The following is a 71074-nucleotide window of genomic DNA, read 5'->3' as shown; positions in this document are numbered from 1 at the left end:
TGGGGGGGGTGAATAACACACCTCAGAAGGATTGATTGTAGAACTAAGCTTAGAGCACTCAAGACAAAACCACTGTAATGTTGTCAGATGGATTAAGGCCTTGGGTAGTTCATGACTATGCTCAAACCTCAAGGCAGGGAGACAGCACAGAGTAAAGAATGAGCAGCAGCTTCAGCATGAGGGAGCGCTGTGATGCCAAACAGGTAAAATAGTCATTATAGGAGACACTTAAAAACTTAATCTGTCCCTTAAGGTTTTGAGTAATGGGGTTCTTCTGCATTCATTAATTTTTCTTTGCTTTTTTTTTTTTTTCCAGAGAAGTCATGGAAAAAGACGCTAAAGACTATGCAGATTCCATTCATGCAATATTTGTTGAGACAAGTGCGAAAAATGCAATAAACATTAATGAACTCTTTATAGAAATTAGTAAGTATTTAAACAGTTAATGTACTTTCTTCTGCAAGAAGTTCAAGTAGAAATTTGATTTCTGTGTTACTTTTTGTGCTATTTGGGTGAGAATATAGTGACTTAAATTTGTTAATCTGACATGACTACAAACTGCAAAATGAGCTGAATGATTTTTCTGGTCATCTAATGACCTCTAAATATTCCTTCTAGAGATCCTCAGCCTACTGTGATGCTGCTGGGTAAATAGCAAATAGGGTACTCATGTCAGAAGTCAGTGTCATTATACCATGTCTGTTATTGAATGTTTCAATTAGTACTTCCAAAGTTATGGAAGGGAAAGGAAATGGCATGAGGAAGACCCAGACTTTATACATCTGAGAAAAGAAGTTAAGTTCTCACTCTTAGTGCTTGTACTTAGGCTAAAAAAGTGTGTTTTTAAAAATACAAGAATTCATAAATGCCAGATTACTGCACGGGGAATAGCAACTACTGCATGTAGATTTTCCACAAGTATGTTTGTGGTACCTTGGGGTTTTTCATATTAAATTGCAAATCTTTTCTGTCCCATTTGTGGTGAGGACAACAATGGTACTTTTTATGTGCGTTAATAAAAAGCAGATAGTATTCCAAAGTGAATTCTATGCAATATTATTTGGTAGCAGCACCAATGTGCAGGTATGTCATCCTGTTAGTGAAAAGGGGTCTAACTACAGAAACATCAAGAAAAAAAAATTGGGTCTTATAGAATCAGTTGAATGTATTGAAGCTGTTGTAAAAAATATGTGCTGTAGGTTAGCTTCCTTATTTACTGACTTAATAGTTGCTCTCTAAAATTGATCTTGAATAAACTGGGGGGGGGGGAGGGGAGGAAATCATAAATCCTCCTCAGAAGAGAATGCTCAACCAGGAACAGTCCATTTTAAAGACTGATGAGATGACTAAAGCAGCTCTCTCTACAAGCACTCCTTTGCTAAGCCTGATGCAGGTGATCTGTGGAAATACAGGTCAAGATGGTTGTTCTCAAGCTATTCCAGATGGTATTGCATCCTGCAAAGTATTCTCCAAGTGCTTTTACAGCTCAGCTGTCCAGATCTAGATGAGCCTGAAGTGTAACTGTTGCTAAATTGACTTCAAACTGCCTCTGCTGTCTTTTTGTGCAGCCGTCCCTCTTACAGACATAACACAGACTGTTGCTGCCATCATGCTGGGCAGGAATGTCTTCCCTAGTGACCTACAGCTAATTGAAGACACATTTTTGTATACATACAAAAGAGCATACACCGGATGCTTAGAATTAGTTTCAAGTATAACATTTCCTATAAATTTCTTTTTCCTGCCTCCTTGTAGGTCGCAGAATTCCATCCACTGACACCAACCCCCCGTCCAGTGGGAAGGGCTTCAAACTTCGACGACAGCCATCGGTGACAAAGCGCAGCTGCTGTTGACTGACCCCTTAGAAAATCAAACTTGTTTATACAGTAGGTGGTCTTGGAAGTTAATAGTTCATGTTGGGTTTATATTATCAGTCTTAGATCTTTATCTGCTGGTGTTCATACACCCGAGGTCCCCAAAAAAGGGACTGGCTCATCTGACACCCGTACGCGTGCAGAAAAGACTGCAGTCGTCAGGACAGCCTGCTGGCTTCCACAGCGTGCAGTGTCTCTTGCATTCAAAGGGAATCCATCATCACTTTTTTTGGCCTTGCTTGATTGGAAAGTGACTACATGGATGGTAGAACTGAAATGTTTTTGTAGTTTTGTAATCAAGGTTTTGGGAGGTTTTTTTGGTAAAAAGGGAAATGAGCACTTTTGTGGGAGATTGTGTTAGGAGGAGTCTGGAAGTTAGATGTCATTTCTTCCTTTTCTTCAGTGAGCCTTATTTTAAATTTTGGTGTAGCTAATCCAAAGTATGACAGGACAGTTGATGTGAGATGGCTACAGAATAAGCAACTGAAGACAAACAGTAGGCAAATCAGTCCATCCAGTCCCCAAATCCCATTTGCACTTTTTATTTAAAGATGATCTGCACTGGGGGTGGGGACACAAGCAACAGATCTTAAACCACAGACAATCTTCTTTTTCATGCTGACTGTAATCACTTTAAGGCAAACTGATATGCTTATAGGCATCTTTTTGTTGTTACAAGTTTTTTTAATATTAAGATGTTGTTTGAAGAAAATTACTTGTAGATCTGACTAAATTAAGTGGTTACTGACTAAAATGAGATGCTGTAAACAGATGCTGCCAGTGGTTCTGAGAAGACCTACAAGTTTTTGGGGAAAGCTTTTAATTGCTTGGCATGTGTAAAGTGTTCATATTATATTTATGAGACCGGTGTTTAAAGTGTTATAAATTATGTAAAAACAGTAAAAAAAAAAATACAATCTTCTACACTCCTTCCATTCCACACCTAGGGATAAACTCTTAGGGAATCTCCATCAGGGTTTTTTTCCTGCATTTTCGGTATTGTCACTGTGAGTTCATCCAGAGGCAGATGAAATTCTTTCTCTTTCAATGACATTTGAAAGGGCCAATAGAGAATCCTGTTGGGGCAGCATGAGGCCTGTCTGTTGAACAAGCTTTCATCTGGGGTGCACCCAGTCCTTCCTATTTTGGGCACAAAAATACACATAGGAAGTAACCTTAAGACATGTGGTAATGTAGATCGTTACCTCTTGGTTCCTGGGGTTTTTCATCTGTGAGGGTTTTTAGCAAATCAGTGTTTAGCTTATTCTGTATTGGGTTTAGTAGGCTTTCAATTAAACTATAGATTGACCATACCTGTTTGTGCTATTTTATTTATTTTTACTTTTTGTTTCTTACCAGCACTAGTGAGAAACTTCTATACTTTTTGAAGAAAAAGAGCTTAATAGACTTGAGTATATACTAAAATATGCTGTTTAGCTTTAGTATCAAACTGAGGTCATGATGATGCTTATTCTTTTTTTAATCTGGTTTTCTGTCATCTCAAGTATTTTTTCTGAAGGAAATGCATGAAAATTTGTAAGAAATGAAAAGGACTTTTCATTTGAGTTAGTGAAAATTCTTGGAGAGCTGGAGCAAAACAGGCAAACTGGTACAATGAGGTTTTTGGACAGGTCAGTGAGTTTAATGATATTTGGTGACTACATTTTTGTCATGCCTTTTCCTTACCCTGCCTGCATTGCCAATTCTGCCTTCTTTGCCACAGTCCTACAGGCTCCATGCTTCTAGAGAGCCCAAGAAATCCAATTCATGCAATCCTTCATGGGCATACATCCTACTCTTTCTGCAGTTCTGATCTTGAATTACTGCAGGTAATGAACACATGGAAACAACCAGTGTTTCAGATTGTCCAAACTACCAACCCTGGAGTGAGGCTGCTTTTTAATGCTTGCCTATTTAAAAAGTCAAACGGTTGATGTAAGTTCTTCTGAGTCAAGATAAGTGTTTATTGATCACTGGCCCTGCTGAAAGCTGGAATGCAATCCTCTCTGCATGAGATGCACATGCTCATTGTTTCATTTTTGGTGGAGAAAAATGGTTTCTTTTCTATTAATAATTTGGTAGGTCAGCTGCTTTCATCTTGCACTAGGCTTGCTGGAATTGATTATATTTTGTCCTAACATAGCTTCTCTATTTGGAGATACATTCGCATTGCAGTGTTTGGAGTGCTGATTATCAACCATTCCAGCTAAATTTTTAATAACTTTTCCTGGTAAGAAGTTGTTAAAAAAGCTCAGGATTAAAGTTTTATTGCACCGTGTCTTTCTGTCTAATGAGTGGAGCTCATCAGAGAGACTAGACTTTCAGATACTGTCAAAGGGAATTACACAATCTCAGAATGGTTCAGGTTGGAAGGAACCACAGTGGGTCATCTGGTTCAACCTCCCTGCTCAAGCGGGGTCACCCCAGAGCACACTGCACAGATAAATTTCTGCAGAACAAGTTTGAAAGGGCAAAGTGTCATGTATGTAAAAATGTAACGAGGTGTGTGTTATGTCATTGATCCAGAACATTTTTTAGCTGAAAAAAATATGACTATTGCAACTTCTAAACACCGCCAGTTCTTTCTCATGAAAGTTATAGAACTGAACAAAAATATAATTTGATAAATATTTCATTCTTAAGCTTTAGAGCAACTTGAATGTGCTCTCCAGGTTTTGGAAGGTGTCTTCATCTGACCCTCTGTTGCAACAGTCACTTAGGTGACTTGCCAGGCTCCTAATCTGTGCTGTAGGTAGTTTTGTAGGATATTTTATGTACATGCAGAAAACTGGCATAGTAAGTGCCCAAGTAGGTGAAATTTGGAAGCTTGCATTTAATAGCAGGAGCATCTAGTAATCAGACTACTGAAAATTGCTATAGGTGCTTTGAAAAGTTCTAAGACAATTCTGAAAACTTTTGCTGTTGCTGTGAAGGTAAAGACTTTGTTATTAGGTCCAGCAAATCACTGCACTTCAGATCCCTGCTGACATCAGAGACACCCTTCCTTTAAGTGCTGCAGGATCAGACAGTTAATGGTTTAGAGGGAGGTTTTATGCAGACTGGAGTCTTTGATGTGTTGCTTTACATTTAATGCTACCAGCCTGCTCAAGAAGGATTATTCACTTGCTTGGGAAGAGAGTTAAGAGGAGAGGAGACAGGACCTACTTATTGATTTGGAAGTCTAATCCTTTAACCTGGTTGAGGGAGAACTACATTCTTGGTTAAAGCTTCATTTTAATTATCAAAAAGTAATTCATGGTGAAAATCTTGACTGGTTTAAAAGTTAGCCTCAGCAAGATTTTGTTACACGGTTAAGCTGAAATTCTTCCTTAACATTAGTGTTAAATTCCAGTATAATGCATTATTAGCTGGAAAAGGAAGCTTTAGCAGTGATGTTTGAATGACTTGCTTGTGAAACAGTCTTTAGTGTGTGTTAAGGATGATGTAGACTATTTGTGGTATGCTGTGTCAGCAATCTGCAAAGACTATCTTGGGAATAGATGATTTACAGGACAGAAGCTGTCAGAAGAGTGGAGCTGCTCACCCTGGAGTGAATCTCACTCAGCAGCAATAGCTACAAACAAGCAGGGTAAAATCATCTCCAACATGAGGAGAACCTGCATAATTCACTGACTTCAACTTCTACACTGCCTGCTCATTTTGTAAAAAGGCTTCACGTATCTCTCCTGTGTACTTGCAGCCTCTAAAAAAGGCTGTTTGGCTCATAGTTGAGAGAGAAGGAGAAACTTTCTTAACTTTTCCATCAGGAAGTCATTTTACAGCCACCTGAGATGGTTTGTACATCACAAGTCAGTCATTCAAAGCAGGAGAATTGTGTACTTGGAATTAAGCCTCTAAAAATCTGCAAAAAATTCCCTAAAGAAAACTGTTGATGTTTTATGTTCAGATCCCATCTCTAATAGTAGATCACAGCCTAGTGATGGTAGGTGACAGAAGATTTACAGAAATGTGATGATGGTGTAAATTAATAATGTGAGATGGAAATATAGGTTCTAGTATTAAAAAAAAAGTTAGTTTTCCTTTGAGTCATATGGCTCCAGCTTGTCAAAAGGAATATGCTTGAAAATACATATTTGTATATCATGCAAGCATTCAAGTGCCAAAACGTAATTCCCTAAAATTATTTAGGCCTTCTTATACCAATGTTTCTGAAAAATCCCTTCTGATATTCTTGAGGTCTCAAAAGTCTGAATGCAAACCACTTCTTGCTCAGCTACAGTCAAAAATGCATGACTTGGAAAAAATCAAACAGTCATTACCAGATATTATCCCTAAAGTGTCACAGATAACAAATCTTTCAAGGGATATAAGACTATCCTGAAATCCAAGAATACTGATGAGCTTAGCCTCTGACATGTCAAAATGTTCCTAGCGTCAGCTTTTTCCTCCTTCCCCCCCCCTCCATTTCCTTCCACCCCACCCAACCCTGAATTTTTAACATAGTGTTGTCAGAGTGTACATGCTACAAAGAGCAATTCAGAAATACTTAGAAAAGTTCTAATGGCTGAGAGTGACTTGGTGCTCACTGTTTTACATGGAGAACCAAGGCAGTAGGATTTTTCTCAGTCTAAGAATAAAGACTTCGTAGAAGAATCAATTTTGCTGTTCCTGTTTACAGCAACCTGCAAATTGATGTCCTTAAATTTTTGCTTAAACACTAACTATAAATTTTATTTAAGGAGCTAATTGCCTTTGTAAAGGTCATCTTCTTTTAAGAAGGTTGGGCTTTGCTTGGTTTCTGTTGATGTTTTCACATACATATTATTGAGCAAACCAACTGCTACTCCTTTTTCAAATGTTGAAGGACACAGACCACTCTTCTGTCATGCTCTTCATCACTGGGAGTGTGATATTCCATCCAGTTGTTGCACTTGAATATTCTGTAACTCTGACACCTTGATAGATTCACCGCTACTATCTTGCCTCACTTTTACTTGTGTTACAGTATGTATTTCCTATTAAATTCATTATGTTTTCTTGGCAATTTGTTCTTTGTTTCCTTATGGGATTTAGACAACAATAGGTGGTGAGTGTCTCTTTTGCCACAAAGTTCTAGAAGTATCTGTCATAGCAGCAAATATTTGTAAGCAAAATGGTAATTCATTAGCACAACCTTATGAAACTGTTGCAGCAGCTGAGACCTGTGCCATGACTGTATTTTACCACATAATGAAGGCTAAAAGCACATTCACCTGGAGGAGCAAGTTATTGTAAGCCTCTAGTCAACTCCTCTGCATTTTAACTTTCTTTCTTGTACTTCCTCTTTCTGAATTATGTGTATCCAACACTGACACTGTGACAGTGAATTAATTAAGGCACAGAAATGGATTGCATTCTGTAGCTGAGACACTTAAGACTTCCTGGCAATTTTCCCACTTGTACCCCCCCACACTGAGGACAATGAAGAAAAAAAAGGGTTTTTTCTGAACGAGAAACTGTATTTGTGTGTTCAGGACACAAAAATAACCTGATATGCATAGAGCTCTTGCAGTGTAGTAAATGTTTGCCTGTAAAATTAGATGTGAAGGTTAACCTTTGTATCAGCAATTCTTGTCACTCATAACAACATTCTGCCTTTTCATCCTAGGATGGGGTTAACCTGTTACAAGGGTTGAAAGGTCTGTGCCTTCTTACTATATTATCTCTTACTAAAACAAACTTAAGCCGCTCAAAGTTACAGAGCATTTGCAGCACTGTAAACTGCACAAATTTCCAACCATTGCTTCACTGCATGAAGTGTAGTCAGATTACTGGTGATGAAATATTGTAGTGATGAATTCCCAAGCTTATGAATGTTTTGAGACTTTTTTTTTAGTCTTCTCTTGGGCTGGTCCTGAGAGCGTGTACAGGTTTGTCTGTATTGTTGGTTTGTAGATGCTAATGAGGAAAACCAGGCTTTCGTTCTCTCCTTTTTGTTTGAATTGTTACACTCCCATATAGTGCATAGAATGCAAATAAAGAAATGTTGATTTGACATAATGTAAACAGCCTTTTCAGCCTCAGCATCCATAATAAACTTTTATAGTGTAATAACATGCTAAATCACTACCAGTCTGATGTATTGTGCAAAAAAAAAAAAAAAGGTGTAAACATTTTATTAATAAAAAGCTTTGTTTATAAATATGCTGGCTTGTTTATAAATGCTTCCAAAATTCTCCACATCTTAAAAAACAGTCTCTATAGCAATTTAATTATAGAAGAGGAATGTAAGTAATAGCTTACATGTACAAATGACTGGAATAGCTGTTTTCCAGAAGTCCTGACTACTGGTGTTCAGAAACTGGAGCTTTTCCCTGGTTTATGTACACACAGACAAAGGCAGAAGATCTTGTGCAAAGAAGGGATGGGGGGAAACAGCAGAGAGAATGCAGCTTTTGTGTAACACTTCCTTTCTCTGCAGCACCATGTCTGAGAAACTGCAGGCCACACACAGTCTTGCCAAGCAGGGCAAGGCCTGACAAATTCTAGCAGGGCCAAGTTATTTAATACATTGCTTTTACCTTAGACTATATGAAATGCACAGTTCTCAACTGCTTAGGCCAGGTTTCTGTCAATCAAAACTATCAAGTGCTTTTAATATCTGCATAGTGTTGTGGGGCCTGTTGTGCTGGGAAGGGATCTTCTCTTGTTAGTACAGCCAGCTGGTTGGTAACTTGCTTTTTTTAAACCACTGCTCTGCTGCTTATGTAGTACCCAAAAATATGGAGTTGGCTGCAGTTAACTCACTTGTCTTACATGATGTTTAAAAGATGTGGCTTTGTTGTTTCAATCTGGGGTACACATCTAACATGTTGACTTAATAGCAGCCTTCAAAAGCTAAATAAACAAAAAATTCCTGCTTCTGAACCGTTGTTTCACCTGAAAAGGTTGGATACAAGCTTTTACTAAGCAAGGGGGTGCAGTTCCTATGCAGGAAACACATACTGTGTCATCTTTTGTTTACCAGAGAGCTGGAATAAGTTAAAGTTACCATTACCTGCTATTTTGAAGTTATCCTATTAGATGTGAGCAAACTGCTTTTGAAGAGTGTCAGATGGGTTTGTCTAAGATGGCATGAACGTGCATTGGGGAGAGGATAAGAAGGGTAGACACAAGGAATATGCTGGAATAGAGAGAAAAAGATATTTGCATATGTTTGCATAGGGAATCTGGGGAACTAAATGCAAACTACCTGATTTGCACATACACAATGAGAATGTTTCACTTGGATCAAGTCTTTCATAGCTTCTAAGGTACAAATTTTGCAACAGATGAACTTGTTCTTTAAAATTGTTTCAGTACAAAGTTTTTTGGTGCTCTCAAGCGTTTCCCTGTAGTGTTCATCCCAATTTTCTCCTGTTAATCAAAAACCCACGTGGGCAACAAATTGCCTTTTAGTCTTGTGGCCGAATTGTTGCCAAAGAGGGCTGTCTGTGGAACAGGGATGTGGTATTGCAGGTGACCTCCACGCACACCGATTTCAGTGAATCTGACCTACACAGCATTAAATGTACACACATTATTTACATGCAACAAAACCCTGACAACCTACATTCATTAGACTTCATAAACTTTCAACTTAAACAAGGCTGTGCTTTATAAAACCTTCAGCCTGGATGAAAACGTGGGCGAGTCCTTCAAATACAAACAGGTAAGTTCAGAGCTGCCAATTAGGGCAAGGTGATACATCTTGGCAAATCCTTTAAGGATCATCAAATGCTTCAGGGGGTTCTTTGTACTTCTTTCAGGAAAAGTAAAACTCAGAAAGGTCTGGGCAGCAACACTTAATAGTTGTTTACTTTAGGGTTTTTTATTGTGCATGACTATATGCTGTGTAAAGTTTTCTCTCTTACTCCTTGCCATTAGCTTGCAATTAATTTACAGCTATGTATAAAGCTTGTCTTTTCTACTAATTACTGGTCCAAGAATGCCTGGCTTACAGAGAGAATCTGTTTATAAAATAAAACCTCAGAGATTAGGTAAAAGAAGGTAACCTTCCCACAGTACCAGCCAAGAAAGCTGCAAAGTATGAGCGAACTCAATTCTCTCCTGCCTTGAGATCTAAAATGTTATGACATAACCTGTAGTTTAGGCTAAAAATTACCCCCCCACACCCCTCGGAGCAAAAAAAGAAAGTGCACCCCTGTATGAAATGTGACCATTCTTTCTCCAAAAGAGAAAGAATTTAAGGAAGAAGAGCAGTATTTGAGTGTATTGCCCTGCAGTGCTGATGCTTAAAAAAATCAGTCCCACTGTCCTGGCTGGAAAGAGTTGTCAGGTTTCACTTGTATTATGCACAACTAAGAGTTTTGTACTAAATACAACTATGGGTTTGGTTTGTTTTGGCATGGAATGAAAGATGTCTCACAACAAAAAGGATGAAATGGGACTGGAGGTAGTAAAGCACACGAGCAGAAAAACAGGGATTGTGGTGGACAGAAGCAGCTGAAGGTGTGGTATAAACACTGCAGATGTGCTCAGAGCAGTGAATGCCACTGTCCTCCTTAGGGGTGTGCATTTTAACATATATATCACTCATCTGACATTGCTCTTACTGCTGGAAAGGAGAGCAACACTCTTGTTATAATTCTAGTTCTTTTAAAGTACCTTATGCATTTTTGGCATTTATTGAGTCAAACAACATGATACAAAGAATTTGTGTGAGGGGGAGGTGCACTGCATCACGTAGATTGTGTTGGTGTGAGAAAATGAATTTTCACAACATTTTTTTATTCACCTCTCACCTGTTTGCTCATCAGCCCTGCCTGGGACCAAACATAACCATGTGCTTTGAGTTGCTGTTCTTTGGAAGCTTTTTATTTCTGCAAATGGCATCTCCTCCTGAAGTCCTGCATGTATAAAGTCCAGTATGTATAAAGTCCAGTGAATGTACATAAATTATCAGGTTTTAAGACCAGCATGTTTCTAACAGGGGCATCCCAAACTCCTGCCTTTGAGAGGTTACAGCAATGCTTTATAAATTCTTAGGAACTTTTCAAATTTTTAAAACAACCTGAGGAGAGAGGGGAGCAAAAAGCATAGTGTTGCTGTAATTACACTAGCCTAGGGCTATCAATAAAGCAGTACTTTATATTAAATCATGCTGTACATTTTAAAAATGCTTTAAACCTTTGGAGTAAAACCCAACCAACCAAAACTAAACACAAACAAAAAAATCCCCAAAACACAACCACCACAAACCATCCCAAAACAAACAAACACAAAAACCCTAACGAGCAACCCAAAACTTTGGTTACTGTTAAGAAAGGGGAGGGGGGATGTCTTAAAATCTGAGGTGACCTGAAGTTCTGGTTTTACTCATTAAAAAGCGAGTATTTCCTGCAGCTCGATGCCCGTTCCCAGGCTTGCCCTGGCGCTGTAGCGCTGCGCCCCGAGCCCTGCGGACACGGCAGCTCCTCCTTTTCCCGGGAGCGCTTCCCTGCCCGTCCCCGTACCTGGCCGGAGATCCCGGCGGCGCTGGAAGCCGCGGAAGGGCGGCGAGGGGCCCGAGGGCTTCCTCTGCAGCCCTGAGGCCACACGGAGTAGAGGCCTGAAATAACACGCTGCTTGAGGATAACAAGGCGTTTATTACAAATCACGCTTTCCAGTGACGATTAAACGTTATTTATTAGCCCTCTTTCTTTCCGTAAGGCTCCGGGGGGGCACCTCCGGCCACAGAAGCGCCCGAGGAGCAGCGGTACGGAGCCTCCCCCCACGGCCCCTCACGGCGGAGCCGGGCTCACGTCAGCCGGCGCCGCAGCCTCTCCGCGGGCCCCTCCGTGCTGCATCATCCCGCCTCCCGCCCGCCCTGCCCGGCAGCGTGTGCGCCGCCAGCCGCCGCCCGACCGCCGGCCGCGCCTGTCCCCGCTCCGGGGCCGCCGGGAGAGTGTGAACAAGCACCCGGGCGAGGGTGAAACAGCACCCGAGCGACGAGCGAACGAGCAGTCGGGACAGGGTGAACCGGCACCAGGGAGAGGGGTGAACCCGCTACCGGGCGCGCCCCCCGCCCGCCTTCCCTCCTCCCTCCCTTCCTCCCTCCCTCCCCTCTTCCTTCCCCTCCCTCCCCGTCCCTTCCTCTCTCCGCCTGGTGCCGCCACCGCCGAGGAGGAGGAGGAGGAACATGGCGAAAGCGGAGCAGGTCCTTAGCCTCGAACCGCAGCACGAGCTCAAATTCAAAGGTACGAGGCGGCCGCCGCCATCGCTCACCGCCGCTCCCCGCGCCGGGCGGGCGGCGCGGCCGCGTTCGGGCCCCGCTCCCCGGCAGCCATTTTCCGGGGGCCGGGCACCGCCGGCAGATAAAATGTCCTTCAGCGCCGCGCCCGCCGCCCCGCGGGGCCCCCCCCCGGCCGCCGCGGAGCCGCCCCCAGCCCGCGGGGGTCCCCCCGGCCGCCCTCAGCGCTGCCGCAGCCGCGGCGCGGGTGGGGGCGGCTCGCGGGGCCGGCGCGGGGGGGTCCCGGCCGCCGCCTTCCCCGGCCGGCCGCGGGAACACCGGGCTCTGCCCGGCTGACCTTCCCGGGGGCGGCGGCCCGGGAGAGGGGGGGACCCCGCGGGGCAGCGGCGGGAGCAGGGGTGCGTTCCCCCAGGCGCCGCCGGGGGTGTGTGCGCGGCCCCGGCCGAAAGATCTGGTGCTGTAATGTAGGACAGCGATGTCCGTGAGGTAGGACTGGGAACCCAGGTGTCACAAACCCTAGGAATGGATAAAGGGCTTAATCAAACGACAAAACCAGGAAATTGCTAGCTGTGATGCTGTTTAAGTGCTTTGCGTGGCTCTTCGGTATAAAATCTAGAGGGAGGAAGGATGTTGGGAATAAGATAAGAAATAAGGATTTCTTCTGTAACGTGTCCCAGGCACTGTGGGGTTGCAATCGTGTCTCTGTCCAAAAACACGAGGCCCCTGGCCAGGTGCTGGGCAGCACTTCCTGGCTTTTCCTGCTTATTATTATCATTATAATTTAGCGAGCCATTTGGCTAAATAAGTCACGAATAGTCTGCCTGTGTGAAAATCCATCCTTTAAATAAAAGTCTTGAATGGGTTTGGGCTTCCACTGGCACTGAAACTCCTGTCTTGCAGCCTGACAGCACAGCTGTAATACAATATTCTGGGATTACAAATAAGCAATCAAAAAGTTTATTATGCGACCAAAGTCAGAGGTGTTTTATAGCTTTACTTGATTTTCTGGCAAATATGCTTTTTTAAAAAATAGAGATTCATTTATTGGCCTCTGGTAAAAATAATACTCCTTTAAAAAAAGCTTTCATGTACATTTCTAAATATAGGGGAGGTCTTTACCAGTTCTTGTTAGTAAGTATATCTGAACTAATAATATGAAGTGGGTTTTATCAAACAGCCTGTTAATAAACACTGGGGGGAATGAATATATCTTTGTTGTAAGCTGAAGTTGTTATGGCAGCAGTATCAAACATGCTTAAGAAGGAAACTATTGTTGTTTTGACATTCTTTGTGTTAAGTATGATTAGATGAAGATCAGCTGTTGTTCTGGATAAAATTGCTTTCAGCAAACAAGCAAATCCAAGCTCAGGTGGGCAAAAAGTGGGGCCTTAATTGGCACTGACTTGCTAATGAGACATAATTGTGGTTCAGGGTTTGTTTTTCTTTCTTCATTTCATCACAGGTAGATACAAACCTTGCCAGACTCTGTTTTTTCTTGAAGTAATGATAATTTGTCAGGCTGTCTTTCTTTCAGATGGGGTTCTGGGCTAAATAACCAGCAGCCATTGAAGTTAAATCAACTAGCCATAGCACTTTCGGTTGCCAGATCTTTAGCCAGCAATGCATACTCCTTATAACACAAAATGCTACTTGAATAACTGCAGCTATTAAATGGCTTCGTTTCAAAGTACACTTAAATATTAATGTTCAAACAGACTTAATGCTGCCGGCAGCATTCATATGCTCTGGCAGTACCTCTACCTTACAGTCCTTTCTAGCAAGCAGTGCTGACCGCTGCCCTTCATTCAGGAAACACCAGGTTGAAGTATTCATGAAGTAAATTCTGCTCTAAGCATTTCTTGCCCTACTGATCTTGTGATGACATACCTGCCTGGTGATATGGCTGAAATGATATTGTCACCTTTGTAAATAGTTGCATTTGTTTCCGGATCGTTCCTTGGCCCCGTCCTAGTAGATCCAGACTGACAGAGGTCATGGAGCTGCTGGCTGGTACAGGCACCTCATGGAGTGTGCTGAAAGACATGGTGCTTAATGCAGGAAAATGAGATTGGACCATAAACCAAACACTGGAAATGGTGAAGGGCTGTATCCAAATGCAGACAGGTAGAAAAAGCAGGAAATTGTTCGCCTGATGCTTTTTAAAGGCTCTGTGTAGCTCTTCAGTATAAAATTTAGAGGGAGGTAGGATCTTGGGAATAATATAGCAAATGAGGATTTCTAGTATGATGTGTCCCAGTCACTTTGGGGTTGCAACCATGGCCTGCCCTTTCATTTCTGAAGGGCTGAAGACCATTTTAAAGAAGCTTTTGCAGCCCCTTGGTTTTGCAGTGAATCTTATAAATTCGTTTGGTGCTCTGTTTCAAAATACTGTGCTTGCGTCTCGTTTGAAAAAAATATCAAAGGAGTTTTTCATGCTGGAATTTTTTTTCACAGCATGTGAACATGAGCAGGGGTTGTCTTTCCTCCCGCCTCGCATCTCCTACAGCAGAGCACACATGCTCCAAAATAGCATCAGCGTGTGCTGCGCTGAAATGCAGCTGTGAGTCGTGGGAGGCTGGACACCATTAGGTGGCTGAAGGTGCCCATTTCCTTGCCCTGGTCTTTGATGCCATGTGAAATAGGAGCTCCTCTGTCTTGCCAGTGACTTCTTCCACTTCTTGGTTGCTGTAGGTTTGCAAAAAAATTATCCAGCTAAAGGTTTACAGCTCAGCCTGTACTGGTAACAAATGGTGAAAAAGAGCATTGTTGTTGGTATATGTGGCATTTACATTATTGTTTCCCTTTCTTCTTTTTTTCTATCTAAGAGATGGCATCAATCTGCCGAGAATTTATTACAACATTCAGGGCTCTGACTTTAAGAATTGCTAGATTTAAGCCTGGACAAGGATGTGGAATTGTGCTGCAGGATGCCTCCTGCACCTGGCAGGATTGCTGCCCACCAAGGCCGATCTGTCTTTTCACCATATGTGCCCACCAGGAGTAGAGATCGGCTGTTTAATGTCAGCAAGTAAAATTTTGTTAAAATACAGCATATTATAGAACTCCCCTGGGTTTGTAGTGTTGGAGATGTTGCTGCATATTTGCAGATGTAGGGTGCTGGGGCAGTGCTGCTCAGGAGGGGTGACACGTATGGGAGGTGGCAGAAGCTGAGGGACATTTTGGTAGTGTTTCTGGAGGTTTGCTCCAGGTTAGGCTGGACTTATGACTCAGCACTCTGTCCGTGCTCCCCAAGTGGCTCCCGGCAGTACTGCCAAACAGGGATTAGTGCCTTGCTAAACTCTGCAAGTCGTGCCAGTTGGAAATGCAGGTTCCTGTCCCCAGTATGTGATTCTGTACCTGTGCAATATGTCACTGTGTGGCTTTGCCTTCTGCAAAAGGCACAACAATAAACCAGAACAGCCGATCCTCTCCAGTCCTAACAGAGCGGATTCAGCCCTGGCCTGGGGCTGTCAGCTCAGGTGCTAGCCCTGGGTACATCAGAGCTGCAGCCCAAAGGTGTGGCCCGTATCCATGTGCTCAGTCCAACAGTGCATCTACAGCACTGGAAATGTTCAGTATTTAGTGTTTAGCCACAATCCTGTGCAGTTTGTGTGACCTGTGCTTCTGTTGTTGAGTGGCTGCCACTCCCTGCTGAGACACTTTGAGCTCCCCAGGTCAGCCTAAGGAAACTCCAGCCAGATCTGTTCATTGCAGTGAGGGTGTGCAAAGCCTCCTGTGTCTGACAGGAATATCCCGTTCCTACCAGATACCAGGCTAAGGCTCTTCAGCAGTCCAGTAACATTTGGGATGTGAGATTAGAGTTTGCTGAAGCTGCAGCTGCCAAGCCTCAGAAGAGAGGTTAAGGGCATGTGGACTACTCACTTACATCTGTGTCCCTGTCCTGATCCATGGTAATGGTTGAATCACTCCTGCACTGAAGGTATTGAGAGGAATTTGACTTTGTGCTCATTCTCTTCTGTATTGGATAAATAGGAATTTCTAGTCACAGGCCATATAAAATAGTGACAGCATTGTGAGAATTTGGCTGTTTAGGATAATTAATATGCATCTTTTAAGCTAAGCATTTATGTGCTCTTTTCATTAAACTCTTAGAGCCCTCCTGGTATTCACAGTAGAATGGCAGCCAGTACTAGGATTTCTTTACTCTTTGAAGGCTGCTGTGCCAATGGCTGTCTGCTTTTCTGCTGAAAAATGTACCAGCCCTTGCTTCCCTTTGTCTGGCCTGATTCCAAGTCAAGTCATTGTTACTGCATTAAATAGGAGTAAACCTGTACATTTCTCTACGTATTTGAATTTAATTACCAAATTAGAGTCTTCAAAAGAGGACATAGTATTTAAATAACAGGCAGGCTTCCTAAATCTAAACAGATTTATCCTAAAATATATCCCAATTATCAAACAAAATCAGTCCTTTTCTGGTGCAATTCATGTTATACTCACTTTTCTTGCAGCTTAGCTAAAATCAATAACTTATTCTATTAAGCGTTTGTTTGGTTGTACAGACCTGCTACATCTCACTGAATTATTCTGATTTCACGTGTTCCATTGGTTTTATAATTAATTCATGACTTTGCATAGTCTCTTCACTTTAAAAGAGAGGTGTTAGGAGGTAAAAGAGGGTAGCGATGCACTGTGAGTGTCTTCAAACACATCTCATTTTTTTGAAAGGTGGATAAATTGAAGATTGTGGTTCTCTTGAGCTTCCTTAATCTGCTGGTGTCCTGTACACTAGAGACACAACACTAACAGCTCCACTGGGAAAGAAGAGAGGAATTGTACATGTGGGACTAACAGAAATTTGAAACTCTGAATAGGATGGTTGGAACACCAAAGAACAATTGAGATGCATGAAGCAGTCAAGGAGGTTTAACTGCATCTTCTGTTAAATTTAATTAATGTATTTAGGTCTCCCAAGACTATTTCCAAAAATACCACAATCTCCTTGAAGGCTTTGGTCAATGTGATTTATGGGTTAAAGACTTTTGAATAATTTTGTACTGCACAGATTTTAAGAATTCCAGTTGAAGTTACGAGCATTAATAGGATCAAAGTATTACTATTTCAGGGAAAGACCTAATGCAGTGATAAAATTTGTTACTTGGCCATTGCTTCTCTTAGTTTTGTGGGATTTTATGTTTTAAATGTGATCAACTCCTTGCCTTTACTGTACAGAATTGGACACATACATTCACAACTTCCAGTTCCTTGGGAATCCCATGTTTGTCCATGGATTTTCAGCTCACTTTGAGCTATGGAGCTATTGCAATGATACGTGAAAAAGTTTTTCAAGTTTGTTATTTAAAGCTCATTGGGATGGCAGCCTGCCAGTCTGATTTGGTTGCTGTGATGTGACCTCTATTCATCACTTCAGAAGATGTATCTGATAACAGATTATATTGAAAATACAGATGGAAGGGGTGGCTCTCTCAAGTCCTAGGAGCATGGCTATCATGGCAAAATAAAGACACAGTTAATGTGTCAGAGTGGATGCAGGTTCACACTGGTACTTAGCAGTAAATTGTATTTACCAGCTGCTGCCCTGCATGCCATGTGCAGTGTCCTGTCACCCGTGAAAGGAATACGGAGTAGAAATTTATACAGCAGTTCCTGATAGTGCCTTCTCATTGGAAAATAAATGATTACCTATTTTTCCTCATTGCATGGGTTTTATAAATTAAAAACCTACCAGTAGTCGTGTAATGCTTTATTTCTTCTAAAATAGGTTAGCTACCATTAAATAGAAGAATGAATTCTGTTTAGTTGCTCTCTAATTCAGAATTAGGATTGTAAAAATTCAAGTACAAACCTTTAAATAGATTGTCAGATCTGTTTTGAAACTCAACTGGAAAAAAGGCATCATCACCATAGCAAATGATCCAACTTCATGAGCTCAGGTCAGCTTACATCTATGAACAAATACCCAATTTTAAAAGCAGCTTAATTTGTTCTATGCAGCCAGCTCTGGAAGGTATTGATTGCATCAAATGAGTTTTGGATCAAATGAACAACTTCTACATATGTTATAATGCAATTTTTGTAGGAAACTGGGGGAGTGAGGGTTTGTCTTGTTTCTGAGTGCCTCTGCTTTCTGCCCAGCTGAGGTGGTGCAGGAATCAAATGACCCTTGCTAATTCTGCCCACATCTTGCAGTCACACTCATTTTCTACTATCTTGTTACCATATTGGTCTTATATTTGCTGCCTGCTGGGAACAGCTAATAACTACTGAATGCGTTTCATAGTTGGTACCATAACAGCCTCTTCACTTTCCCTGTCAGTGTGGCTGCTTGGCTTTGAAAGCCTTATTGATGGTGTTTGCAGCAGTTCTGTTTGTGGTGATGACAGCTGTTGTTTCAGACTTAAATTTCATCTTTGTATTTGTAAGAAACGTGATCTTTAACATTATCATCTTGCTGCTGCAATTGTTGTTTTGTTGGCGTTTTTTCTGCAAGTAAATCCTCACTGATTAGACCAGGAGCTCTTCCCAGTTGGAGCTCTCTCCCCTCTGGATGAGGGACTGGCACTGGTGTGACAGTTCCTACCACAAGTAACACTGAAGGTCCTTTGTCTTCCTATGTGATGACCAGAGGCAGAAAGGAAGCCTATTTTACATACATATATGAATATTTAAGTACCAGTTTGTCCAAGCTAGGGGTTAGATTCATGCTAAATCTCTTCCTCTGTCATTTGACCCAGAATTTTTTCAATATATAAACCCTTTCAATGCTTTGTAGACCAAGATGTCTGTAGAGCCATATAGGATATTTTCTGAGATGCCTGGGATGTTGTTGAGTTTAAAATTTGGCCTGCTAGGCAACCTTTTGTAAAGAGGGATTTGTGCCGTGGGTCTGGAACAGCTGTCACGGTCTTGCTGTCATTGGAAATGTATGCAAAGCAAATCACCATTGCCCTGTTTGATTCAGGGCAGGGTAGGGGTGCACACGGATCGAAGTGATTGCGTGTTCACACCAGCAACACAGCCCAGACTGAGGGCTGAGTCTGTCCTTTCTCTGTTAGAGCTGTTCTGAAAATTGCTCAATTCAACTGTAATTCTCCTGGCCTCAAAAACGTTTGTACAGATTGGGTACTGCTGCTGCCTGCAGTACTTACCCCACGTTATTATAAATACTTTATGAAAATAATCTCTTTACTAAACTACTTTAGTGTCTACTTCTCTGAGCTGTAAACGAAGTCCCTTATACCATGGTGCATGGATTAAAGATTTTATCATTCTAAATTTAATCCTGTTTTCTTGGTTGGTTTCCATGAGAGGTGGAAAAATAGAGAAGGGGGAGGTTTGCCTGGTGATCCAGTTACTTAGGATGCAGATTATAAAATCATGTAGGTGTGGGGATCACTATGGAGCCAAATCTTATGTTTTTGCAAGCAATTTAAAAGACAAATTAGTTGTGCTTGTAGAAGGCATGTCAAATGACTATGTAATTCTTTCAAGAAAAAAAATTGCACTTTCGTGTTTTTCCCAAGACTGCTCCTTTTTTCATCACACCAGTTACTTCATCCTCACTGATGCTTCTGATGTTTCTCCCAGCAGTTCACCCTCTCTCTTGTGCAATTTTATGTTTGTTGCCTGTTGATATTTGCAATTAGTGTTTCTTGTGATATGTGAATTAACAATTTATTTTGTGTTTTCTCAAAATATTTTCATTTCCTCTGGTTTGTGATGTCTCTTCTTCTGGCCTTCCTATATTTTTACCAGACTAGGAGCAAAAATCTAAGGGTAGTAACATTTTTTTTTCCCCCTTAATTTTTGTATAGCTGGTATTACACTGTGCTTACTGATGTCATACAGCGGTGCAGATGATCATAGAATTATGGAATTGTTTAGATTGGAAAAGACAGAAGTTTAGGCTTGAAGAACATGACTTGACATTTGTTTCTTGTTCTATGCCACACATATAAACTGTCAGATTTTTTTTTTTTCAGTCAAGTTTTCTCACTGCTGCTGGCTAAATTTCTGATTTTGTTTTGCTTTTTTTTTCCCTTTGGTCCTGAAAGTACAATTAATAGGCTGGTTTTCAAGTGGCTCCCCTGAAATATATCTTGCTAAACTCAGGATTCCTTCCTTATTTGTAGCCATATGTAGTATTCCACTGTCTATTTTATGTGGCTTGGGTTTTTTTTAAACTTATTAGAAAAGCAGCTATTCTTTGTGCATCCCCAGAATATCTAATTTTGTTTGTTTCTTCTGGTATTTTCAATTTATGCACAGTTTTGCACTTAAAATATTTGCTATTTAAGTTGCACATCAAATTTCTCTATTTGAGGAGTATATGTGAGCATAAAATTGGAGTAGTTAAGTTGCTTCTTCCCGAACATTTTAATGTGCATTTGAAATGGAGATGAGTGATGAAATTAGACCAGGAAAAAAATCACTTTAGAAGAAAAAGTGTAGCTTGGATTGATGATTGAAATCAGGGTGGTTCTTCCAGGGAAACATTTTACACTGACTTCAGTCTTTAGCAGTGTTTTTGTCGGGGAGGTTTGCACATCAGGGCTTCATTGCTCTTTTGCTGCATCCCCACTTCTCCTGGGAGCCTGGGCTTTGTTTGTGTCCTTTCTATGCCCCATGGATGGAGCTCCAGGCTGTGTCTAAGGAGGTGCCATACTCTAAGTGGATCTGGCTACATCATAGTTATTGAAGGAGATGCAGCTGCTGTGCCACTGTTTCCTGAGCTGTTTCCATACCTGGACAGAGTTGCTTCATGTGATATTTGTGTGCAGAACAAGCAAAGTAATACAATATGTTTGGCACTTGGTTCTAAAAGGATCTGAAAGCACAGCTGAAACAGAGATACACCTCTGAAAGCTCAGCAAGGCTGCTCTCAGTCTCTTGTTTATGCAAGTGTGTGCAGAAATCTGTTTTAACTTTATGATGCAGAGAAAATAGTTCATGTTGTGTGATTTTGTTGCTGAAGTTTGCTGTAGGTAATGTTTTTGGGTGTAAGAAAACTCTGAAGAGATCAGTTGGGAAAAAAACAAATGACCCTGGTACCAAAATTATATGAAGGACATATTCTTCTATTTCTCTTGGCAAGCTTATGTGTGGCCTCTCAGTTCTTACAACTGTGAAGTCAGACTGTTAATGATCCTCTGAGGGATAAAAGGTGACAAAAATTACATACTAATATATACCCTGAAAATAGTCTTCAGTCTCATAGTTGTTTGGGGTTTGGGTATTTTTCCCAACTAAGCATGAGGCATGCTATGAGAAAAATAGTTTATGCCAGAATAGGCCAGGGAAGGACACTGATTAATCCATCTAAATGGAATAACTTACTGCCAACCTTGCTCCAACTTTGGCATCTGGATCATGTAATTTTGTTGGGTTTCTTCACCTTTTTTTTTTTTTTTTTTAATTCTCTTAGGTCACTTTATTGATGCATACTTCTTAAAAAAATTGCTCCACTGCATCAGCTATTGCATAGGGAGTGATGTGGATGTTGCTTCTATTTTTGTAATATTTTTTCATCCAGGCATCCACTGCTTGACACAGCAGAAGTGGAAGAGACCACTCCCCTCCTGTCACTTTGCTTCAAGGGCTCTTTTGGGTGAGGAGGTGGGTGCTGGGAGTAAAGATACTGATTCCACAGGGTGGGGCTTTGTAGCTAATTCCTTTTAAAATCTGAGCTGAGGTCAAAAGCTTGGCAAGTGGTTTACACAAGGATTTGTTTTTTTAAATAATTAGCAAATTTGGGGGATTTGGGTTCTCTCAGTGAGTTAGTTGTGAAATCAGATATTTATGCAACACAGGCTCTTCTTGTTTCTGATTTTTTGACTTCTTTGATTTCAAAAATTGCGGATGCTCGCTTAATTATGAAAGTCTCCAGAGCCAGATGATGATGATGATTAAACCTTGGCACATGGTACTTTTAAAAACACTAATCTTCACAAGATTCTGTGTAATTAGGTAAGTATTCTCCTTGCTTGACGGAGAGTGAAACTATAAGGGTCCAAACCTGCTTCTGTTTTGGAGTTGATGTCAACTCTTAAGGCTTTTAATAGCAGAAGATCAAGCCCTTAAGTGATTTGTCTAAAGACAAGTAAGGTGGTGGGAGAGTTTGAGTGTATCTTGGGTGTTCTTGATTCTCAGGCACCTGGCTGATAGCTCAAGATGTCTTGCTTGACATTTCAGCTCTTTTCATTTTAGTGTTTATCTTCAAAGGTCATCAGCTTTATATATGACTTTAAAAAGGAGCATGCAGTAAGTCAAGTTCTTCACCTGTTATTGAGCCTTCTTGCACATCACTACTGGTTTTATTTTGCCTGTCTGTAATGCTGATAGACATCCACAAAAATAAAATGGGAGAGCCCATGGAAATAAAATGAAACCACTTGGTGCCGTCAGAGGCAGTAAAGGAACTGAGAAACCACTCAGATGTGAAGATGGGAAAAGTTGCAGGTAGAAAGACTGAACTAATCAGATGGAGAGATGGGTGTGGTGGCTTTTTGATGGTGCTGACATCTCTCTCTAGAGCAGGGCAAGGGGCATCCCCAGTTTGAAGGGCTGGTAGAGCTAGGGGGAGGCACTTAATGCCCTGGGAGAGGGGCCAGCGTGGGGTGTGGAATGGGGAAGGGATAAGTATCACATTCAGCCCCCATCCTCTCCACTCACACAGGGTCAGTGTGGCTCTTTCACTGGATTAGTTACTGCTCCATGTGGACATCTACCCATCACATGTAGGATTTGGGCTCTTGGGAATAGTCACAAAGCAATCTTGGTTTCCCCTCTACTGCTTTCCACCATCTCCCTTATTAAAGATTCTTCAGTTACCTTTCTATGGCTGATTAATGTGTCAGGTGATTAATGACTTTCATCTGACACATCAGTGGGATTAAACCATGGTGAAATACATCCTTCCCCTCCTATTATTGCATTCCACTGCTTTCCACAAAGGAAGTACAAGAGAGGTTATCTCACGAGAAGCTCTGCCTGTATTTCTGCCTGTTTCCAATTACCTTGCTGTTGGATGCATGTCTGTGGTGAGCTGGAGTTGCAAAAGTTGTTTAGGGGAAGATGCTGAAAGTGCATCTAAAACACTCTGGGAATAACATGGACAGTTTGATGAGAATTTATTCTTAGTCTTGTGGATCAATGGCTGCCAGTTGAACATGACTATGATTGTATCAAGTATTCCTGCAGTGCTTTTCTTGGAAAAGTTCACTACATTTTTTAGAGATGTCTAGCTTTTAGCAGATGAGAATTTGCATTAAATAAAAGTACCAAAGAAATGATGCATGTGCCTTAATTACTTTCAGCAGCTATGCCAACACTGCAAGTGTGACTGCAGCACGTATGCCCAGATGTGCTTGCAAGCTTTAACCTACAACTGTGAGACCTTAAATTGGCAGAATGCTGTGCAGGAAGATGCAGTTTCCCTGATGCCAGATCTGGGTGCTGCGTGTTCTGGCTGAAAACTGATTCTGCTTTTTCTCTTCCCCACTGCCCCCTCCCTCTCTCCCTGCCTGGTAAGTGGATTAATTTCCAGCCCCAGCAGCTCCCTGGCTCTGCTCTTGGCCCATGCAGAGGAACACGGTGCAACTTGCACAGGCAGCTGGTGGAGACAAGATGCCAGACCACCTCCCCTTTCAGCAGTGAGATGGACTCATGCAGGAATTAAGCAACCCTGTGGCCCACCTGATGTGTGTAGTTAATTATAAAGATGTAGTGATAATTGCAGGTACAGATCTGCAGAGGACTGTTCCTGCTGGGTTTGAATGTTCCTGCCCAAGCCTGGGCCATCAAAGCTTTCCCTCTGCTGGTACTTAGGCTAAATTCTTTCATGTGCCAAACAGCATGAGGACTGATTATTTGCCATGCCAAAGCATGGAATTTTGGTTAAAGTGGGGATGGTTGTATTAAGATGTAGTACAAATGATGTGGCTGTGTAATGTGGTTTCTTTGAGGAGCGCGTGGCAAGGAACTTACAGTGAGTACTGTGCTCATCAAAAAGTTATCAGCCTGGATTTGCTGGTACAATTATGGGCAATTTCTATTGCAGTGAGAGTTACTTAAAATTTAAATAGAGTTGACATCACGTTCCTTTGACCTAATTCCCAGACTTTTGTATTATTACTAAAATGGTGTGGGATATTCCAATGCCATATGCTGCAGAATGGCTCTCTTAGGAAAGATTGATACAGCACTGGTGTTTGAATAGGAAATGGAGTGTAGAAAATTCTGAGATAACACTGTGATCTTCAAACGTGAAGGGTTGGATGTGTGGTGCCTGGGTGAAAAGCCACAGTTCAGAAATAAGCTTGATGAAAAGTAGTCCTATGAAAAACCGGCATACCTCTTACTGCTTGTTGTTTCATGAGTATAGGAGGTAATGTTTCCTTTCCTTCTGGTAATACTGGTTGTTTGTGTATCACTAGATGCCCACTTTGCATTAACACAAGTTGACTTTATTTTGGCAGGAGAAAGTCACCAAGCCCTTGTGGAATATTTCAGACTTTCTGCACCAAATTCAATTTACTACATTCTTCCTTCTAGACAGCTTGCTCCCGTGACAACCCCATGTCGGATGATGCATGTACAGACCCTGTTTCCCATAACTTTGTCCTTGGGATGACATCAGTGGCATTTTTCTCATGATCTTTGAAAAACACGTGAGAAAAACATTTGGGATGATTTTAAAGTGCAAATTGTGATTTGGAAAGCACCCTGCCTTACTATGAGTTTAACTTATCTAGAAATATTATGAGCAATCGAAAAAACATTCAAAACAAAATACCGTGATTAAGTACGGGTTGTGGGTTTTAAGAGTCAGTCTTCACTTGTGGCTTTTACCCAAGTACCATCCAGATGCACCAGTCTGGCTTAACTGTGCTTTCAGCCCACCTTGGAAGTACAGCCATTGTCCAGGTGTTGCATAAACTTGTATAAATAGTCCATCCACTTGTAATGAGGACAAAGTTACCGGAAAGAAGTGAAGAGGGTTTTCTCTTACTGTATGTGAGTGTGAGTGCAGAAGTCCCAATCCAGATGGCGGAAAGCAAAGGTGTATCTCTAGTGCAGAATTAGCTTATGTCTATCCTGAGATAAGTTCTCCCACATAGCCCAACCTCTCCAAAAAACCTGTAATTTTGGCTACAGTAATCCAACAACAGGCAACCAAGGTTTCATTTCAGCCTGAGTTGGCAGTCCATGGGCCTTGCTCTTAAAAGGCAGGCCAGCCAAGTGATAATATTTCACTGCCATGCCCCAATTACCCCTGAGTAATACCCTGTGGTCTGTTTATTTTTTTACACACGTCAGGACACCTTAATGACACGTTAATGCTGCATTTGTCTGCTGTGTTTTGCTTTGCTTTGAACAGCAGTGCCGTAAGGAGTGTGCCTGCACACAGGTTTGCTGGAAGCAGATGTCAACCTTCTAGTATAGTTGTGGTGGCTGTAAAACCTGTAATTTGGGGTAAATGTAGCTAAAGAAACTGTTTATGGTTTAGTGGACAAAACAGAAGAGGAAACACCAAGCAGACAAGAAGAAATGAGTTCCGTCTGCCGAAAGGTTTTGCTGCCAAATATTTTGGTATGATCTATGTTAGCAATAAGTAACTCCATTTGGAAATTATTTTCCAGACAGAATTGTTGTCGTATTACTATTTCAAACAGCAGCTCTGTGCTGGGGCACACAAATCCCGCACACATTCATGGATCAGCCAAGTAAAAACATGGTATTTCCCCCAGGAAATCTCTCCCAGCATGCAGACCAGTAAAGCACTACTGAGGATGCAGCTGCATATGTAGGGCTTTGTACAGCCAACCCTCCCTCTGTGCTGGAACAGCTCAAGCTGTAATTTTTTAGTAAAGACACATCCTTATTGCTTAGGCATCCTATAATTTCTTCTGAAATGTTAGATTTCTCCCAGTTAGAGCTGTTTTGAAGATCTGGTACTGTCCTTACACACCTAATGTTTGCTGGATTTTTCTGATTGTTTGGCTTGTTTAACTTCTTTAACACCTCATGGCTGCTTCTGGCCAGTTATTTTCCATTAACTTAAAGTCTCTCCCTGCATGCAGAACACAGAGAAAACTTGACAGTTGTGTTTCATTCTCTTTCACATCTCAATGTTTCACCAGGCACAGCTGTAGTGAAACCTTTGCCATGGGATCTGAAAATTTTGTTGCTTCAATTTTTGTTTGCTCCCGTGTTGGATTGCAAAGCTGGTTTGCTCAGAGTGCAGACAGAAATGGTGCTGCCTTGTTGTCTGGTTGGGGTTGTTATATGTGTGATTGTTTTGAGGCTTTTTCCCTTCTAATTACTTTAAACTAATTGGATCAAGGATAGAGGTTGCAGGACTGTAGTACTGTAAGAGCTGGATTAAACATTGTCTTAGGAGACAAATTTGTGTAGAGTAAGAAGCAAACTTGAATTACATCAAGCCATCCATGCTGTGAGAGGAGGGTGGTGGAATGCTGCCTGCCAATGTTTTTATCATTGTCATTTTCCCTTTTTCAATTTTAGGGCTGCCATTTCTGCAAGGAAAAGTTTGATGCTTTTTTCTGACCAATTTGTTTTTACTCCTGAGGGCAGATGAAGGTATTTTATTCAGGCATCAAATTAATCACTTCTGTGGAGAAAACAGTTGATCAAAGTGTGGTTATATTTCTTTTAATTTTACTTCTTTACCACCTGTAAAGCACTGTAGTTGTGTGCTACCTGTCTGATTTATCAGTGTCATGTAGGAAATCAGACTTTCTTCTCCCTGAGGGATTTGGGAGTTTCAATTAGGTAGTGAGCCTGAGAGAAATGGATTTGCCTGCACTTGGTGTTGCAGATCTTGACAATGGTTTGATTTTGGCTTTGCTAATATGGAAATCTTTGCCAGTGCTCTCAGTGTCTAAAAATCTTCCTATTTCCACATGGTTATTTCCTGTCCTGGGCTAGATAGGCTATTTTATTTATTCTGGTTTATAATTTCTAGCTGCCAAGAGAGTTTATTAAAAAAAAAAAAAAAAAAAAACACAAAAAAATCACAAAAAAAACTTGGTAGGTGAAAGGAGATGTACCCTAAATGCTTGTCTTGCTGGTTTTGGTATGACATTCCTGAATACATGGTGGAATCCTGGTTCTGTGGAGGTCCAGCTTCATGTGCAGATGGGTCTGTGGTAGTCCTTGATTCCCATTCCGTGCCTGGTTAACAAACTGTACTGTACTCACTACTTATCATCTACAGCATGGGTATTTGTTGGTATCTCTGCTAGCCTGGGTTTCAGTGACTAGAATGGAGCAACTGTGACACAGCAGGGAATTTGGCATCCTTTGAATGCCATGTTGTGGTGTTGGCACAATGTGTGAATGATTTCCCCCTTTTGTTTTGCTGTTAATGATGAGCTCTTGGGCTGGGGCCTGGCGGCAGCCTCAGCTTTGCGTGCATGATTATCTGTACGTGCTGCAGATGGAAATTGAACATCTAATTACTTTATAAGATTTGTGAACAGAGATTTAGAGCCTGCTTAGGCTCTGCTTGAAAAGTGTTTTCTGTGTGATTTCAAGTCTGCTTTTGCTCTCCTCCTCAGGTCCTTTCACAGATGTGGTCACTACAAACCTGAAGCTCGGCAACCCCACGGACAGAAATGTGTGCTTCAAAGTTAAGACCACAGCACCACGTAGATACTGTGTAAGGCCCAACAGTGGAATTATCGATGCAGGAACATCAATTAATGTTTCTGGTAAGCCATTCAAGCAGTTCTTTGGTGACTGAAAATTGCTTCTTATAATCAGTTATTTCTTGGAATGCCTCGCAGCCTGAAGGTATTTTGGTGAATCCAAGAAGTTGTGTTTTCCTGGAGAAGCAGCCATTTCATATATCCTTACCTCCCTTACTCCTGGTCTAGCAGTAATAGGTTGGGTCTTACATCTTGTTTTGGAGAGGAAAAAGGTGGAAATACATAAATGATTGATATGGTTCGTTAACAGCCTCAGCCAATGTATCCAAACCAGTCCTGCTGCAGCCCTGCCCTCCCTGTGGGATTATTTTTGTACAGTTAGTTTTTTGCCAGCTTACGTTCCTGAACCAGCTCACCACGGGGTCAAACAAGTGCTTGGATGAGCACACTGAGGGAAGAATAAAACTGGGTGGACTGTAACCCCTGGTTTAGACCGGTGTGGGCTGATGCCAAACTGCCTTTGATTTAACCAACAATGAAAACATTTACTTTCAAACCGTGCTTGTTTTGTGTGCCTTGAAGATTCAGTATCCTTTGGTGTTAAAAATGTCAAGTGACTAAATCTTTGCTGTTGCATAGGAAAAGTTAATGATTTTCTCTAATGAGTCAGTAGCTCTTGACTTGCCTAAGTTTGGTAATGGAAAAGCAAAGGAGTGGCTTACTTTGAGAGCAAAAAGAGCTGAGTATTCTCTCAAACAGAATGTCTGTGTATTATTAACTTTCTGATGGTGTATCTTCTCAATGACATCTCTGATCCATGTTCTTAATAAAGAATTCTATCAAAGCATTTAGTTGTGGCATATTGGATGAATGAGGTCAGACTTTAGTTAAGAACGTTATTTCTCTAAACATGCAGATTTGCTTTGCTATTTCTAAAAATAAAAAAAAAAAATACTGGCATGATAAGAAATATTATTGATAGGTTATACACTTTGCTCCTACCAACCTCTTTTAGCCTGGAATAAAAAATCTGGGAAGCTAAAACCACTGCTTTTTACTTGAAAAAAATCAACATGTAGAAATCAAGAGTTCAGTTTCTTACTTAATAAAATGTAAAATATTTAAACACCTCCCCCTTGGAGAGAAATTGCTCCAACAAAATACAAATTGATTCCAAACCCACTTTGCACTGTAAAATTAAGTAACTCTAATCCTGTAAGTCTTCTTACACATGCCCATATTTGCACACTCATTGATCTGTTGTCTCTGGGATTTCTGTGCTGTCAAATTGAGTGTGCAAAGGGCTACAGGATTGTGCCTCCCTTGCAGTTAATCCCAGGGGAATGTCACAGTGAGGAAGTAACCAGGGAAGTGTGGGAGCTCCAGGTGGGGCAGGCAAAGCGCTTCTGCTTCAGGAGAGGGCCAGCACATACCCAATGAGCTCTGAAATGACTAATATGTAAATGAAAAAGCTCTCTGGAGAGAAATGGAGATTTTTAAAAGTCGGGACAATTCCCAAGTAAAGCTGTCTGTCATCTATACTAGCTGCAGGCAAGCATATCAAATGCATTGAAATCAATGAAATGATAATGAAAATTAGCATGGTTTCTAGCTACAAATTATCTTCATGCTATAAAAATGTGGATGCTTTTCATCTTGCAGATGAACTTTGAAAATTAAAAGCCTGCTTCCTTTGCAGGCTCTTACCAGGCTTTTTGAAATGTTGTCTTGATCTCAGTGTTGAGTGGTTTATTAAAGTTCTGCTTACAAGTGCCCCTTATCTCCACCTTGAGCAAGTACAGCGCAGACAAGTGTTGTAGGAACCATCTCTTGTTATGTTCCCAGCAGCTTGCTTTTCCAGCCTGACCCTTCCCAGTGGCACACCAGGTAGAGTGTGGTTCTAGTCCAGGGTTTAAAGTATCCCCTTATGAGACTGCTGTGCTCACCCTGAGCTGTGCTTTGCTTTTGCCTACATAGCTTTAAGAATTTCCCTTTTCTGATAACCTTATTTGCAGTGATTTTTGGTTTGGTTAGTGTGGAAAATGGTTGTGGTATATTAAATCACAAGCTCATCCGTGTTCTAGTATTTCCATGCTGATGATAGCAGTGGTAATAAATAATGATCCTAAATTGCCAGTCCTTACGTTAACATTATATTTTAAAATGCAAGTAGCACACTTTTGCTGTTCCCTAGGTATATATTAAGCTCCTTTAAACCATGCATGGGACCTAATATTGGACTTGAAGATGGCACTGTCTTTGGTTCTGATCAGCAGGTGGGATCCTTTGGATAGGAGGGATCAAAAAGGGGACTGCCATTAACTTGCAGAATATAATTGCTTTCAGATTCACAAAAAGGGGGAAAGATGTGTTTAACCTTTGCTTTGGAGTAATGTTGCTTGAGAACAGAGGACTGATTTTGGAGTTAATGAAGTGAAAAATAAATAGAATTTGGTTCTTTGCCTCTGAATCAGTTACCTTTTCAGTCATTTAATTCAAGTCTTGCACAAGGCATAAAAACAGGACTTGAATAAATAAGACTTGAATTCCTCCAAACCTAGTGAAAATACTACCGATGAGAAATTATTAAACTATAGTTAATTCAGTAATTTCTGGACACTTAAGCTAATTGGGCTGTATTTGCTATATGCAATCTGTCCCCTTTGCAGTTGCTGACAGGCTTTACCACAGCCACTGATAGCACTGCATTGGTGCTGCACTTGGTCTCCAAAAAATCAGTGCCTAAGCATTTGTTAGTCTCAGAGAACATTACTGCCTGAAGCTGAATTTGGGACAGCCTCTTCCTTCTTGCACTGTAGTAACCAGATGCCTTTCTTATACTCCTGTGAAACTATGTCTGTACTATTTTGCTGCAAGTAAATGAGAAGATATTCTGCTCTAAGAGGCAGCAGTTCCATTTTATTTCACACTAATATGATGGCTCATTTAAACATGTACAAAATGCTAGAAAAATAAAGCTCACTTTAATCTAGTAGAGTCTCAAATGCTGCCTTCTTATGCCATATCACAGCTTTTGCTAAATACCAGCATTTGAGGCCCTGTCAGCCTGTGCAGCCTGCTGGGATGGCAGGTTTGGAGCCCGTGTTTTCACCTGTTATATAATGGCATGTAATTTTAACAGCTGAGTTTATGTAACTGTCGGGAAGCGTATGTGTGCACTGTCATCTGATTCCATTGCATTGGGGCTGCAATACTTGGGAAAAGGAGTATTTGCACACATTCCACTGCTGTTAAGTCTGATTTCAGCAAAGATAGCTGATTTTGTGGCTTTGAAGTCTAAATAAAAAGCATGAATGGATTACAAAGGAAAAGTGAAGGAATACCAGCAGATGCTGGTGAGTCTGCAATAGGTGTATAAGGGGGAGAGAGGAATTGCAGATGGTACCATCTGTGCAGTGTCCCACTGAAGAGAGCAGTCTGAACATGTCTCCTAAAAATGGGGAGGAGCTGACATTAGCCTTGGGTTACTGTCGAATATCCAGGGAGGGATTTTTACTCTTTTGTGAGCTTGCCTGGCTTTGAAAAGGCATTGCCTTGAGCAGGGATGGAGCTGCAGCCCTGTGCTCTGCAGTCGCAGTGGGTCTGCCCCATTCCCTCAGGCACCGATTGTGTCCCATCCACTGCTGCGTTCCCAGACGTTCCTTGGCAGTGTCACTCCTGTGCCCTGTTCCCAAGGAGCTCCCAGGACTCTGCAGAAACTACCAGTTTTGGGGTTGTTCTTGCCTGCCTGCTTTAAAATTCTATCTTGGTCCTCACAGATTCAAAACTTATTAGTATTATTGAAATATTTACAGAAATTTTATGTTTATTTATGTAAACATGGACAAAGATGGAGTGGTGCAGTGGATTCTTGCTTGTTTCTGTAGATGTGTCTTTTGCTCACCTCTGTCAGAGCTGATGGAATTCCACAAGGATCTTGAGGCTCACCCCTGTTTCTGGTTGGGATATTTTATGTGACATAAGTGTGGTAGATTTGATCCATCCAGACCATGAATTCTGTGCATTGCCATTTGGGAAATTGATTGATAAAGCTAGAAAAGAAAAAATAGTTTGATAGTGTATTGAAGGAGCTGCTTAAGAATGAACAGTGATGTGGATGGAAATGTGATATCAGGGAGCTACTAGTTATGTTTCTTAAAAGTGATTCTTGGTTCTAATCTTGTTTAATGCTTTTACAAGCGATTCTGGAAAAAAAGAGTACACTAAAAACCCTGATGATGTTGTAAAGTTGGGAGATTGAAGATATGCAGCAGAATTAGGTGTCCTTGAAGGCTACAGTAAGAGAAATGGGATGAGTTTCATCAGAAAAACTGCAAAATCACATATTTGGAGTATAAAATACTCTTGCTATAATTGCAAGCTTGTTAAATGAAGGGGCCTGATGGGGCTGAGCAAGATGCTGACATAATGTGGCTGTGCGTAAAGCAAATGTAGCATCACGTATCTGGATAAGGAAAGAGGTGAGAGGGCATAAATACTGTGATTCACCGCATTAGTAAAGTTTCCTGCATGTATAATTAGAGGAGCTCAAACCAAAAGAGGTGCAGAGGATGAATGGGGAGCCTGACCCAGAGAGGACCCACCAAGTCTGGCTTAAGTTTACCAGAAGGCCAGGAGTTGCCATGATTGATGTCTCAGAGGGTGCCAGAAGTAAATGACTCTTCCCATTCTCTGGTATTTCAGCATAAGGGCAGTGTTGGTTCAGGACCAAGTAAACAGGCCATTAATAAATTCAGATGGAAACTAGAGGAAAGTTGCTGACTATCTGAGCTGGGAGACTTTTCTGATCCTTCTGCTCTTGGAAAGGACAGCTAGATCCTAGCAGGTGTTAAAGGTGTTCCCTGCTTCAGATTTCCTGTTCCTTGAGAAAGCTGGTTTATTCTAGGAAAACCAGAGGAGTTTAATGCTTCTGTCATTGTGACTAACTTTGCCAGTATACTGTTCCATGGAAAAGAAGGAGCATATTGAGTGGTCAGTGCCTCTCCTTGGCTCTCCACAGAGCGTAAAATGCTGGGGATATTGCAGGAATGTGTGAGAAAACTGATGTCCATTGATCTCTCAGTGACTCTGCAGTTTTTGCTTGTGGTAAAACAGTGCTGGTGCTTGAGCTGTAGGGTGAGCAGCTTGGGAAGTGGTTGAGGTATCTCTGCCTGATGGATGCTGCTGACAGTAAACTTGAAGATCGTATTAATATAATTTTTTTTCTTAAAAAATATTCTTGCAATGTATCTGACTTCTGATGAAAGCTGAAACTTCTGACCAGATGGGACAACTGATGTGATAAGGCATTTTGTAGGAACACTCTTTTCACATAAGTTTTGCATAAGGTTTGTGTTTTCCATTCAGAACAAAGGAGCCACATTCCCAGTAGCAATTTCTCCAGCAATTAGGGCAGTTTTATGAAACTGATCTTTCACAGAAACCCCACTAGTATGTGGATAAATATTAAAATGGTTTGGTTTCCTCTTGAAAAAACTACATATTTTTGAGCTTCCCATCTGGCTTACAAGACATTTGCTGAATAATTGTGTCAATGTGGCTTTCATGTATTGATCTAAAAATACAAGTGCTACCAACGTCTGTGCTGTCAAGCCCGCTCTGGCTCTTGCGGTTCAGTGAATGGAGCTTGGAGAAGCTCGTTTGGCATTCCAGGATGGATTCAGCACTGTCCCTTGGGAAGTGAGGATTTTCAAATGAGCTGATAGTTGCACTCAGCAAAGCAAGCTGAAAAAACCACAATCTGTAGAAGTTCCATAAATGCTGGATAGTTCTGACTATCCAGTTGGATCTTACACATTATGTAGATTTAAAATTATTTAAGTGTCTACTGAATCGTTAAAAAACTGGTATTCACGGACAAAATCTCTCTAACAAATTGCTTCTAACTCCTAGCTAAAGTTTAACTCTTCATAATCTTGACTACTACAGAGGAGAAAAAGCGATGCTGCTGCTTTTCAGTGATGTGTCAGACAGTGTTGAAATAGTTGTGCTTTCACAGTGCAGTCACTCCTGTTTGGAAAATACTTAGTTTGGAATAATATACCGAGTACTGCAAGGTGAATTTAAAATGTATATATAATTTTTAAAGCACCTCATCTGAGAGAATTTATTGCCTTCCTTCTCTTTGGGCTTTAAAAGGCATGTGGTTGTTGATGGCCACAGACTGTGCACATTAAAGATGATACAGCCATAACATACCCTGCTCATTAAGGGAGGCAGATTGGTTTGTCTTGCCTTCATTTGCAACAAATGGGATCTTTGGATATTGCTTTTATATGACAAACCCCTGCAATTAGTGTGTATGAATTTGGGCACATAATGTTAGTAGCACCAGTACTTGAAAATGGTCCTAATTCTTGAACTGCTTCTCTTCCTAGTGATTGAATTGAGGGGCTGAACTAAGACCGGTCATAAAATGTGAATTTTTAAACCTTACACCATTTTTTTCTGTTAGCAATAATGGCAGTATTTGCAAGCTTCATTTGCACTTTGAGGGGGTGGTGGCTTTTTGCAGTTTCTAATAACATGTTCGTGTTGCTTATTTTCACATGTTCTGTCTCACTTTGAAGCCAAACTCCTGTTTATTAATGTCCTGACAGCTGAATATCCTGGTGTCACTCACAAATGTGGGGGTTCCAAGTGACCGCTGTGATTAAAGAATATTCCATGTAAATGGAATACCCAGCTGCCTCTCTTTGGCTTGCTTTAACCCAACAGCAAAGACATGGAAATTCCCAATACCGCATAAAAAATTAAATAAAAGCACACACACTCTAAACCTGCTGTTCCTTCCTCTCTGTACCCTGAACACAGTCGTTCTCTTCATAAGTAAATTTTGGAATGCTTTTGATTTTTTGAATGAAGATAAATACATTCCTTGCATACCTTTCATAGGCAAAGTTTGCATCACATTTAACTATAAACTTCAGTAACTTATTTGTGGAAGAGAAATACTTGCACTTGATAAAGCAAATACCATGAGACTCTTAAACTTTGTGGAGGAAATTTCCATCTCGAGACTTGAACTTCAGGGTTTACAATGTTTGACTTTGCCTCTGTAGCTTTTCTTGGTCACCATCAGCAATATTGTGTGTACAGCTCATCAAAATGCTTGTTACTTCTGCCCCAAGGATGGAGCAAGACAAAAAGATGCTGCCTTGGAAAATTTCTCCCTCTGTCCCAGAAGATACGTAAATTATCCTATTTCCTATAAATTACTATTGTTCTCTTGCCGTAGCTGTGTGCAGAATATTGTAGAGTGATCAGCATTTCCAGAATTCTCAGACAAAAGTCTAGACAGACTGAGAAAATCTGGTTTTCTTGCTTCCTTTCAGAATTCTGGTTTAAAGTGAGGTTCCTGATCTCAACTGCTGTTTTGGTCATAACAACAGACAACTTGAAACCATTTTAATGTTTGTTTTTCTGAAATCTGGTAACTGTGTCATCAGTGCATGACTCTGCACCAGAGCAATGTTAATGCAATGTGTTCTGGGGTTTTTTCTTTCAGTGATGCTACAGCCTTTTGACTATGACCCTAATGAGAAAAGTAAACACAAGTTTATGGTTCAGTCTATGTTTGCTCCAGCTGATACTTCAGATATGGAAGCAGTAGTAAGTATTGAAATAATTTTAAATGGATTTCTTTCTAATTGTATAACTTTTAAGTCCTTTTTCTGCGTGCTTTAAGGACTGTTGTCAAACCACGCTGGAATGGTCCTTGAAAGCTTTTCCAGATTTCCAACTCTGCATGGCAGGGAATGTTCTGTTATTTTGAGCCCCAGGAACCTTGCACTGAAAGTTGATGTCTGTGGTTGCTTCTCTAGGAAGCTGCTGTCAGTAATGGGATGACAAGTCATGAAACAAGTCATTGTAGTTTTTTGCAGTATATCCTTTAGAAAGGCCAGCTTGAACCATATATTCTAAGGATATACAGAATATATTCAAAATCTGTGTCATCTTATATATTTTATGCATCTACTCTCAGTCTTGAGTCTTCTCTTGAGCAGCTCTTTTTGCAAGGTGCAAGAGGATGATTTACAAGTATTGTATTTTCCTTTATCCCTACCTGTGTCTGCTGTGGCTTTGTAAATGAAAGGCCCTCATAGATTCTGTCCTGTGAATTACAAGTGAAAGTAGTAGAAATACGTAGGTGCTGGAGCAGAGAAGGACAAAAGACATAGAAAGACTGTCAGGCTACAGTAAGACAGCCTGGAAAGCAGTAAACCCTTATGTCAACTGGTGGCTTTCCTTTACCAGCAAGATTTGCCCCCAGAAGAAGGCACAAGGAAGCTTTCTCTAGCCTGGCTTTTGTTAGCTTGAGAGAACACTCAGTGGCTATTGAGGACACAGTATAAAAAAGGAAAAAGACCATTACTCTAAAAGTGTGTGGCTTGTGTGTGCTACTTAAAAACAAAAAAGCCAACCCAGAAGAACTCTACAGTAGTCCTTACAATATGTGTCTTCTTTTGAACATCTTCTTAAAGCTGGGGCACTCTGCTGGTTAATAATGTCCCTTCTGAAACTGATTTATGGAACTATATTTATTTAATGGGCTCAAAATAAGATCCAGTGGGAGAAACAGCAATAGTAATAAAATGTCTGCATCACTAGAAAGATAAGCCAGTCTGCCTTTCTTTCGAGCTCTTTAATTTTTATGAGTTACTTTATACCATGACAAGTGTTATTCTGCTGGCAAAGAATGTTTTTTAGTACCTATATGGGCCTTTCAGTTTTCCAGAGCTCTCCAGACCAATATGATTCCTTTTCCTGTAACACTTTGATCAGTTCTCAGTTTTGTTACCACTCTCCAGATCTCTTCCTATTCTGGATGAACAGGTGAGACCAGTTATGGGAGTACTATAAAGCTTTCAACACTTCACAGGCAGCCAAGGAGCTCAAAATAGAACTCTGACTTCAGCCCCAGCAAAGCTGAACTACGATTCAGCTGTTTAGGATGGGTTAAATACTAGTCCAGATTGCACGGGCTTAGCCATAATTTGTCACCTACTTGAGATATACTGAGGAATACCAAACTACCAGGAGGATGGTCAAAGTGAAGAGGAGCACGTGAGAACTCCAGGATATCAGTGTGGACACTTCTTGCTGTTTATTACCACTGAGAATAAATCTTTTCACTTCAGGGTTACAGCTGATACTGAGCAAAGATTTATTACTGCTGATCCCTATCAAAAAGATTGCAAGGAATCTTGTTTATGGCAGACTCCCCAGCTGAAGGGGAGAGAAGGTGTGAGGGCAAGTTATCCCTCTGTAGGTAGCACATCTGGTGCTGTTCAGACATTGATGCTGAAAAGTAAGGATGTGGAAAACAAGGAGGGGGAAGAACAGTCCTGTAGTTCATTCCAGAAGAAAAGCTCATGTGAAATTTTAAAATTTTGAATAGAAACTCCACTGGGCAAAGAGTTGAGAACTCACACTGTGATTGATTTGGGGGCTTGTTATCTTTCCCTTCCCTTGAATTCACACCTCCTTTTTCTTTTTTTTTCTTTTTTTTTTTTAAGCAGGCCCATAACTCCCCCTGTCTCTGCTAATTACTCTGACACAGCTCCCAGTTTTCTCATAAATTACCTGTGGAAATTTCAGACTATTTAGAATGATTTGCTTCATAGTATCTTGTCTGTCTTTATGATACCACTCAGTTATGTATTTGATCTCATTTTTCATTCTGTATGTGGATAATGGCAATGTGATAAACACCTGCGGGTTTTTTCTGAGTGAAATGGTGTGATTTGTTTACATAATGCACTGCATTTCCAACCTGCCTGATTATACTAATATGTTTAATATTAAATTAATATTAACTTATTCCAGTGGAAAGAAGCAAAACCGGAAGAACTCATGGATTCGAAACTTAGGTGTGTGTTTGAGCTACCAGCAGAAAATGATAAGCCTGTGAGTATTTTCAGATGCATATTGAGTGATTTAACTTAATACCACAGTAAATCCTGTGAAATGGCATGTTTATTCAGACAGCTATATAAGCACAAGACAGAAGCCTCTGTTTCACTGCCTGGATGGCATTACCCTTCATAAACACAATATAAACTATTTAAAATATTGGTAATCCTTGGTGTAACTAGCAGCCAGTTTGAACATAAGTGCAGCAGTAGCACAAAGCAATTTTTGAGTTGATCTGTTTTCATTTAGTGAACAGTCACAGGATAAAGAATACTTAAAAAAAGATTAAAGGTGCTGATTGCTGGTTGTGAAGCTCAGAGTTTATACTGAAGCAGTTACAACCATCAGCAATGTAAATTTGCCTGTCCAACACTCCCCTTTGCTTCCTTGGTACAACACTTATTTTGGCAAGTAAATTGGTAGAAAGCTGGTGAGGAAGGCACAAAAGCAGTTAGGAATTGTATTGCAATCCTAATATTGTAGGATCCATTTTTAGGGTAATGAACATATTAATTTCTAATGGAAGTATGTAGCGTGCAATGTAGAACTGATAATGGATTGAATAAAATGAAAAATGCTTCCTAATGTGCAGGTACTAAAGGCACAGTTGTTCTACTTTGCACTGAACAGTGTAATTAGGATTATGTAGTTGATTGGGTGGGGAGAGGTTTGTTTCCATAAGAGACCGTTTCTAAAGTGCAGAGCATGGAAAGGATCCAAAGGCAGGAGAGGCTGCAGGCTTTGGAGGTCTGAACCTTTGTTTCCCAACTTGGGCTGCAAGTTCCTCCATCCCTATAGAAACACAGAAGGAGGGAGAGGGGACAGCCAGGAGTGGGGAGTGAAGGGAGAGGGAGCTGCAGCACTGTCCTGGCTCCTGTAGTAGCTGCTTGTGTTGTGCCTGGGGAGGGAAGAGTGAGGAGGCCACTGATTGTGGGACCTGGTTTAGAGACATCTCCTTTTCTGTATATTCAGGGTCTGAAAAGTCAGGGTCATTCTGTCTTCACTTATTGCTGCTGATCTGGTGTTTTCTGGGAAAGCAGTAAAATTACAGAAAGCAAAATGTTGTTTATTTCTTTTTATACAGGCATGTGTCAGGTGTGCACAGACAATTTTACCTGATTCTCCTCCTATATATCAGGTGTGTGGTGTGGTGTTAATAACTAACCAAAAATCACTCTATCCTTTTTTAACAGCATGACATAGAAATAAATAAAATTGTATCCACAACTGCAACAAAGACAGATTCCTCTGTAATGTCTAAATCAATAAGTTCTTCTTTGGATGACACTGAAGTTAAGAAAGTAATGGAAGACTATAAGAGGCTTCAAGTAGAAGTTCAGAGGTTACGGGAGGAGAATAAACAGTTTAAGGTAAAGATCGCTGTTGTTTTCTTTTCAGATTTGCCCCTTTCCTGAAAAAGAAGCTTCCATCTTAAAGGTTTGGTTACCTGACTTTAGCACAATATTTTAATATTGTCTATAAAGTAGAAGATAATTCAGGTTTCTCTCTGTAAACTCTGAGAAGGTGCTGAAATCAATGGTCCCTTTGAAAGGAGGCACAAGTCATGCAGTCACAGAAGGTGATTGGGTAGCAACCCAGAGGAGTGAATTCCCTCTCTTTTTTTCTTTTCCCACCTAATTTCTCAGTCTGAATTAAGCATTCAGTGTTGGACTTGGCCCTGTTCTCCCCAAACTGGTGGGAGCTTGAGGGCAGCGTTGTGCAAATACTGAGTGTTTCAGTAATTGCACCTGTAATGTGCTGCTGAAATGGCCAAATTAAGACACATGAATGGGAAATGTGCTTCCTGTCATATCCAGCACATGGCTGGGAAATCCAGTACTTGAGAAACTTTTATCACTGCTGAAAAATTCCGTTTTACAGTAGTTTGATTTGTGGTATCTACTTCCATAGATATCAGCACCAAGGAAAGTGTGGATGTTGTGACTCTTGCAGCCCAGTGAAAGGACCTCTGTTCTCTCAGCTCTGATGCTGCTTGACTGGCTGATGCATGGAGGAATTCTTGAAAACAGTTGTTTTGCACAGAAATAATATGTGTACATAACAGACATGACCCTAACTTCTCCTTGTGTTCTTATTTTGCCAGCAACTCAATACTCTAATACTCAATACTCTAAATTTAATTAAATTTAATTGTTTTGCAAATCAGTCTTGAATAAACACTCTGTAGGAACTATCTAGAATTGAGCTGATGTCTTACAGTAACGTCCTTGATCAGTGAGCTCTTTGTTCCCTTTGTGGAGTGTTAAAAACATCTGTAAAACATCAGAAAACAATGCTAAATCACTGCCTGCTACCAGGTGCTGTCAATGTCAGGCTAGAGTCACTGTCAGAGGGAAGTTAAAATATTTAAAATGAAAATTTGTTGTTTCTATACAAAACTTGTTGTATGTAAACAGCATTTTATTGTTTACAAAAGTCAGTTGTCCCCATTTAGACTTAGAGCAGCAGTGAGGTATTGGGTAGCCTGAGGCTTTCAGTGAGTAAATTAATTAATTAGTTAATAAAAAATAAGTTCACTTTCAGATCATGTAGGTGCCCCTTTAAATTCGAAAGTGAGAAGCACTGACATACCCTGAGCCCTTGAACTTCACTTATCTGACAATTATCTGACAAGGCTGCAGTAACTTTTATTACAATTTTATTTCTTGAATTTTTATTTTAAGTATGGACTGGAGCCTTTTGCTTTGGTACCTTATACTTTTGCACTATAATACTGTATCTAAAAAGTCTAACACTGTTGCTTCAGCTGGACACAAATTAAGTCACAAAAGACTCCTTTGCCCCTGTCCTGAAGTGCTCTGAGTGTGTGTGTGTGACTGGAGTGTGCTAACACACAGCTGTGCTGCACAACAGCTCAGGGAGAGCTGAGGGGAGCTTCACCCCACTTGAAATGAGAATATCTGCTGGTGTTACATTGTTTTATCCATTGTCTCATCTTTAAATCAGGTGAGCTGCCAAAGTCGTACCAAGAAAATATCTTAATTATTGCCATTAGGTTCATGTCAAAATGTCAGCATTAATATGATGGGAGAAACAGATTTCCCTTCAAGGTCTGGGAAGATTTACTTGTGACATCTGACATGGGGAATGATGAGTGTAATTGCCTTGGGTTGTGAAAAACGTGCAACTTCATCTTAGTTGTATTGAGAGACATTTTCCCCAACAGCACCTTACTTGCTTACAGAGCAAGAAAAGCACCTTCATGCCATTTTCTCCATTGCTTTTCTGAAGTTCTGGAGCTGTCTCTAGACTTTAGACAAGAGTTCTTGCAGGTTCCTCATTGCTTCCTCACTCCCTTAGCAGGAGAAAATTTCCAAGAGTGTGGCTTTGCTGTAGACACAGAATTCCTCTCCTGCCTCACTACCCTTCCTTCTCAGGATCATTCAGGAAACAGAGCTCTAACTTAGCTGTAAATTCGCTTTCACCTATTCTATAACACCCACCTAAATAAATACGATAAGGGTGAATATTGGAAGCACTTTTTTGTGGAAATAATCAATATCTCTTCCTTTAGGAAGAAGATGGACTGCGGATGAGGAAGGTACCCCAGACAAACAACCCAATATCTCCTTCTGCAGCTGCTGTCAAGGACGAAGGGCTCAGCTCCAGACTACTTGCTTTGGTGGTTTTGTTCTTTGTCTTTGGTGTAATTATAGGAAAAATAGCCTTGTAGAGGCAGCATGCTGGAAAATTGTAAATTGGTTTGATGGTTCTGCCATATCATTGGATTAAATTTATTCATAACAATGTTTAAAAAAAAAATTAATGTATGACATCTCACAGGTCTTGCCTTTAAATTACCCCTGCACAAATACTATGTAACATAATCTAGAAAGTTCAAAATGTATGGTGAGGGAATGAATGAAAGAGAATATGCTTCAGTGATGAAGGGGGGGGAGAAAATCCTGATTTAACACTACAATGAAATATTGTATATGTCATTTTAAACATTCTTAGACCCTGGTACATGTTGCTGGATTACCTCTTTTTAAAAAAAAAAAAGAAAAAAAAAAAGGAAAGCTAGAAAAACCTCTTCCTCCACTGCTGGAGCTGGCCCTAAGGATGTTTGGAGCTGGGTTAGGCAGGAGGTGTTGATAACTTCTGTAAAATACGTTAATCCACCATTCTGCTCATAAATTTAACAGTTTCTGTCAGTGTCTTCAACTCTGTGCAAGTTACCAACTTCTTGGCACTTAAATGAGTAGTGAGAAGCTGCAAAGACTTGTCTGTGGCAACGCTGAGGGAGCTGGGCAGCACCGAGGGGCTCGTTCGGAATAAAGGTCAATGCCTTGTTCTCACCAAGGGACCAAGCTACAGTGCTGTTGGTTCATTTAGCTGAATTAAAATGTTATTCAGAGATGTTTAATGCATATTTGACTTATTTAATGTATTTCCTCTCATGTTTCCTTATTGTCACAAAATTGACTAATACTTTGTGGTATGAAAAGGCACCTGTTCAAAGCCAGTGAAAAGAACTAGAAATTTGCTGCTGTAGTGGTGCAAGATTATTCTGCCTCCTGGTGTTTTTGGGCACTACACAATTGTTGGGAGTTTTGGTCATCTAAGCATTGGGGAAATAGTGGTCAGGAAACTGTTTTTGTATGTAAATAAGTCTATCTAGGGGAGAAACAAAAATATTAGTAGTAAACTAGTCCTATGCCATAAAAAGACCAATCTTGTTTGACTATGTAGCATCTTAAAAAAAAAAGAAAAAAAAAGAAAAGAAAAATTAAATAAAGCCCCCAAATTAATGTTTCCTTTGTTACTTTTGTCCTGTTCTCACAGTTTTAGAGGTGGGGAGGAAAGAGTGTTCTCTTGTCAGCTTTGTTCATGGCATAAGGAAACTTGCAGCTGTATTTCAGGGTGAATTTCTTTTTTCCCAGACTAATTTTAAAATCAGACCAAGCCACCCCATCATGAGCCTGACACACACAAGTTGTTCAGAGTAACCGTGTTGCTGCTGAGGTATAAGGTAACATCCCATTTCCCAGGTTTAGTTCAGGAGTTCAGACACTTGACAGCACCTTCAGAGTAAGGTGAAGGTAATTTTGTGTCCAGGCTTCCTTTTACCACAAGGTGTATAAATAAACTCAGAGTGTTTTAACATGACGGATTCAGTAGATGAAACCATTTTTGAGCAGGTAAATTCACATCTATTCTTAAATGCTAGACCCAGAAACCTTCAGTGACAAAATTTTTTGTAGCATATTACAAGATGAAACTGTCTTTTAAAAATGACTTCATTCATTCCTTCCATAATCCTGGGATTCTGTGAGAAAGCTGTTGGGGCTGCAGCCTGCCTGCTGTACTCCTTGACCTTTATGTTTGTCCCACTTGTGTCTCAAGGGTTTCCTCCTTTGCAAGTGCTGATAATTGAAATTTTATTTGAGGCTTAATAAGAAAATAGGTAGGAAAAAAACCCCATAACTGGTGTGTTCAGCTTATGAACATGAATATGGAAGTATTTCTAGGAGATTCAATAGAAAGGAGAGGTGTATTTTTTAGCATTTTGAAGTGCTGGTGCCTTGTCTGCTCAGAGGGAAGGGACAGAGCCACTGCAGCCTGGCTGCAAAGGGCAGGGCAGGTGGCAGATGAGCTGGAAAGGGCAAAGCCAGGAGGTTTTGGGACAAATTGGGCAGAATTGATCAAGAAGATACTTCCCGGGCAGTAGAAGCTGAAGAAAACTTTCTACTGAAGCATTCTTTTCAGAAAGCCGAGGTTGTGAGTGATACTGCAAAATTAGTTTTCATGGCTTTGAAGAATGTATTTGAGAAAACCTATGCTGAAGGGAGACTGACATAAGAAGTAGGTTTTTTTAAGTGGCTGTAAATATCTTCTTCTCTTACCAGAATTCCTGATCTGCTTTAAATAAAAAAAAGTCTTTTTGAGAGTCCTTTGTTCTGCTTAAAAACAGCCTAAAAAAGGTTGGTTTTCAACAAAAAGTCACTGTCTTTGCAGGATAAAGGGGGAGGATTGAAGCTTTAAGCTAGTCTCCATGAGTATGTCTGGAGTAATGTTCCAGGCTGGTTTTACACCCGGTGTAAGGTACCACAGCTGCCTTTGCTGGCCCAGGGCAAAGCCAGCAGCAACTCTCTCCTCCCCCAGTGCTCAGCAGTCACTTTTTGATGATCTGTGCCAGCCTGGAACTGTAAATCGTTCATGAGCAAAGTTGTTCCTGGTGTTTGCACTCCAGGATCATAAAGAGGTCTCAGAAAACCCTCTCATGCTTTTCCAGATTCCCTTCAAACACGTGATCAAGGAGACCAGGAGAGGATTTCAGTGTTTGTAACATCTGTAGCCTGCAGCTGAGCTGACACCAGTCCTGAACAAGACTCTTAAATGAACTGCTTGTATTTTGGAATTTAACAAAATCCTGAGGTCTTCCCTCACCATTTTTGACAAAAGCCTGAACACTGTAGCCCTGAGTTGTTTGGGTAATGCTTTGCTTTGCTGAGCTTAAAATAAAGCGGCTGATCAGGGGGATCCTCACTCCCTGTTTGACCAAACCCTTCTTTCATAGGCAGTAGAGAGAAATCTTAAGGATTTTTTTTCTTCCAGGGTTCCTAAAAGGCCAGTTTATAGCTAGAGGGCAAATATAGATTGGATGGGTATTCTTAAGCCACCTGACTCTTCTTGTAAGTTGTTCCTTCCATGGCAACACAAGAGCAAATGTTCTCATGAAGTATTCACAGAAAGTGAATTATTCTGAAGGACATTGTACATCTTAGGAAGTTGTGCACAAAATGTAGTTTCTAAATAAGATTATTGTCTGGGGTCCTCACACAACATCAGATATTAGAAACCTGTGATTGATTCATGGTAGTAGAAATCAAGTTATTACTAATCTAATTATTGTCCTTGCTGTTACTTTAAGATGACCACTTGCACATTTATTGTTGATTTTTGTAACACCCAGTAGAGTTGCTTGGTGCACTCTTTGGGCGAATTTGGGATAAACAGATATTTGAAATGTCTTGAAGCCTAGTGCTGGGAAATGAATGGAAAATGGTTTCTTCTATTTTTATGTAGTTCTCCACATCTTAAAGCAAATAGTCCGTGCATGAATGAACATAACTATTGCTGTGCATTGGCAGTTGTCAGCTGGGAATGCACAGCTGGAGCAGCTGCATGTGCAAGCAGGACCAGCTCAGGTTACTGGGGAGTAGCCTGGGGGCTGAAGAGCAAGATCATGTCATGTTGTTATGTTGAGGGGGATTGATGTACCATAATGTCATTTTCTAAAAATACAGGATTGTAAAGCTCAATGGTGGTGTTACTTTTTCCTCCTGAAATGCTGTTAGTGGGATAAAGTTGGAACTTCACTTTGCAATTCACTAGAATTTCTTTTCATCAATAAACTATGAAGGGTTTGTATCTGCTGCACATGTGAACTTGCAATTCTTGCCAGCAATTTTACATCGTGGTGTGCACAAGGAATGGATCATTTATGTCTTGACATACTTGATGTTGCATTGCCCAGTGGCAAAAAACTGTCATCCCTTTTCTTCAGAAAATGGCACTTCCTGTCTCTTCAGTGGAATATCCTTGATTTTCAGGTGCAGCAGTGGCTTCACTGCTGTGCTCTTAAGTTTGAAACTATATTTCTCTTGCCCTATGTGATGTCCTCAAATTCCACATCCTGAGTTCTGTTTTCTATATAAAGTGAGGAAAAAAGCACCGCCAGAAATCCCTGTTTGAAATGTAAACCCGAGTAAAACAACACTCTGAAGCTCCTGTTTGTTGTGGCTGGGTCACAGCTACACTGGTGCTGCACAGGGCCTGGAGAGCCACTGGGCCATGGTCTGGGACTGGAGGAGCATCCAGGGCCCAAGTCCTCGAGTGAGCAAGTTGAAAGGTGACAGGTGGTGAGTGAATTTCAGTGGAAGTGAAACAGTAATACAGAAGATGAGCTTCAGAGGACAAAGTAATTGTATTTCCACTGCTCAAATCTGCTTAACTATAAAATTTGTTTGTTTCTTTAATGGATTGATTTTTTTTTTTTTACTAGATAAATGAAGATTATTTTTAAATAACACAAGTAGAGCCAGCCAGGGATCTTGCACGTGATACTCTAATAAGCACACACCTGCACACTTGCAAAGTGACTGTGTGCCTGTCATTCACTCTGCCATTTCCTGTGGCTTCAGTTCTGTTAAAGAACTAATTTCACGTTTGTACTTGAAGAGTAAAACTTTTTGAAACCTTTAGTAAACTTCTTTGCCTCCCAGTGCAGGCCTGAGTTTGTCCTGAAGCCTCTGCGAGAGTGAAAAGTGCAAAAGGGACGTGGGGTCTGTGAGCACAGAAACGAGGCTGCTTTTCCTTGGAGTAAACTTGAACTTTGGATCTTTCCTCCTGTGATCTGTCATTAGAAAATGGCCTTTTCCGGAGAGCAAAACAAAAGAAGTTAAGAAAACAAATGAATTAAGAAGAATTAATTGAAGCTGTGTATTACAAGTTGACATTATACATCTGGCATTTCTGTTTATGTTTCTGCATTGGTACATTTCATTCTGATTTAATAAGTTCCTAATTTTGTGGGGGTTTTTTTCAGGATTTCGAAGTGCCTATGAAGAACAGCCCGTAGTAAAGTATTGTTCCCAGTTTAGCCGTACTTCATTTTTTTAATCAAATCTTTTTCTTTAGTGGATAAACTCACAAGATTAGAAAAGCCTCTTGAACTCCCTCATGTTTGGGTTGGCAAATGTCCCACACACAATTACCCACAGAGAGCTACTTTTAAAAGACCTTTATTAAGGCTGTACAGAGTCGAGCACTCAGGAGTTAGGAAATGGCAGAACCAGGTTTGTGCACTGTGAGTTTGAGGAGTACATTGCAGTGTCTGATCATTTCAGTGATCAAAAAGTGAGCTGAAGCTGCTCAGAGATTGTCCAAAACTGCCCGGCTTTGTATGCCTGGACTTGGAGAATCCTGAGTTCTCTTAAGTTACGTATAAATAGGTTTTTAAAAGTTGAACTTAAATGCAGCAGCGTGGTGTTGGGTGTAACCCATGTGTGTGTGTCAGGGGGGAGTTCTTTGTGTTCCATGTATGGATCCCTGTTCTTGACCCGAGCTCCCGACGTGGTGGGGAGGAACTCGGAGCTGAAGCAGCAATTTCTGTTTCCACGTTTCACTGGGAGGCCACACACAAGTGTGACTGGAGCCAGGAATCTCTGCCTCAGTGCTGAGCCCAAAGGAGTGTTCCTGTGGGGGCTGCAGACTCTGCTGCCCAACCTCCCTCCTGCTCTGTTCTGCCTGAGCTCGAATCTCACTCCGTCCCCTCCCTCAGCGCTTTGGTCCAGGCCAAGTCATCCTTGTTCCTTCACTGCTCTTTGGCAAACAAACCCATGTTCAGCCGAGCGGCTTTGAATGGCTTTTCTTCCCTGCTGCCTGTTTTCCATCTGGGTCTCTTTCTTCCCATCACCCTTCCAGGCTTGCTCTTCCCTGCTTGCCTGTCCCAGCCTTTGGCCCAGGGAGTCCTGGCTGCTCCGAGCTGCCTGGCAGGGCTCTCCCTTGGCATGGACATCTGACTGCTGCTAGATGCCTTTTCCCATCCCACACAGCCACTCACCTGCTTCCTCATTGTTTTTTCTTCCTCTTCACTCTGTAGAGTTTGGAGCAACAAGTCTTGTCACCCATCTCCTTTCTGTCTCCAGCTTCCTCCTGCTGTTCCAGTGCAGTGGATTTATTTATAGTGTGGGACAGGCTTTTATATTCCAGGGGGATTGTTTCTCAAACAAAGCAGTAGCACGATGCTGTTAATGTATCCAAAAGTGCTTCAAATTTTTTTTGTTTCATTTTATTTGGGAAATCTAGAATGCATAAATGCATTCTAAGGTATTTTTAAAAGGGAGGCATGAAGGTGGTTAATTGGAAAAATAAGTTACTGTTATATGAGCCCTCTGTCAGACCCAGGAATGTGTTTGTCTGGCATACTTGGCTCACGCTTTAAACTTCTGCACCTGCTAAAGAAGCAGAAAATTGGAAAGGCAGCTTGTCTGAGGAGCTTCTGATATTAAAGAAGGTACTGAAGGATCAGACTCAGTGCAGAAAGCCAGAAAATTATTTGAAACTTCAGAAATTATTTTATTTTTGCTTTTTGGAGCTGTTAAAAAATGATTAATCTTTTAAAAAAGTATTCTAAGAGAAGTGAATGTGGCAGAGTTTACTAAGACACGTGTGCCTGTTACCATCAACTTCCAGCACAGGTTGACTTGGATTTTCTTCACAGGGACAGTAAAAAGGCATTTATTTGTTTTGTAGTAGAAAGCAACCCAGTAGTCAGGATTAAAGCTCCTGGTCTGTGTCCTAGACCTGTTTTTCAGATGCAGTGTTAGACATGAAAGGTGAAGTTATTTGGGTCTGTCTTGTTTAGGTCAGATAAAGATAAATGAATGGCAGAACTGAGGTTGGGATCCTGATTGCCGTGGAGCTCAGCATACAGCCATGTGAGCTGCTAATAAACGTAATTGGTGCTTCAAAAGGGCATAGCTGAGCAAATTTCATATCAGATGTGGGAGTGGAGAGGAAATTAGATGAAAAACTGAAGTAGAACTGACAGTTTTCTAAGTGAAAGGTATTAAAGGCCAAAAAACTAATAATTTTGCAATTGAGAAGGGGGACAACTTTGGCTAACTGCCCATCCTGCTTCTGTGATGAAATGAAGGGGAAAATTAGATGGAAAGTAATATAAAACAAATAAGAAAAAGGGAAGCAGACAGCAATCCATTCAAAATGGGAGTTAGGAAGTTTAGAAAATAAGGAAAGCACAAGGCAAAGAAAAACGGGTTGGAGTGCTCAGAGAGGATGGTGAGGAGCCGAAGTTCAGAGGAAATCTGCAGAGGATAAGAACTGTTAATAAATATATGCAGGAGGTAAAACCTAGTGATAATGTAAGAGAACTGGAAAGGTGTGTCATTCCTTAGCAATGCTCAGGATTTAAAATTAACAGGTTTTAATTCAGTAGGCCCAGAAACCTTGATCAGTGTTTGCAATGAAGGAGCCTGGGGCTGTGTCTGAGCTGCTGCTGGGGGTGGTCAGTGGGTCAGGACAGTGGGGCACCCCAGAAGGGGATGGAAAAGGAGATGGATGTTCCTGATGGAGCTTGGTGTAAGTCCTTTCATTCTGTCTTTTGAGAGTGAGCTGGGTCTGTCAGGGCCCTGCAAAGCTCCATCTTCCTGGCAGTCACACACTGCTGAAGTTCAAAGAGAACCACAATGAAATGGGGATGCCCAGAGAAGGGTTCAGCAGGGACCTGACAGATTCAGTGGTTCCAGATCACTGAGGAAAACAGATACAAAATCACTACTGACAAAACATAACAAAAATATCCATAGCCAGGACCAGAATGAGTAACAGCTCCATGTACATTCCCAGTGCAGTCCCAGGGTAAAAGCCTAATGAATACGAATGTGTTCTTGTTTTTAATTACTGTTAGCTGTAAGTGATTATCCTCCTGTATGTCTCAGCTGGGAGAGTTGGGAATTTTGGATGCAGTTTGGATATTTACATTCTACAAGAGAAGCTGAGTAATTGGAATGGATGCAAAAAAAAAAGATTCAGAAAATACTCGTGGAGTGTGAAAATGCCTTAGAGAGGGTGAGAGAAAACTCAGTTGGCTGAGATTTCTACCAAAAATTGAGACTGTCTTGATTACAGTGCACAAGTACCTTCACAGGCAGAAAATACTGCAACACTGCAGCTCTCTGATCTTAAAAAGCAACACAAGAATCACCGACTGGCAGTCAAAGCCAGGCAAATTCAAATTGGAAAAAGGCACAAATTCTTGAGAGAATAACTGTGTAATTTAGGAATGTGTCTTCAAAAACTGTGAACAGAACAATAAAAGTTATGATATTTATGCAAATAGCTCTTTCATGGCTTTTTTTCCTCTCAGAGGTATCCTTAGAGGAGGAAGAGGACAAGGAGGCTCCTGATGAGGTTTCACAGGCAAGTTCAGCCAGCAGAGCAGTGGGGCTCTGGTGCTGCTGGAGCCAGTGGTGCCTGAGCTGCTGCAGGGCAGAGCTTTCCCAAGGCCTTGTTGCTAACGTTGCATAAGTGTGTGATGGTGTCTCACATCATGTTAATCCCATCCCCACCTGGAAAGGATCTGTGGCCTTCTAAGAGCTTTTACACCGTGCAGGACCTGAACACTTGTTAAGTTTAATCCGTTTCCTTGCCATGTAAATGAAAAAAAAGTATCTGCACACAAATCTGATTCATGGGGGTAAATGTAGGGCAGGAATTGCCTTCCTCCTCCTCCACCCACTCTCCAAAGGCAGCACAAGGCTGTTGCCTATTCCTGCTACGGGCATGTGTGTCCAGCAGAACAGGTACCTGTGCTGAGGGGAGTCAGGGCCACTCAAGCACAGTGATGGGAAAGTGTGTGGCTGACAGGAGGTGCAGCTGTGCTGCCCAGGACTTGCATCCTAATGGGAACACCCCAAGGAGACACCATCTTCTCCGAGATCACTTCCAGTTGCCCATGGATCTCTGTGCAGCAGCAGGGAGCAAAGCACAACCAACACGACTGGAAATCAGATTTGCCTGCTGAAGTCTCCTCCATGGATTGGGAAGGGAACCAAGGCAAGGCAGCCAAGCCTGGCCCCTTTGTGTATCACCTTTGGAGTAGAACTGTTCGTGTGCGTGACTAATATTGGGTCATGCCTGGAACATGGGAACATGCTGACAACATTTATGTCGCAACTGTAATGCATTTAATAAGCATCTCATTTGAATTATTAATGTACAGATCCCCCCCAAGTATTTTTATGTTATAACCCCCATAATTTATCTAAGTACAAGCTGCAAGTTCGTAAATACAGCATTAAGAAGGTGGCTATTGCATAGCTGCTTTAACAAAATATCCTTTGTGGGTAAGATATATAGGCTTATTTGGAGAGGATTTAGCTGCTGGAGAAGGGCTTCTCAAGGAAGTTACATGATGCTTAGCTGCAGCAGACAGGGAATATAATTTCTTAGTTTGTCCTTCTTGTCAGTAGGAATCAGTTTGACCTAACTGTGCTGTCTGATCTGAGCATCTCTTCAGCTCATTGTTCACCAGAGGCAGATTTATAAAACATCTGTACAGGAATGAGCCTGGAAGTGACACTTTGAGAGGAGAGCAGGACTAACAACTGCTGTGCCAGTAACTGAAAAGGAAGCAGTGAAAATACATGGCCTAAGAAGGCTGGTGAGGGATCTTTCCCTTCACACGGTGCACGGTGATGGTGCCTGTGCTGGGCACGGCAGCAGTGACACAGGGACACTGCTGATGTCCCACAGCCATGCCAGCACTGCACTGGAGAGCTGGGATAACACAGCAGGGATGCAATGCTGCAGTCAGTGAATGCTGCGGCTTGGAGCTGTTGTGCATAGAAGTGTTTTCCATCTACTGTAATTATGCCCAGGGTCAGGTGAAACAATCGAGCCCTCTGTGAGGGCTGTTCCGGGCATCTCCAAGTGCAAGACTGTTTGTGGGTCCCTGTGTGTGATATACACAGGCAAAGTGCAGAAAATATCTGTAAACTGCAAGAGGCATGTGAACTGTGCCCTTCTCAAGACCGCTTGCTGACTGTTTATTGCCGACTGATTCTGCAGATTAAATTTGCATGAACAGCAAAAAGGAGTGTGATGGGAGGGAACTTTAACCTCGAAGAAACTCAGCAGCCAACACTTCGGATGTTTGAATTACATCTGAATCAAGCTCTTGATTAAATCTTAGCAATGTCAAAAGCTCAAAGCAGCAATTTTAATTGATGTCACTTTTTCCCCCCCTCATGTTGCTAAGTTATCTGTTGCAATGTGCAGCGCATCCGTGTCACTACATTAAATTTGCACGCAAAGAGCGGAGATTAGGCAATAAAGCCACAGGACAAACAGTGTGGAGTCAGGCATATCTCCTTGGCTTCGTTCACTATTGGGTGTTTTTAAAAAGTGTTTCCAAATCTGAGTAAAACTGATTCCAGATGTGCTCATTTGAAGGGTATAAAAATCACGCTAGCACCAAGATTTGTCTGAATTCTGCACTGTACCTGAAGAGATAACTAGTCCCATCTTAAAAACAGAAGTGCTATAAACAATAAAAAGGCCACAGGCAAAGGTTTTAGTGCTTCGTTCCCGTTAGCATCCTTTCTTCCCACGTATTTTAGACTAATATAGTTGGAGAATTCCCGTGAGGCTGCAGCACACTGGATCAGAGGGGCCTGGTAGGACGTGGGTCGCTTGTCGGGGCTGTCGGGGCTGGAGCCGTCCGTGGGCCGCTCCCCGATGTAGAGGAGGCTGCGCTCCTGCGTGTCCTGCTCCGTTTTGAACAGTTCGTACTCGGTGTGGGGCAGCTTGATGCCCAGAGCCAAACATCCATTCGTGGGTGTTATATCCTGCTCCACCCCGGCGCTCCAGGAGCCTGCCAGCCCACAGCTTCCCGGTTCCGAGGAGTTGAGCATCACCACCGTCACCTGGTCCATCGGCGTCACCCGAGCCTGGGTGACTTTAAAAGCCAGCTCGGTGCCACCCCGCACCTTGGAGGAGGGGATGCCCTGCGTGTAGTGCCCGGAGGCGTAGATGGTGAACGTGGGCTGCCTGCAGAGCGGGTCGGAGTAGTGATAGTAATGCCCTTCCCAGGTGTGGTTGTTGCCGTGGAATGTGAAGTACCTGGTGAGGAAGAGCACGGCCGGCCGGACCTCGCAGTGGGTGCTGACCCAGCTGCCGCTGAGCTGCATGGGCAGCGCGGCTCTGGCGGGCAGGATCGGGGGATGGTGCTCATCAGCCCTGGAAATAATCCCGCACGCCGGGCAAGGGTGCACGTGGTGCTGCAGGAGACAGAAAATAACAGTTCTGCGAACTGGGAAGCAAAAAAAAAAACCAAAAAAACAAACCCTTCCAGAATATTTCAAAAGCTTCGACTCCCCTCGTCCACAGCAGGGTGCGGAACTGCGGGGAGCTTGCAGAGGCAGCCGAGCAGATTAAGGGAGATAAAGCGCTGCCCTGCTCTTTGCTATTCTGGTAGCTGAAGGACACTGGGCTGTGCCCTGCGGCCGCCCCGTGCTGGGGCCGCTGAGGACAGGCCGAGGGAGGAGGCCGGGGCAAGGGCAAAGCCGCTGCCAGGGCAGGGAACGCTCCCTCGGCACATCCAGATTGTTCCCCCATCAGTTTTCCATGGAGAGCTGGGTGAGGATGCGGGTGCTGGGCGGTGTCAGAACAGAACAACGCCGCAGTTTTTGGGAAGGAAGGAGGCTGTGACACCTGGCCGTGGGGAGCTCCTGGGGCTGCAGCCTCTCCAGTACAGCCCAAGGTGCTCTGCCTCCCCCTCACCCCGTTCCCGCCCGTGTTCCCACATCCAGGGATTCGGGGGAGCACCGGGATGAGCCGAGAGGGGAGGGAGGGGGCCGTGGGGTTTTTCCAGCAGCCAGAACGGGAGAAGAAAGGGACCCTCTGCAGAAAGAGGGCATGACCTTGGCTTCCCTGCTGGTGGAGAGCTCTGAGTCAAACCAGTCCTGCCCCTGATCCGGTGCCAGCAGGGGTTTTGTGTAGCTTGGAAATTTTTCTTATACTTCATATATCACAACTGATTTATTTTTAAATAAGCAGGGTTGGAACATTATATAATTTTCTAGAACACGAGCTAATCTTTACTGAACTGTCATAGGCAAGAAGGTTAAATAACTCAGTAGTTAACTGTAGGGTGGGTAATTTACATGCAAGTTGATTGGAGTCTACTGTAATTTAGTCATTTTCAGCTTGCTTTACTGCTACTGTCACAGTAATGAGTGCTGACAGTACACAGTACATTATGGCTAAATAATCCCAGAAGTTGGCAAATATATATGTTCTCCTTAGGCAGGAAATTCTTTGATAATGAAAGGTAATTTGGGAAGAATGGGTTTCTTTAAAACAGATATAAATTTAAGGGGAAAAGAGTGATATTTTCATAAAGAGAGTTAAAAAAGAATTCCTGACATAGCTGTGTAACTCACCAGCACAGGCAAATGGATGTCAGTTCACAGAATTTTTTTTTCTTTTTTTTCAAAAAAGAAAAGAAGAAAAAAAAAGAAAAATCCTGTGCTCAATAAAATTATCACTATGGACATGGAGCCAAAACTCTTACTTGCTTAAACCAGTCGTGTGAGGTTATTTCTAATGTATGGCAGCTTCTAATTATCGCCAAGTGGTGACATCATGTGTGGGTCCATTGGAGAGCTGTTGGCTGATTAATTACAGGGCTGCATTCAGAGAGTGAATTTCAGTATCTTTAGGTTTGGTTTTAAATTAACTTTTAAAAGTGTTTATGTTTACCATCTGGTTTTGCTCATATATATGGTTTTGGCCCAAGATAACACAAGTTTAACCAATTTGAGAATGTTACTTTCAAGAGGGAGAGGGGTGTTGCCCTGTGTTTTTCAGAGTTCAGTTGGTGTAGTTCGAGGTGTGGGGAAATGTTGCCCCAAAATATTTTTTTCTCATGTATTTCCTTTCAATCTGGCAAAGTTCAGAGAGGTTTTTTCACCCCATCTCACTGCTCCACCATTTCTGATTTGATCAGCTTTGGTTTGGATGGAAAGGTGCTTTCCTGGGAAAAAACTAAGCTGCTATATGACATAAAATAAAACAGAATAAAAGGCAACCAAGTCTGCTGCTCAGTTTTATGTATGTCAGAATGGAAGTTTGATTTCTGTGTAATAACATCATTGTATTGGGGGCAAGTTCCTGTGCTACTGGCATTACACCAACGACTGAAGAGATCCCTTGTTCCCCTCAGCCTGGAGCACACCCCAAAGAGCAGAGAGAGGGCAGGCAGATGAAGGACAGAGCAGATGAAGGGCAGAGCAGACAGGCTCTAACAATGGGCAGCCTGAAGCCTTCACTGACTTTGGTTGTGCAAAACAAGGAAACTGCATCTCCTAGGAAAACACAGCCAAACAAAAGCTGTTAACTCCAGGCCCGTCAGTGCAGGCTTGTTTCCCATGTTGGTTTTGCTGAGCTTTCACCTTGGTCCTGTTCTCTCAGGAGGGCAGAGGATGAACCCCACATGCCATGGAGCACCTGGGGTCCCACCCCTGCAGCCCTGCACGGCCTCACCCGCGTGTCCTTAGGACTGCGGGGGCCAAGTGCTGCGGGTGCCACTTCAGCAGCAATGAACGTGCTGGCAAAGCCCTGATGCAGTGAGGGGACCGTGCAAAGGCCTCATCCTTACCAGGGCGCTCTGCATGGGGCGCTGGTAGCCGGTGGGGCGGTAGTGCAGCCTCTCCCCCCAGTCCGTGTGGATGTCCCCCAGGTACAGCTCCTCCACCAGCTGGCTCCCGCTCTGCTGCGGCTGCAGCAGGGGCTGGTAGTGCCTCTCCACGCGCACCAGGCTCAGCTCGTGCATGGCGAAGCCCAGGGCAGCGGTGCAGTCGCGCTCCGTCTTGGCGCTCAGCACCTCGTACAGGGCTCCGGGCGCCCAGGAGCGCCCCGGGGGCAGGAACCCGCTGCAGCCCTCGCCAGAGGTCTGGTTGATCCAGGAGGCCACCTCCCGCATGGCCTTCTGGCTGTGGAACACGATGCCCACTTTGTGGAGGTGGTAGTCAGCCTCGGTGGCCCCGCGGGTGATCCAGGAGGCCTGGCGCAGCCGGAGCTTGCCCTTGATGACCAGCGAGTAGGAGGGGTCGCGGCAGGAGGGGTCCCAGTAGTAGAACTGGAGAGCCTTGAAGAGCCGGTTGGCGTAGAAGAGGTAGGATCGGGTCAGGAACTCGGGTCCCGGCCGCACCTCACACCTGCGGGGAAGGCAGAGCTGAGCCGCCGCGACACGGGGAGAAATCCCTCCCAGGGCAGCCGGGGTGCGGGAGGAGAGGGGCGAGCGGGGATGGGAGCAGCTTCCTGGGCAAGAGCCTTCCACACGTGGTGGCCACCCTTGGGTGATTTTATAGTCTGGGCATCTGCTACTAAAATGTGAGAGTGATGGACAGAGGATCTTAAACTTCATGCACGTCCACAGGGAGGAGTGCAGAGGGCAATGGGAATCAGGGCTGCTCTGCCCGTTCGAGCTGTACCGCGATGGGAAAGAAGCAGGAGGCTCTAGGGACACCCGGGGGTCCCAGCCCTCCTCCAGCCGGGAATGGGGGCTTGCGGAGGGGGAGAAGGGAACACATTTGTTACTCTGCCGTTTGCTGTGTCCTGACAGCACCGAGGGTGGGCAGGAGTCGCGCTGAGGGACTGGGGCAGGAGGTGTCCAGGGGTCTGGGGGCGAGTTCCCTGTGGGTGGGGGGTCCCTTCCCAGGAGAACGGGGTTCCTTACCCGGGATATTAGGGGCGCTTTTCCAGGGATGGATGTGCATTCCCGGGATCTGGGGGTGCCTTACCCGGTGGAGACCCAGCGCCCCTCCAGGCGGGGCGGCAGCCGCGCGGCGATCCCGGCGCTGTCCTGCAGGTGGCGCAGCTGCTGGCGGCACCGCGGCTCCGCGGCCGCGCAGGCTGCGGGGGGAGCGGGGAGCGGGGTCAGCAGCGCGGGGCAGCCCCGGCAGCGCAGCCTCCCGAGCCTCCCGAGCCTCCCGAGCCTCCCGCACAATGAACGGACCCCAGGCGGGCTCGCTCCGCGGCAAACTCTTAGCTAAGGACACAGGGGTTTTTGTTCCGCTCAAGTTTTCCGACTTGGGTTTCATCCGAATCCAAGCGGTTTTTAGATGAGATCTTCAAATAAAGCCGAGTGCTCTTTGTTCGTGTTCTCCCCCTCTCATGCTATTGTTGAGGCAGTGACTGGAATGGGGAATTACAGCATGGGAACGCTGGCCTCGCCTGTCGCCCGCCATAAGGACAGTAATTCTGTCACTTACCTCATTTCCCATAACAACGGATGTTATTGGCTTAGGGAATGTGTGAACACTCAGCTAAATCCTGAAGACCTTTGCATGCACACACACATATGTACATATATTCCTATACATTATTCACTCTTTACTTAAGCACTCTGTGGCACTCACTGAAGGCTTGCTGCTCTAAGAAACTTGGGATTTCCCTCTTCACAGCACCATGGAATGAGCTCTGGGTGAAGCTCCTCCTGAAACCCCACTGATTCTCTGTGGTACAACTGACCCTGGTCCCGGCGGAGCTCAGCCCTGCCAGGGCTTTACGAGCCCAAATGGCGTTTGTTTGCTCCAGCTGTACTTTGCATTTTACCCAGGAGTGTGCTGGACATTTTGAAGCCAACTTTTACTCGCTCCATACCAATGTTAGGACACAGGTTGCTTTCCAGCCTGCCTATTAGCTGGAACAAAAGTTCCAACATCTATGTGTCACCTTCCCACAGGATGAGGATGTGAAAATTGGCACACCCTGCACCTCAGTCAAGGAGATGAAGACACAGTCACAACATACAAACCCTAGACCAAGTCAAGTGGGAACTTTGTGATTAAACGTCTGCTGTGCAAGTCAGAGGCTCTGGAACATGTGACAAAGGAGAGGGATTCCGACTCAATAACTTCAGACTTTTATCTGACGGACAAATTCAGTCACTTAACTATGGCACTGCCATTTGTGATGGTTTTACAGGTCACTTGAAATGTGTTTGTGTAGACTTAAGCACACAGAACCTGAACTACCATGAAGGGAATAAACAAGTGGAAAGGGAAGCCCCCAGGGAAGCAGGAGAGCAGTACCCGAACACCAGGGAAGCCAGCCTTTTCTGGTACTGGAGTGCATGAAACAGCTGGAAAGACACATTATTAGAATTCAGGGCTCTTCTGGGAGCAGACTCACAACTCTGCTGCTCTTACCAGCCTTGTGGGCTAGATGGGGTGAGCAGGCACAGCCAACTCCTTCACAATTGCTTGCACTCGTGCTTCCTGAAATGCAGTTCCTGTGATTCTTCATATGAAAATGGGAAAATATGGGATGACAAAACCCACTGCTATTAGTTCAACCTCTAATTTGGCAGCTGCAGCATGTGTAAGGCTGCCCCTTGGGTGCCTGTTTAGTAGAGCAATTAGGAGCTGGGGATCTGTATCCTCATCCCAGCTCTGCCATGACTTTGCTCCGTGGTCCTGTGTTCTCCCTACTCCCAGGGCTTCTTTTAAATTCATGTGCAGAATATGCCAAGATTCATTTGACTGCCCTAAGAGGCCTAAATACTGGAGAGTCATCAGAACAAGGGCAGTCCAAACTGAACCACACTTCAAACAAACACAAAGTTATTATACTAAAGAATACAGTAAATTAAAAAATAACTGTATATGTCTTAGAGGTAATAACAGACATAAGGGTCAGATTTGCTCTTGCCCATAACCACAGAAAGACTCCAGAGGTGTCAGTGCAGTCTATAGATATATAGAATATAACTATAAAATATACATAATATAACCCAGTCAACTCACAAACTGAGCTCTGTGTGTGTTTATTGCAGCAGAAGCTTCAATATCTCACTGAACCCTTCGTGCTACTCTTGGCAGAAACACTAATAGTCTACATTGTTTGGGAGCAAAGACGCTTTGGCAATGCAATCACTGCATTTTGACACATTCAATAGAAAAGGGAATTTTTATAATTGGGATCAAACTCCATGCAGAAAAAAAAAGCCTCCAGAATGTAAATATTTCACATGATGGGAATTCCTAGGGAATTTGTCTTACTTAATTGTACACAAGTCTCCAAGCTGGATGCATCCTCAAACCAAAAGCTATTGGCTTGTGTCCAGATTTTGTGGCTGCTTTTTTCTCTCTCAAATACTCCAACCCCACAAGATCCAAACATCCTTTCAAGTTGGAAAAGTTCAGTCCCAGACCTAAAATCTGTAGTTAGAGCACTTCTCTATTCCAAGAGCAGCATAAAGCAGCTGTCACTCATACGCCACTCTGTTACTCAGCCCCTGATAAAGCACATCAGAACAGCTCCTCTGTCTTAAGAGTGACACAAATTAACTGCTCTGCAGAGTTCTTAGGCAGGAGGAAGGAATTATTCACAATTCATCTTCAAGACAAAAATCCTCATTCATAGGAAAATCTAAGAAATGCCTAACAGTGGTCTCTTCCCCTCACTCGCTCTGCCATCCGTCTGTATTGATTAACCACCAGCCTTTCCAGAGAGCTCCTCAGCACAGCACTTAGACAAAACAGGGGCTTTTTCCAGCTTTCCAGTGCATGCAGCATCCCAAAGACTGGCCCAAAGCCTCGGAGCAAAGGGGTTGCATGCGCACTCAGGCAGGCAGGAGTGGCAGAGCTGGGAACTGCTCATCACTGCAATCAGCACAAACTGGATCAAGCCTTGAGCAAACAGCACCAGCAGCAAATGCTGACCAACTCATCCCTCATTTGTATAAACCACTTTCAGGAAAATCAGGCCCACAGCATCAAATGATAAGAAAGGCAGAACTGGGAATTCTCAAATTCTCCACACAGTAAATTGTTGGTAAAATTAAGGTGAAAGATTCCAAGGCAATGGCCAAGCCTGGAAATGAGAGCCTTGTGCTACACAAGTGCTGTGTGCTCCAGATGCAGAGCCATTTCTCACTTCTAAAGGAATAAACCATCAACCAAGAGAGAAATGCTGTCATATTCCTCCTTGGAAACAAATTGTGTTTGTGCTCCCCCAAGCATATTGACTCTGGAAAAAAGAGAAGTTGAGTCACACATCTGCTTCTTCATAAATGGAGGAGAAAATTCATATATTACAGTTTGCACCAAATTAGTTACTGTGGGTCAGCTCTTCTCCAGAGCTAGATTGTTTAATCTGTTACATGTTATTGCCTCCTATGGCCAGAATTTATCATTCCCATTTATAATTCTAATGTTTCAGTTAGTCACCCACTCACAGGGATAAGATCAGGGCCTGAGGTCATGGAGCATTACACATTTCTTCATTTAGAGATGGCATAAAACCTTTGATATTTTCTGAGGAATGTTCAGACTGGAAAGAAATGGATGATAAGAAATGTATCAATATATTTTGCATAAGAGGATTATACTTTCCCACACAGTCTTCATTAACAGAGTAAAACAGTGTTTCTTTAGCATTTTTCTCTCCTGAGAGCACACAGAATGGATTTTGGGCTAGCCACTAACGGAGTAAGCATTCTTTTAAAAGCAAACAAAACGGTTGTATTTAGCAAATCAATTTTTCCTGTATTTGTGTGGAGATTAAGTTAGTGGTGCTTTTAATTCATCAGAAAAAGGCGTTCCCGAGGGAACAGCTCTGTGGGAAGAGATAAATTTTATATTATAATGTTAAAAAGTTATAGAATTTAAATATAGCCCACTGGGGATGGAAAGCTGTATCACAGCAGAACCTTGCATTTTGCCTATCTGCAATCTGAACACAGTTCAGGACAGGACTTAAGCACATGCTTAAGTCTAATTGGTTTCAGTGAAACTTAAGCATGTGCTTGAAATTAAGCCAGTGCATGAGCATTTTTCCTGATTAGTAATGCCTCCCTGAACTGAAGCCAGAATGTGGTCAAGTGGTTGAGGGAGGATGCCAGTGCTTTCACTGGAGCACTGTTTGGCTTCTGGAAAAGTATTTCTATTATTCATCCCTTCTCTTAGTTGTCTGTAAAACGGGTATATTCACATTTAGCTGTTTCACCAGTCTGGTGCTCAGTTCATGATATTCATAAAATGCTTTGAATTCGCTAAATGTTTCTCAGTTATGCCTTCAGGGCTGGCACAGTAACTATTACCCACGAACTATCATTGCAGACCATCACCTTGAGTTTCCTGTGCACATCTGAGCATAATCATACATGAAATCCTGCAGATCCTAAGAGGAAACTCAGCCAATTCAAAATTCCCAAGTAGCTCAGGATTTTAGAGAAGTTTTCAAAACATACTTTCACCACATACTTTTAGCACAATGGCAAATGAGTTCAGACATCACATTCTATGGTTTTAGCCTGGCTTTGTTCTAAGACTGTGAGCACTGCCTGATCTGTCCCATATCCACAATTAAAATAGTGAAGGGCTTGTGGTGAGTTGCCTGGAGGTTTTTAAGGCACTAGAGAAGTAAATATTTTGCTCTTGGAATCATGGAATCATGTATTTTTCTTGTTAAGTGTCATGTCCAGCAACAGATGACAAGACAGATGGGATTTGTGGTAGGGAAGGGGAGGAAGGAGAAGTACCTCAAAGATCTTCTTCAGTATAAACTACATTTAAATAAAATGGCTTCTCAAAACTGCCTCTCTGGCTGTTTACCCCAAAGAAAACCAAGCCTAACACTGTAAATGGGATTCAAAGGCTTGATCCCAGTTTTACTTGGAGTCTGTAAATAGGAAAGGTCCCATCAGCGCCTTATTCAGAAGATGCCCATCCCCATAAACTGACAGTAAACACTCCATTTGAGGAAAGAAGGAGAAATGGGATAGAGGGAATCACAGAATGGTTTGGGTTGGAAGGGACCTTACAGTTCATGACATTCTCTAATGGGGTGAACTAAGCAGGACATGTAAGAGCTGCCACAGAGGACTTGTGATGACAAACGAAAGTGCGAGAGGTGGATGTGAGTCCACCCTCCCAAAGCTCTCCCGCAGCTCATGCTCACCAAAGCACCACTCTTAGGTTACACAGCAGAGCTCTACTCACAACATCCTTGCTGTCCTGACAGAGACAGGAGCCATTTCACTTCATGTTCCTCCCTCTTACCCCCAGAAGATGCTGCACAGACTCAGACCAGTCTATGCCTTTTCCACAGCTAAACTGGTCAGTGTGAAAAGACTTACTGGAGAACAGAGCAGCAATTCCGTACAGCCCAATGGTCCCAGCTGGCCCAGCCACTGTGGTCAGCCCAGGGGTAACTGTCCCTTAGCTCAGAGCCCATCCTGCTGCCAGCCCTGCTCTGGGCAGCCCAGTCAGGGACAGGAGAATGGGCAAGAGGGCTGAGAACAGGGTCCTGCGGTGAGCCAAAATCAGAGAGCTCACAGCATTAACATATCATGACTTATGTTAAACTCTGATCAGTATTGCCATGTAAGTTTGGCACAGGTAAATATAAAACCAAAACCCAAAAGAAAGCAAAGGAAAGAAAGGTGATGTTGGAGCTTTTTTTGCTTGAGAATTGCTGAAAGTTTGAGTTCCAGTTTGGTGAGATTGGTGAGACCGTAGTGAGGTGATCTCTAACTCCTGGGGTGCCTGATCAGTGAGAGGGTGGGGAGAACACATGGGGGGAAGCATTTGTTTTCCAAAACAAAAGCAAGACAATTCAGTCCAAGGCTGAACAATACCCCGGGAGTACTATCGTGACTCAGTTAAATTCTAACCGGAATTCACGTTCTTACCAAATGGCAAAGATTACATCTATCTTCCTGAATTCAGATGAGTTGGAAACCCAACAGAAAAAACAGCACATGGATGTGAAATTAATGTCACACGGTCATTTTGAATGTGTAGAGCATCCATGCAGGTTTTGGCAATGCCCCTGAACCCCTGCACAGACACTTTATTAGACGCTATCATGGCCATTTTTAATAGTGATGGCTAAGCATATATTTTCCTGGAGTGCTTTGAAGAGCGGAACCAGTAATCAGCCATGGCTTGGCTATAAAATGTCAACCTCATTTCAAACATCTAAATCACTCACATGGACCAAGAGCGCAGAGAGGACCACCCACCACATAATATTAACCTAAATACCGCGTTTACCCAAAGCAAAATGAGCAACTGGAACTGGCGGGAGTTGAGAGTAGAACAACAAAAAATGGTGAGGGGGTGGGAGGGATTGAGTTACGAAGCAAGATTAAAAGAGCAGAGTACATATAGCCTGGGTGAGCAAGATGGATATGATAACAGCCTATAAATATTCACAAAGCACAAACACCAAGGAAGGGAAGGAATTCCTTGCAGTGAATAAAGAGATTCTGTTGGGAGTGAATGAAGGGAGGAAAAACATGTGGCTTGTATGGCAGGGTGAACTTCTCGAGGCACAATGTAGTAGGCAACGTAAGTCCACTTGTTTGGCAGGATTTTGAGGGATTGAGCAAAGCTTTAGTTCAGCAGGGAACAACCCGCTCTTGGCAGGGAGTTGGTGGGATGATCTGAGTGGCCTTTCAGTCTCCCACTGCCGTGGAGCCGTCCCAGCTCCCCGCTCCCACGGGGGACAGCTGCTCTCCTGTGTAAGCACATTGTTCATTGCTCTTCAGAATCCCTGCCTGGCCTCCATGGGACTAGAAATAAGGGCTGGATGCACAAAGGCATTTAGGGACGTAGAGACCTAAGCAACCGCAATAGCTACTAAACTGCGGGACACAGCTGGGAATCCCAGCAGGTCCCTGCCATGTCAAGTACTCACTGTTGAAAATCTAAGTCCAGGAAATTAGGTTATAAACCCACTAAAGCAAGAACAATCCTTTTGTTCTCTCCTTATTTAGCACCTAACACAACAGGACTCTTGGCACTGCTGCAAGGATACTGTTTATAGTAATAAAAATAGGATCTAATAGGATCTAATATTCTGAGGCTACTTGACTCCTGTGAAGCCAAGGATGAGAAGGGCATTCAAAAGCAGTCATAGCAGAAGGTATCCTGAGGAAAAAGCTCTGCAGAAAGGTGGGAAACTGATCCAGAGCCCACACCAGCAATACACACACATTTAACTTAAGAGCCACAAGTGACCACAGAAAAAGGTTACTTGTTCAGCTGGAGCACAGAATTATAGTTACTTCTAACATGTGTTTTGGGGTCTGGGTGTGGTTTCTAGATAGCCTGAAATTTCAGTATACAGTTTTGCCTGTCCACATTAGCCAAGTTTTGATGTGTTCCAGTTCTCCTAAACTCTGCCGACAGATGCTAAAATCAAAGCTGACATTCAACCTACACGCTGCATAATCTAATAACGGGACTTGTGCTACTCAAAACTAACAAACTCTGGGGGCTTTTCTGCTGCAAAACTTTGCTGTCATTTATATTTTCATCTGTCTTTTCCAGGCAGCCTAACTGGGAAAAATGATTTTTTTTCCTCTGAAAATCTTTAAAAATAACATGTCATTGTGTTTTTGTATCAACAGGGGAGAGCCAAGCCATAACCTGCTGTGTCCAGCACTTGTGGATTTAGTGAGAGTGTGAACAAGGTGAATCCAATTGTCTCAGTGGGGAGCTTGGTGTATACATTGATCCCAGAGTGCCAGGAGAAAGCTGCTTCCAAAGACCACAGTCTTGGAGTTAGACAAGGCCAAAATGTCACACATTTGTCAGTGTTTCTTATTAACCCAGGAGAAACCATGGGGGGCTTTTTCAGTGCCTGCTATACACTCAAGTTTAAAGCATTATTTTAAAATCTAAATCTCAAGCAAATCTCTTCAAGCACTCTGTGGTGAGACTTCTCCTGTTGATTTATGTGCCCTCACCCCAGCTGTAAGCAGAGACCTGCTGTTGCACCAATCCAAATATCTAACAGTGCCACAGGAGCTGAGCTTTTTTGCAGCATTCAGTTTCAGCTGTATTCAAACCGTGATGATTTAATAAGCTATTCACTGAAAATGAGAAAACACCACTATGAAAGCCACAATTATCACACCATCACCCTGCTAAAACTCAAAAATAATGATGGATTTCAACTCTCTTATCACTTAACACTCTGAAGCTCTGCCATTTCAAATAAACATCAGAGCTTCTTCTCTAAGACGCAGAAATAGAACTTTTCTAATTTTGCATTTTAAACCGTGAGACCTTTTAAGTTCTTAAAGAAAAAAACCCACAGATTGCAGATTACTAACCCCTCAGATCTTACACAATTTAAAATGGGAAGAGAAGGAGATGTTCTATGAATCATATTTTCAGTTTCTGGCAGCACTCTTAGCCTACAGAAGAAGGGTTACACATTGAAATTCTCACGTTCTCACTGTCAGTTTCTTGGGATTATTATATCTGAGATACACCATCTTAAAATCAGGAAGTTTCTCTTCTTTCATACCTTTATCTCCACCAGCAAATGAGTAAGAACACCAAAGCACTTGTGTAAGAGCATTGTATAGGTGCTTCCTAATTTTGAAGTTGATTTCAGCAGTGATTTTATCTCACCCATGAAAATGTTGTCTTTAGAGATGACATATGCCCTGTTGTGGGGAAACACAGGATCCCACTGAAAGCAAAACCTCTTTCCAAACTTTGTTCTGCCAGATGCAGCCTCCCCTAGCATTGGATTCCAGCTTTGGTTTTCTTCACAGCAATTTCTGGCTTTTGAAAATCTCCTTACTCAACAATTTGTGCTTGGGGGGAAAATATAGAAACCACACGATATTTTTTTCACTTGTGCTTTTTTTACATCTCAGCCCTGTTTTTATCTATATCCATATACTTTGAAACGTGGCTAGCCTATAATTATTGAAAGAACAAATAGAATCATATCACACGATCCAGCATAGCACATTAGTTGTTGATTTTTTTTGGCCAGCTTGAAAAATGAAGAATAGAAACCATCAGCTTGGTAAAAAAAAAAAAAAATTAGCTAAGTAAACATTACCCAAATAAATATTTGAACCAAAGACAATGATGATGGTTTAATAGTAAAAACAGATATATGTGTGTAAATAGACACACATCTCTATGCTGAATGTTGTTCTATCACTTATGGGATTCTCTTGCTAATCTCATAACTGAATGCAACTGGTGTTCTTATCTTACCTCAACTCTGTCATTTTCAAGCTTAAAAATAAACATTGAAAGCAGGAATAGATCTTTTATGTTAAAATCATGTAGGAGAAGATACACATGAAAAATATCACCGTGGTGTTATTGGAATGTAAAGACTTTAATGAAAGCTTAGGTAAAACTCAGCAAGTCTCTGGGGACATTTCCAGGAATGAGTGATTCTTTTCTGGAGGAGACTCCAAAGTCAGATTCAGTTACCTAACTAAAGTGGTTTTTCAACTAATTATGCACTGGTATCATGCTCATGCTAATGTTCAGCCTCACGCAAAATGCAGACTGCCAGTCTTGCTCACAGTGAGCAAAGCTTACTCTGATTTTAATGATTTCTGGGTCTGACTTAGGTATTTAAACAGTTATTTTGAGGTTCAGTTTCCATTCTTACTGAAATCAATGAAAATTCTCTCACTGACATCAGATGCAAGAAGCAGAGAGTTTAAGTTAGACTGGACTAAGAGAAATTGTACGAGGATTTAAGAAAGAATTATTCTAATTAGACTTCAGTGAGTAAACTTGCATAATGCAGTATAACAGATCCCTGAGCAGAGCAACTTGAGCTAATAAGATACATAGAGAATTCATATTTCTCAGCTTTATTTTGCAAACACGTGACAAACATCCCACAAAAGGAGAACAGGAAAGTAATTCTACAGAAGTGCCCTGCTCAGAGATTTCTTTCTGTAGTCTGGTCCTTCACACTTAATGCAAGTAATGTCCAATAGCTGTCACTACACGGTTCCTTTGCCTTGATCACTAAGCCCTGAGCTGAGAGGCAAGTCAGTGTCAGAGCTTTGCTGCCCAAAACCTCAAATGAGTGAACTAAGTGGCAGAAAGAGCAGTAGGAACCTGGTGCCTGGATTTTCAGTGTCCAGACTGCACCGGGCCTACAGGGACATCCTCCCACCCTTCCTTTCACCTGCCTCTTCTGTTCAGGACTGCCGAGTCTCAACCAAGGGTCTCCTCTGCATTCCCTAGGAAAATACTGTCTGAGGGTGGAGGAGTCTCCCTCAGACTCTGCTCCCTGTCATAAACAGAAATAATTTTGTGGTTTTTTCACAGCACAGTTGCCTTTGTTCTCCCATATGGTCCCTTAAGCCAGAACCTTTTCTTCTGAAACTGCTCCAAGAGCTATGGGGTTGAAAGATGCCTTTCTGAAAGGGAGCCGCAAAGATGCAGCTTGCACTGCTCCGAGAGTCTGTCTGCACAGTGGGGCTCACTGTCACGTCCCTGGAGCAGGAGGCTACTTGTGAGGTTGTCCCTTGCCAGGGCAGGTGCTGGATACTCCCAGGGAGAATTCCCGACTCCAGTGAGAATCACCTCTAAGCCCTTCCTGCAGCTAAACTCTGCTCAATGCTCTCCGTGCACCACGCTCGGGACAGGAACGGGTTGCGGTGCCAAAGGGGATGCCCTCCTGCCTCTGGGGAGGAGGCAGCGACCCCAACCATTCCGGGAGCCTCGGGTGGGAGGCAGGGGATGAGCTTCAGCCCAGCAGCTCCCTGGGCAGCTCAGCACCGGATCGCCAGTCCTTCTGGCATCTCCGCACGGTGCTCATTCGGAAAAGGCTTCAGGGGTTCTGTCCCCGCTCCCGGCCCCACAGCTCGGGGGCAGCATCGCGGGGCTCCGGTGTCCCTCCGGGGCGCTCCCCGCCCGTCCCAGTCCCGGCCAGCGGCGCTGGAGCTGCGGGGCTCCCGGCACCCCGCGGGCGCACAGCGGGGAAACCCTGCCCGGGCCGGGCGGGCACCGAGGCTGAGGGAAACCCTGCCCGGGCCGGGCGGGCACCGAGGATGACCCGGGCAGGGAGCGGCGAGCTCCGGGCGCCAGGTGCCTCCTGCCGGGCGGGGGCACCCCGGGATTCCCGTCCCGGCGCCGGCCCCACCGGGACCCGCCGTGCGACTTCCTCGCGCCCTCCTGGTCCTCTCGCCCCCTTCTCGCCGCTTCTTTGCACCCTCTTCTCTCTCTCTTTAGATTTTCCTGCATCCTCCTTCCCAGTCCGCTGCGCTCTCCTCGCACACTTCTCGCACACTCCTCTCTGTCCCTTTGCACTCTCCCTACAGTCAGTCCCATTGCACTCTACCTCCTCGCACCCTCCTGCCCGCTTCTGCCCCTTCACTGTGCCCGGACGGGTGAGGGAGGTGACGGGCAGCCCCATGAGGGTACGACCCTGACTCCGCCACCCGCTCGCCCTCCCGCCGCGGCACGGCACCGGCCGCCGGTGGCACCTACCTACGAGCAGCCCTGCGAGCCACCAGCACCGGACCATGGTGCCCGCTGTGTGTCCCGGCCAGAGGCGCGATCGCCGCCGGTGCCCGCGGAGCTCAGCGGGGCGCGGCGCCCGGCGGTGCAGCCATGGGCCGCCTCCGGCGCTCCGGTGCCCGCGGCACCTCGGCTTCAGCCCGCAGGCGTCCTGCTCAGCCCGAGCCTTGCGAAGGGAAAAAGGGGGGCGAAAAGAACAAAAGTATATATTTTAAAATAAAACACCACAGTCCACCCCGCTTTCGCCGCGGAGCGCGTCCCCCCGGCTGCTTATGGCTTTAATGGAGCTTGGCAGCCACAGGTTCCCGCTGCCAGAAGAGGTGGAGACTCCGCCGCCTGCGCCCCACATGCGGCCGCGCACCGCACACGCGGGGGAGGAGGAGAAGGAGGAGGAGGAGGAGGAGGAGGAGGAGAAGGAGAAGGGCAGCCCCGGCCCGGCACCGCAGACCGAGGCCGGCACCCGCCTCGGGACCGGCCCTTTTTCCTTAGGGACCGGCCCCACCTCACCGCACCCGCGGCGGTGGGGCTGCCCTCGCCCCCGAGGTCTTGGAGGCCGTTGGGGGGCTCGGGCCACGTCTGTGCTGTGGGACGCCATGAGGGGGTCGTCCCTCCATCCCCAGGCCATGAGGGGATTGTCCCCACGTCCCCACAGCCTGGTCGTCCTGCCCACTGTGTCCCTGGCACCCTCAGACCCTCCGTTACCGCCACGGCCATCAAAAGAATGGGGTAAAACCCTTAAAAACCTTCTTAACACTCTACACATAAAAAACACGGGACCGTTTGGGGGCAAGTCAGAATGCCCACCTCAGGTGCCAGCCCTTCCCTCTCCATTCCCCAAACCAGGCCTGTGGGACAGAGCCGCAATTGATAAAGGACTCCAAATCAGCTCTTGGCACGAAGCAAGGGCACAAATCTGAACTTAGATGTGTCTGAGACAGAACAACACTTTTCTTTGTATTGGTGAGCATCAATGAACCAGCTTGTTCACTCTCTTTGAGCACATAAAACAACACGTGTCCCATAGTGTGAAGGCTCGGCTGCCTTTGGAAGCAGTGAGGGAAGAGGCTGAGCTGCCATGGCTCTGCCAGGCCAACACTTATGGTGCTGGCACTAAAGGCTGAGGTTTAATGCCTTTTTCCAGACTAAAAAACTAGGTTCAGTTTTTGCAAATGAGGCAAAGAAATCAAAACACATGTATGCCCCCGGCAGAACCCCGGGACCCTGCGCACTCACTTTTCCTGGTGAAACTGGCTGTTTCACCAAATAAAAAGGAACTTTAGGGGAAAAAAGGAAGCTCGTCTCCAAGTTCACAGCAGTATTCCTGCTGATTGCAGTGGGGAGAAGCTGAGGCCCGATTCCACAGTCCCCTATTTGCTAAGCAGGACCTTCAGTATGCTGGGGTGAGGTCTCATTGCAGTGGGTTTAATGACTTTGTCAAAAATAATGCATAGCATCTTTAATGCGAAGTGGGACAAACTTATCTGCCATGGGTGCATAAAGAATTAAAGTTTAATGATACTTGCCAAGATAAAAAATAACAAAGTCCGTTTGTAATGCAGGCACTCCTTTTTCTAGCTGATGTTTTTATCTCCTTTTGTTTCTCAAATTCCCCAAACCAGTCATTCTCGGTAAATGTCCAAACCACTGTGGTTTCATTATATTTACAAATACATAAATTATCAAATGCATAGGCAAAAAAGCTGTCCTTTATAATGATAATAGAGAGAAATAAATAATTTTGCAAGAAGTTTTCTTTACAAAGCAGCTCTCACTCTTTTCAGGCATAGCCAACTTAAAATGAGAAAAATGATGGAACAGGTAATCTTCTACCACTAACAAACTTTTATTTTGGCTACACACCTCTCATATGACACTCCCAGCCTCTAACACTAATCCCCTTCATTTTTTTCAGAGTATTTGAAAAGCATTTGTTTGAGGGAAAGAATAAAAACGAAGCCGAGTAGTTTTCACACAGGTGTCTGAAAATTTTAATAATCATATGTAAACCATCGCGAGCTTTTATCACATATCAGACCCACAGGGCATAACGATAGATTTCATTCATATGGCCTCTTTCATCCCCGCAGCTCCCAAGGGACCTTATCAAAGTAACCAAGCCATGAGCACTTTTTTGGGGGGGAAGAATTCCTCCCGCCACCCTGGTGCTGCAGAGCTGGCCGAGCGCGGCAATGCAGCTGTTCGGCCGCGCACCGCCCCGGGAGGATGAGAAGAGGGCCACAGCCTGTTAGAAATACCAGGAGGATTTAGACAGGCGATGGAGTCTTCCAACCTGGAAGTCTGCCAGGACATCAGGCTTACATTCTCAGCTCGTGTAAAAATTGCTGGGTAATCTTCGGCTCCTGCAGAGGACCAGCAATGTAAAAATGCCTATAATTTTTATTATCAAATAATTACAGGCTACCTGCTGGGCAAAGCACGTGGAGGGAGACAAATGAGTGCAAATAGCCGGTAATTCCAGCAGAACTATGTGGCCTGATTTATGCATTCAAAGAGAATAAAAGCTGTTCCTATTCTGATTCAGGGGCACTTTACTCTCAGTGCTGTAAATACTAACACAGCTGCAGGGTAACTGGGAACCAGACCAAGGTGTTTTTACATTAGCTATGCTTCACTTGCCTGGCACCTTGTGTAATATTCATTCCTGTGCAAAACAGGTACAGAATATTTGAACTCAGGATCATGCACTCTTGTTAGCTATACAGGGCATTGAGTTGTCCAGTTCCCACAGGCCAAATATTTTCTCTTCCCTTTGCCAGAACAGCAAGGATAGGCCACCACATGTGAAGGCAGCAGGCCAGGAAACCAAAGATTGATCAGCCAACAGCTCTGAAAATACTGTTTTGTCTGAAAAAAGGGATCCTCTGAGTAGATACTTGGGTCCCCAAAAAGCCATATCCATAAACCATAGCAGTGCTGCTTCTGGAGTCCTGTCTCTAAGAGGGAATACCAAGGGATGTACTGGGTGACCTGAAAGTTCTGAGTATGTGCATTTACAACTAATATATACCCTGTAGAACTGCTTGCATTCTATTTCAGTTTCAGGGGTGCATTTTATAGGGGGGTGGGAATTAGTGTGCCCTAGCAGCTTTCTAGGACAGCCTTTAGGTTTAGGCACAGGACTACTACAAAATATTAGTGAAAGTACATTATTAAAGAAGGTCTTTCCTGAAAAAACTCTGTTTTCATCCAGGTGATTTCAGCTGCTATGGATGGTCACCTGTAAAATGTTATTCTGCTTCAGAATAGACTTTAAAGGCACAGGCAACATCTTTCTCAATGCTTGTGAATGACTTCTAATCTACAGCTTCTTATGTCAGGTGTCAGCCAAGAATAGATGGAATTTAATAATATATCTGTCTTTTGGGGCACCTGTGGGAGAAGAGCTAGGCGTCCCTCATGGAACTTCATTGAATCTCACTGGGAAACTCTGGAGGGAGCTATATACATTTAACACTCCTAGGCTCACCAACAGATGGACCATGATGCACAGTTGGAAGGTAGGGACTGGAAAAAAATATATAAAAAAAAGGTATAAAAAGAAACTAACCTGGA

The 71074-nt window shown here is 43.1% G+C and overlaps 3 protein-coding genes across 5 annotated transcripts in view; 2 read left to right on the top strand and 1 right to left on the bottom strand.

Annotated features, from left to right (window-relative positions):
• Window positions 1-2320, top strand: part of RAB22A (RAB22A, member RAS oncogene family) — a 13614-nt gene extending 11294 nt beyond the window's left edge. The window contains exons 6-7 of the mRNA XM_082292775.1: window positions 317-426; window positions 1756-2320. Coding sequence (XP_082148901.1) covers window positions 317-426; window positions 1756-1853 — 208 coding nt within the window. The 3' untranslated portion in view covers window positions 1854-2320. The remainder of the gene's footprint in view (window positions 1-316; window positions 427-1755) is intronic.
• Window positions 2321-11711: 9391 nt separating this feature from the next.
• VAPB (VAMP associated protein B and C) lies at window positions 11712-49518 on the top strand. Of its 3 annotated transcripts, XM_082292888.1 has the most exons (7): window positions 11712-12052; window positions 27609-27761; window positions 35227-35330; window positions 37548-37628; window positions 38719-38772; window positions 39033-39071; window positions 41170-49518. In XM_082292888.1, exons 1-7 carry the CDS (start codon window positions 11995-11997, stop codon window positions 41326-41328), a joined length of 648 nt encoding a protein of 215 aa, XP_082149014.1. In that variant the 5' UTR covers window positions 11712-11994; the 3' UTR covers window positions 41329-49518. The 3 variants fall into 3 exon arrangements, with proteins under 3 accessions (XP_082149014.1, XP_082149013.1, XP_082149015.1); XM_082292887.1 differs by lacking the exons at window positions 38719-38772; window positions 39033-39071 and adding an exon at window positions 38828-39004; XM_082292889.1 differs by lacking the exon at window positions 39033-39071.
• A 2179-nt stretch (window positions 49519-51697) lies between these two features.
• Window positions 51698-67508, bottom strand: APCDD1L (APC down-regulated 1 like; the record flags this gene model as incomplete). The annotated part of the gene is made up of 4 exons (XM_082293030.1): window positions 51698-52462; window positions 54844-55402; window positions 55988-56099; window positions 67472-67508. The coding sequence occupies 4 exons, from the start codon at window positions 67506-67508 to the stop codon at window positions 51698-51700; spliced, it is 1473 nt and encodes a 490-aa protein (XP_082149156.1).
• Between the last annotated feature and the right edge of the window lie 3566 nt (window positions 67509-71074).

This window comes from Coloeus monedula, assembly GCF_965178545.1.
Source record: "Coloeus monedula genome assembly, chromosome: 17".
NCBI lineage: Eukaryota > Metazoa > Chordata > Aves > Passeriformes > Corvidae > Coloeus > Coloeus monedula.
Note: the sequence above shows the minus strand (reverse complement) of the source record. Positions and strands in the feature narration are given on the sequence as shown.

Bases quoted from the DNA above. Each gene is read 5' to 3' on its own strand.
- VAPB (XM_082292887.1), top strand. From the start codon at position 11,995: ATGGCGAAAGCGGAGCAGGTCCTTAGCCTCGAACCGCAGCACGAGCTC. The intron at 27,762-35,226 runs GTAAGCCATTCA...TTTTTCTTTCAG, and splicing joins AACATCAATTAATGTTTCTG to TGATGCTACAGCCTTTTGAC. The intron at 35,331-37,547 runs GTAAGTATTGAA...AACTTATTCCAG, and splicing joins CTTCAGATATGGAAGCAGTA to TGGAAAGAAGCAAAACCGGA.